Source organism: Amphiura filiformis, chromosome 7, assembly GCF_039555335.1.
Source record: "Amphiura filiformis chromosome 7, Afil_fr2py, whole genome shotgun sequence".
Lineage (NCBI taxonomy): Eukaryota > Metazoa > Echinodermata > Ophiuroidea > Amphilepidida > Amphiuridae > Amphiura > Amphiura filiformis.
In genome coordinates this window covers 33,157,741-33,229,829 of record NC_092634.1, presented here as the reverse complement: position 1 = coordinate 33,229,829, position 72,089 = coordinate 33,157,741, and the positions used below count along the sequence as shown (strand labels likewise).

Sequence of the window (72,089 nt, the reverse complement as noted above, 5' to 3'; positions counted from 1 at the left end):
GGATGAATTTGAAATGTGACCGTACAGCACGAATGAGCCGTACATTCCCTAAATTGTATTCTGAGTTACAGTGTAAAATGTGCATGAAGGTCGTATTCATCGGTAACTTAAGCTGGCGCGATATCTAAATTTTGCATATTTGAACGTGTTCCTAACGTTTTCTACACCTTTGTAAGGTATAATATAGAAATCTGTGCCAAAAATCGCTTGCCCCCCCTTTTGACTTGCCAAAAATCGCTTGACCCCCCCTTTCGACCTGCCAAAAAATGCTTGCCCCCCCCTTTTGGCCTGCCAAAAATCTTTGCCCCCCCTATAATTCACCACCCTGGGGGTACACATAAGTATTGCACCACCCCTAATATACATGCATAACTTGCAAACGCAAAATCGGAATCAACTGAAATCTTGGGAATAAGTTTTTTTTCGCGGATATATAAACATGTCATAAAAAGACGATGCAAGGATCACGAAATACTCCATTAAAGGCAAAAATAGATTAAATTTCACACCCAATAGATTATCCTTATTTACTTCTCTGAGCATTCTATTATTGAAGATATTATAATAATCAATAGGCCAGTGGCAACATCTTGTTTTAAAAGTTCAAAACTTTTCAAATTTTGGTAAATGTCGAAACAATTTGCGTATAGTTATTAAGCAACAGTTGTGTTATTGGATGCAACTATTTTCTTATGCAAACTGATGAGGCAAATGTCGTGAAAAGTTAATTTTTATAAGTTTACACAATGATAATTGGGAGTTTTATTTTGTTTAAGGTTTAAGTTGATGTAAATCAAAATATGGCATCGTATAGCTTGAAACTCTGGTGATTGAAATAATAAAAAGTAATGCTCATAAAAATGGTCATAACTCCACAACAACCTTGCCTTCATTTTTAATAATCCATTATTTTGCCAGATAAATTCCCTGCTTATAAATATAAAATAAACTAGACATTGTGCTCACAGAGCACGGCCCTTAGCCAGAAATCTATTGAAAACTATTTCAAAAGGGCCCATTTATGTCCATTTATCACTGGAACAGAAGAAGAAGAAAGATTCTATAGCAAATCAAGACCTAGTCGCTGACACGGCTAGGTAATCATGTTATACACGGTCGAGTAATGGTATAAGCTGAGACTATAATGAGAGTTGTTTATTGGTGTGATATATATATATACATGGTTCAACCCGCCGTTTGATTTGAGAGTTAAAACAAACGTTGGAGGTCAATTCTTAAAAATCGTCAACGAAAGTTTTCCCAAAGGCCACGCTTTGCAGAAGATCTTTAATAAGAACACAATAAAAGTATCATATAGCTGCATGCCTAATATGAAGACAGCTATAGACACACACAACAATAACACTATGAAGGCTCAATTGCCAAAACAAGAAGCAAAACCATGTAATTGTAGAAAAAAACCTGAGTGTCCGCTGAACGGAGAATGCAGGGCGTCTAACATCATCTACCAAGCAATTGTAAAATCTGATAAAGGAGAAGAATCGTACGTAGGCCTAACCAGCAACGAGTTTAAGCTAAGACTCGCTAACCACAAGCAATCTTTCAAAAACGAAAAGCACAAACACCAGACAGAACTCTCCAAACACATCTGGAAGCTAAAGGACAATAATGTTAATTTCACTATCGAATGGAAAATATTGAAGTATGCCAATGCATACTCAAATGTGAGCAAACGATGCAACTTATGCATCATGGAGAAATACTTCATCATACGCCACCCCAAAATGGCATCTTTAAATAAAAAACTGAACTAATTAGCGCATGCCGACATGCGGCAAACTTCAAACTGAAAAATCTCGCGTAAAAATCTCGCGTAGACACAACCTATACTCGCGCGAGAGTTAAATGCGCGCGCGAGAGTTAAATGCGCACGCTAATTCCGCAATTACGCACAGGAAAGATACACTTCATCTCGTTTTGTTTTGTTTTCATTACATTTGACTATCCCTGATGAGAGGAGACAGCAGTCTTCTTGAAACAAGTTTGTAGGATATGAATAAAATTTAATGAACTGATCCATCTGTATATTTATTTATATATATATATATATATATATACGTCTAGCCCTTTTCTATTCACAGATTATCCATTATATTCCTTTTGTTTGAGGTTCGTTGCCTCGACCATTACCTAGAGTAATGAAGGCAGCTAGCTGCCCAGAGACCGTTATCAACACAATAGCTCAAGATAACGGTCTCGGGCAGCGAACTAAACAAAAGGAATACCATGGACATTCTAGAAACACTATGGAAAGGATCACAACATACATGTAGAATCTGAGTTGGTTACTAGTCTCAGATAGAATTTTGGAAATGCATTTACAGCTCGATTTAAATGCAAATGTTACATGGCAAGAGAAAATTATAGAGGGCTCATGCAGTCCGTATAATAGTAATTCATATAACACCACTGGTGCTCAGTTAGATTTATGCAAATTAAAGTTTAATTAGCATAACGAAGTAAATATTCATAAATAAAAAGTAACCGTTTCGTTGAAGTAAACTCAGTACATGTATATAAACTTGCCATTGGTTTTTAGAAGGGAATCTGCCTTTATCCTTGCCCGACCCAAAAACGCTCAACGGTCCATGCAAATTAGTTGCTAGGCAAGAACCCCCGGGATACTACCCGACCAGGGGAGCTTCGCAAACTAACCTGCGGTACTCATTACAAGTCAAGAGGCTGGGAGTGCAAAGCCTTACTGTGACCTACCCATAATGGGGAGCACCATTGGACACAACGTTACTAGGTCTTTCAAATATCTGCTTATACTCACATTTTTCTAAGATATAAATTTCATGGTGTTGAAACAGATTGTAGTCCACGTTGACAACTCTATATAATTTGCATTATTCATTAATTATTTGAATAACAATGGTCACGGGGTGAATAAACTCCAGCGGATTAAAGCAAGTGAATAACCTACCAAACCACTTCAAATACAATTGTCAATTGAGATCAATTCTGTATTGATTTGATTAAATCACTTGCATTTGTCATTAAATAGACTCTCACGCAGGACACATGGGAAGAATATTACACTATCTCGAGGTGTTTTTTTATTTTGGGGAAAAAAAACAACTTTAACAAAATAATACATCAGTTTTTTCCAGTTTGTTTTTTGGAAAATGAATACACTTTTACAACAAATTCGTTTATTTTTGCTCGCCGTATATGTAAGATAAACGGTTCAAAACAGACCATCACCATAGATAATCGGTGTCTTGTTGAGGTATGGTTCGCATGTTAGTCGCTCGGAAGGCTTGACGACCCCTCACCATACCTCAACAAGACACCGATTATCTATGGTAATGGTCTGTTTCTCACCCTTTATCTACTACATATATATAGGAAGCAAAGAAGCGAAGAATAATAATAATGTCGTAAAAGAATATTGATTTTATTACACGAATATTGATTTTATTACACGAATATTGATTTTATTACACGAATTTTCGGGCCTCGCCCTTCGTCAGGTGACAAAAATAGTGTTATGAGGCCTTGTCGCTCATGTGTCGCTTGCGTGTCGCTCCCACCATTCACCTGCGCTCGCGTCTTAATCATGTTTTAATTGTTTCTCTTGTGTAGGCCTCATAACACTATTTTTGTCACCTGACGAAGGGCGAGGCCCGAGAATTCGTGTAATAAAATCAATATTCTTTTACGACATTATTATTATTCTTCGCTTCTTTGCTTCCTTCATCAAATGTCGACGCAGTTAATTTTCTCTCTATATAGTAAAACTCTATATATATATATATGTCAATAGCTTTACAAAGTAGTAGTAACTATTTGTCCTTGTAAAAGTTAAATATGGATTAGGAAACCAATTATTTACTTACTGAATATAATACAGCAAGCAAACATCATTCCCAAATATAACAACTAGTATTATCCATCTTCTCTGGTATTAAAATTGAAGGATATTAGTCATTCAAATTGTCATTTGGTATTTTTTAAATGAAATATTTGGCAAAAACTAAACAAAACAACATAATAAACAATTATGCATGGCTTTTAAGTTATATGTGTGCACATTAAGTTATATGTGTGCACAAGGGGGTCATAGTCAATTTGAGTGAAAATCACATTTTTGGCCATTGACCGGAAGTAAATGACCTTTGACCTCAATTCATTTTTAGACACTGGCTATATACTGCCCTCCCATGACAAAAGGAAGTATGGGACAATTTTTTCAAAATGCCTTTTTTGGCTTAATTTAACTGTTTATACACCTATCTTTTTGTGTAATAAAAGTTTGGCTAAGTTATATCTTCAAAAAGTAGGTAAATCGAAAAAATAATACTTGCTTCCTCAGATTTGTACACACAATATATAGGGCATTTGGCGAAAAACCACCACAAAAGGAAGTATGGGACATACAATTGGAAAGTTGTGATGAGTTTATGTAACTAATTAATCATTGTTTTAAGGAAATTGATACTAGTTGATAAGGTACACTGATTTAACATACCAGAACACCATATAGTATGAATATTACGTAAAATATTTAATAAATCAAGGAAAATCTGGTTTTTGCGCCATATCTCAATAACATGAATTTGTCCCATACTTCCTTTTGTCATGGGAGGGCAGTATACATGATGCGTGTGTCCAAGTGATGTCACAGTGCTATGTAATATGTGGGAGGAACCCAGCAAACACAAAACGTTTTCGACATCATTCGCAAAGGGTTATAAAAGGTTGTCAGAAAACGTTTAAATGTCGGGTTATATAAAGGGTATATTAAGAGTATAAAACGTTTTCATAACCTTAAAAAACATTTTTGATAATCTACTGCTCAGCAAACAAAAATGTTTTACAGAAAATGTTTAAATGTCGGGTTATACAAAGGGTATAAAAACGTTTTAATAACATTCCAAAAACATGCTTGAACACTTGATACAAAACATTCTAAACAGAATGTTATTTTGGGGTTGAAAAAATATTTTGCGAAAAATGTTTGCCCAAAATATTTGCAATAACGTTTTAAAAACGTTTCAATGACCTTTATATAACCCGACATTTAAATGTTATAAAAAGGTTTTGAAAAAAACATTTTAAAAACATTTCTGTGCTTGCTGAATTAAAATATTTTAACATAATGTTATTTAAGTATTGACAAAATATTTGGCAAAGATGTTTGCAAAAATAGATTACAATAACATTTTTTGAAAACATGAAAAAATATTGTTATAGTGTGTTTTCATACAAAACGTTTTAAAACGTTATCATGACCTTTATATAACCTGACATTTTAATGTTATTAAAACGTTTTTACCTAAACCAAAAGCCAAAATATAACTTATTTAAAACGTTTTTAAAACGTTTTTGTGTTTGCTGGGAATAGCATTTTTTAGTAAAAATCATGTTTTTGGCCATTGAACGCAAGTGGATGACCGTTGACCGAAAATGATCATGTGACATTTGTGGCAACACGTAATGGTCCCAGTGACCAACTATGGTCAACATGGATGAAAGCATATGGCTACGATGGCTGATTTAAGGTATTTACTTACATAAAGGAAATGACCCCTAAATGACCTTTGACCCCAATTCTTTTTACAACTTTTAGACACTGGCTATAGATGATGCATGTGTGCAAGTGATGTCACACTGCTATGTAATATGTGGGAGGAGTAGCATGGTCCTAGTGACCAACTATGGTCAACATGGCAGAGAGCATATGGCTATGATGGCCGATTTAAGGTATTTTGTTACATACCGGAGATGACCCCTAAATGACCTTTGACCCCAATTCTGTTTACAACTTTTAGACACTGGCTATAGACGATGCATGTGTGCAAGTGACGTCACGCTGCTATGTAATATGGGGAAGAAGTAGCATTTTAAGTGGAAAACACCTTTGGGCCATAATGACCTTGACATGGCATTTGCGCCAGACATTTTCACGTGACATTTGTGGCACCCCCCGATGGTCCTAATAACCAAATTTCGTCAAAATTGACATGCCATTTGGCTAAGGAATAAATTTCGGTATTTATATAGCGCCTTACCACAGATCATCATCAAGGAGTGTTCAAAGCGCTGTAATTTCGCTGCCATGGTGAATCATCACAATCAGATCGCATCAACTAGGCATTGTGCAGCCAGAATAGCGCAAACCTATCCGCACTTAGATTGTAACATCCACCATTTATCTGTGCAGCTCCCCAAATTCCATTGGTTGAAGTTTTTGGTAACCAAACAACTAATCACCGATTTTTTGAAACCAGGAGGAAACCAGAGATCCCGGAGAAAACCTGCGAGAGCGAGCATGGAATCGGGATAAACCAAGTGCACATGAGTCCTTGGGCCGCGCCGGGGCTTGAACCCGGGACCTCAGTGGTGCAAAGTGAGGGAGCTACCGATGCGCTAACTCGCCCTCCCTATTTCATTAAGTGCACATTGGCAGGTATGATATGTATGTACCTTTTAATGTCTGCCTTTGGATACTTTTGGTGACAGTAAAACAAAACGGTATTGTGAGAGGAAGTTGATAAATGGTGGTCAATGTGGTCGCGTATCCCCGTCACCCACTTTAGTTGGTACCCCAGCCAGCAGTGGTGTCAATTTATTAACATGCGACGTGACATTAGGGGAGTGGGCGGTACTTTAGGTGAAAAATCATTGAACACACCAAAGTAGCGTCTTTCATTTGTATAATAACTTCCTTGCAACATACGAAAACTTGTCATTAATTCCTTTTTAGTTATTCCATATACCTATTATGCGATGCTGACCGAAGTAAACGGAGCAAATAAAATAGATTTATTATTATCTGTTCACTCATTACATGATACAATACTAATACATAAGAATAGTACATTATAAAGATATAAATAATAATACATATATAATAAACTATGGAAATTCATAATACAACGATGAGTGAAGGAATTACAGTTGAGGCCCAAAGGCCTGAAGCTCTGTAACCCCTTGATACAGGTATATGGCATTTATTTGACATGACAGCAGGTTGGTAGACAACAAAAATGCCGAGTCCAACCAACCAGCTGTCATGTCTATCAATGACATATCCTATGTTAACATTTAAGGAAAAACAAAGAAAAAACAAAAATGCACATATCAAAAACTAATTATTGAAAGTAAATTAATGAAATTAGTGAACAAAATATTGGTGAGGTACACATGAATGAAAGACTGTAAACAATTAGGAATAGTTTTGCATAAGATGTTGTTTATACTTTTTCCGGAATTGCTTCACTGATGACGAGCACTTGATATCAGAATCAATAGCATTCCAAAGCTTTATACCTGCATATTTAATAGATTTCTCACAAAAGACTTTCTTGACTCGAGGTAAGATGAGATTGTTTCTATATCTAGTGTTTATAGCGTGGATTTCAGAGTGCTTTGTAAAAAGGATGTGCACATTTACATTGAAGAGAATATCGTATTAATGTTATTTTGCTTTCATCTCTTACAGGATTTTTGTTAGTTCAAGAGAATGTTTTAATCGGTGTAGTACCTCAATATTTCGACAAATATTATGAAGCTGCTGTTGGTATCTACGCTTGTGGTACTGGACTTGGTATTGTAATCTTGCCGATTATCACTCAACTATTACTAGATATTTACGGCTGGAGAGGAGCTTTACTAATTCTGAGTGGACTATCATTTCATTCTGTGCCGTTTGGTGCTCTGTTAAAGGCAAACATATCGCACGAAACGGACAATGTTTACCAGAAACTTTTCAATGCTGAAAACGATGTAAATGAAGATAGGTACTTGCAAAGAAAATCACTTAAAGATCTTAGCAAAGCCATTGGTTTCCCTCTGCTTACCAAACTTCATTTCATCACAGAGGTTGTTATACCAGGATTTGTTTGGGGATATACCATTGTTGGATGGATGATATACATGGTGTCATTTGCTGTGTCAAACGGTCTATCCATAAAACAAGGATCTATTGTGGCAACAAGTGGAGGAGTTGGTGTGGTTTTTGTACGGATTGTAATTCCGTTGCTTCATAAATACATGACGTACAAAGAACTCTTATACACTGCATCTGTAATAACAGCCATCTCGTTGTCGTTGATAACTTTGTTTGGAAGTTACATCGCTTTGAATATCATATCGCTGTTTTTCGGTATAGGAATTGGCGTGCTTGGTGGCGAACTTTATATTTCTGCTAAAATAAATTCAAACGAATCGGAGCATTTTCACGCCATTGCATGGCTTCACGTAGCTTATGGATTAGCATCGATCATAAGTGGGGCTGTGACAGGTAAGTTTGGATTAAACAGTCTATAATATCGAATTGATTTATTCGAATTAAACAATTCATCGAGTGGCCATGGGCAGCGCCATTAGACATGTTACAAGACTACCGAGTGACCGGTGATAGACCGTACACACACAAAAGAATAGGCACTTTTTTAATAATTTTCATCAAACTTACCTGCTAATTTATTATACAGCAGGGGTCTCTGTTTTTTTAATATGTTATGACAAACTTAATTTAAAAAATATCTACCGAGGGAAATAAAAATCCATCAAAGGATAGTCTTGTTATGCTCTCACAAACTTTTTAAAAATCTGAAAAAATTCAAAATTTTGGTCTAAAAAATTGCCAAGGTTACTGCTGTCCCATTCAAAAGCACAGGAAGACCACTTACAGCGTTGAGGTCAACTTTCTAGACTTCCTGTCTACTGGCAGTAATGGCTACTACCCAGTACTAACATCAATGAATTGTTTAAAACGAATTAATAAATACGGTATTATATAGACTGTCATAAATCCTGTTGGTATTTATTTGAATGCTGATTTAAGGTAAAGAGTCCTGTCAGCAAAAGAACCATGGGTCCCTACAAAAACGGAACTTGGATTTCAAGCAGTACAGATATGGGGAGAGACCCGGTTTCTTCAATTTATAGCAAAAGGAATGTAAATAGTACACTGACTTGAGTATCTGTTTAAACTTTGGATTCTGCATCTTTGGTCATTCAAGGAGTCACCGAGGTTACAAATTTTGAGCTAACCAGACAAATCATCCAGACAATTTCTGCATCAAAATTGCATAACTAATTTTATTTTGCTATTTCAGTTTCTAAATTAGATTTTGAGTTACTTTCTCGTAATAACAAAGGAGGTTAATTCCTTGTTGTGATGTGTTCACTTTCATAACTTGTTTACTTTATTGTCCTTAACTTAATTGCAGCAATAAAAACCTATAGCTGAAGGTTATCATTCTGTTCTCATAACCTTCAATTTTATTTTATATAATAGCCATTTGTCACGTAGTCCATATTGATTATTAGAGAGCTTGCGATCTCCAAACGTAGGTATCATACGCCCGTGTATCTATTCAGTGACATAGCCAGGATTTTGGAACCGAGGGGGCACAACTTGTACCGACGGAAATACTTTTTTTCCGACGGATGTTGTGATTTGTTGACATGGTTTGAAAAAGTGAAAGAGCAAAAAAAAAAAAAAAAAAAAAGATAATAGGCGGTACCAACATAAAAATCACATTTTTCATAATGTTTTTTACCATTTCCACTTTTTTCTGTCACCCTGTGTTAAAAATAGTCTATTGTTAACCCATTTGTTTTCTTCACCAACGTCTTCCGTCTACCGAACGCCTTACATGAACCGATGGCAATGACGAGCGAGGGGCACCGGCCCTCTGGCCGCCACTGGCTACGCCACTGTATCTATTCAAAATCACTTTCAGGTGACAGGATTTTGAATAGATGCACGGGCGTATAATACCTGCGTTTGGAAATCGCAAGCTCTCAAATGTTCTCTGCTGTAATTTAGATCAAGCGATGCTCCCATTATCATATGTGACCGTCCACGGCGAATGAGCCGTAAATTCCTCCCCCGGTCAATTTTGTTTTATTTCGTGTTTAAAAAATAAACATCACAAACTTAAAAATGGTATATCATTTGACTTCAAACGATATCCAGAAGCGGAGTTATGGTTTGTTAAACTTTGCTCCTTCAACAAAATTATAGCTTTTACGTTTTTACATGTGTCTCTTTTTCCACATTGCTGGCAATAAATATCAAACAGCCATAATTGGCGGTCATTTCAAATCATCCCCAAGTCAACGAGGTTTCAGAAAGTTCTCTCATTGTTAATTGTTGGTTATGCATACCTGTACAAAATACAATGCCTGGTTACCCACCACTTGAACAGGATTCAGCAAAAGCAAACAAAGACCAGAGCTATTAAAAGTTCTATAGCCATCTAAGGTAGAAGCTTATTATCCACTTCAACAATAGGATTATTGATTAGTTTTTGACTATCAAAATCAGACGGATGTTGGCCAGCTTAAGTTACCGATGAATACGACCTTCGTACATATTTTACACCGTAACTCAGAATACAACTTAGGGAATTTACGGCTCGTTTGTGCTGCCGGGTCACAATTATATAATTACCATCCAAGCATACTTTCATAATATGTTAGCTATAGAAAGGTGAAAACAAAAGTCAAATAGACTCAAATAAAAATGGATAATAGATAACAATAAATAAAAAACTTACTAAAAAAGTAAAAAACTACGAAGTATAAACTTCAATATAACTTTTCTCTAAATAATCTTAATCCTGATAAGCCCCGGTTGTTACAAGGACTTTTTGGTGTTATCCAGGTGGGCTCATGCAGGAAATTTAGTTCATAAACCTTGCTTCTAAGAAAGAAATAACTTTTCGGCAATAGATATACTTTACATTTCCTAATCTTTCTTTGTTTACTAATTAATATTAATGAGCTGATTTGCGTATTTTACGTACATTTTCATTAATCCACTCTGCAACTTAAACACAATGACCGATGAATTTCAAACTTGGTATGGGGATTGGATGGTAGCCTGATGTGCTGTATGCTGTTTTGTGTCATGTTATTTGCATATTTATGAATATTAATGAGCTGATTTGCATATTGCATATTTTATTTGTAATTACAAATTTTGTTTACACACTTTTGTGTGGGGCCATCTTTATTACGAAACCGCGTAATTTTGGTGTTATCCAGGTGGGCTCATGCAGGAAATTTAGTTCATAAACCTTGCTTCTAAGAAAGAAATAACTTTTCGGCAATAGATATACTTTACATTTCCTAATCTTTCTTTGTTTACTAATGTTACAATAATTATTGTTTTTAAGAAGAAATTTTTATTCAAACGGTTATATTTCAACACATCACATCAAAGCTCCCATTGGGTGCCCCGATTTTTTAAAGGAATTTTTATTCCGTATAACATTACAATATCGCCAAGCAAAGTAATCTTCAATTATCAATATTTACAAGAATATGATAGCACTTTAATTATAAATATGTAGACAGGTATATTTGAACTAAAATATGCAATTTTTTTTAAATTCGTTTTACAGGTTTGCTTTATGATGTAACTGGAAGCTTTACGATTTCTTTCAACATACTAGCCGCAATATCTTTGATGACAGCAGTGTCGCTTGGATGTGGGGATATATTGGGGGTCAAAAAGACAAGATTTGAAAACGGGTATTATTTTTAAATTAAATGGTCTGCTCGTGTTGTATATTTCTTTCTTTTCTAAGATTTATTTTACAGATTTGTTTTATGAAGCAACTGGAAGCGCAATAGTTTTGATGACAGCAGGGTCACATGGATGTGGAGATATTTTTGGAGTCAAAAACAATGATTTGAAATGTGTTGTCAGACAATATTCAAAAACGTGGTCGCGTGTTGCCCCAAAGTAGAAAAATAGAATAAAACGAAGGAACTATCTTAGACGACGAAGAACCCGCACATAATGCGGGGCTTATGTTATCATCCAAATGGTTGCCTATTTGTTTCTTTGTTTGTTTGGCTGGCTGCCTGGCTGTTCGGGCGGAAGCAAATTCATTAACGCAATAACCGATCAACTGAAACTTGGTTTGGTAATAAGATATGGTGGCCTGATGTGCTGTATAGTTTTGTGTCATGTTATTTGCATATTTATTAATATTAATGAGCTGATTTGCGTATTTTACGTACATTTTCATTAATCCACTCTGCAACTTAAACGCAATGACCGATGAATTTCAAACTTGGTATGGGGATTGGATGGTAGCCTGATGTGCTGTATGCTGTTTTGTGTCATGTTATTTGCATATTTATAAATATTAATGAGCTGATTTGCATATTGCATATTTTATTTGTAATAACAAATTTTGCAACTTACACGATCAACTTCAAACTTGGTTTGGTAACTGGATATGCTAGCCTGATGTGCTGTATACTTTTGTGGCATAAAACAAAAGTTCGATAGACTCGAACACAGAACACATGGGAAGAGTATTACACTGTCTCGAGGTGTTTTTATTTTGGGACAAACCCTCAACTTTAACCAAACAATAAATTTGCTTTTCCATTTTGTCTTTTGGAAAATGAATAAACTATTGCAACAAATTCGTTTATTTTGGCTCGCAGTATATGTACGATAAACGGTTCAAAACTTGTCTTGCTCAGGTATGGTATGCATGTTCATCGCTCGGAAAGCGAGACCTTATAGAGTTCGCCTGTATCAACGAAAGAGGTTATATAAATATGGAGAAACAATAGATTACAGAACTCATTGTCCCTTGGTGTCGATTTGATTTGCCGACAGGCTATTCATAAAAATGGTACAATTTTTTCGAACAAAAGAGATCCGCCATTAAATTGGTTACTAACGTGACAGCCACTTAACAGGGCAGGCGATAATTAATGAACGAGTTTATAGTGAGCCAGCTTATCGGTTATTTAGTGTATATTAGCGTATAAATTAATTGTTATTGCAGTATAATCTTTTCGTATACATCCACTATAAACACGCTCAATAAATGATCAAAACATGTCACGTAAGTGCACAAACCGAGAAAGTAGTACCATTTTATTACACGGGCTGTCGATCGCACGAATTCATTTATATTGATTGACATTTTCCAATATGTCAGCACTCAAATCGGATACAATAGTCGAATAAAAGCTTCAGTCCATTGGTAAATCAACCATATCCATTTGACAAACAAACGTTACGACTGATACTTTGTGTTAACGCTGGCTATTCTGATCTAAGGGGCGCACCGTTAGATTGCCTGGGGGTATTGCAGTATTAGTTGGGTTAGGTTTGTTTCGGTGGCGGCATTTTGGTTTTAGATAGGCTCTAGCATTTTTTTTTAATATTCATGCATTATTGTATTCACAATTAGCTGGTCCAGTGGCTTTTTACGTGATAGTGAGCAAATGTGCTGTTTTTGCTCATTTAGTGATGGGTAAATTAGTTTGGTTTTTTGTTAATGTTATTTCTTTTACCCCCTTTTTATTTAAAACACTTCCACCCCCTGGGAATCTAATGATACGCCCCTATAATGTATCCTTGTTGTTGATCACGTGAACTGTAAGAGCTGCTAATTTTGAAGTTTGTCACTGCGCCTGAATATGGGGTATATTATCATGAATTTATTTATGTGAAAGAGTTTATAATATATGTTACTCAGCTCGTCACACGAAAATATAATCTTTAATTTCATTGATTAATAGTTTCAATTTAGTATATGTATATATTATCCCCTATGACTGCTGGTAAATGTGTCATAATAAATGTACGCATGTGCCAATACCAATCTTTAGGCTCGTACCGAATTTTTGGATATTTATCAAGTAATGCCCCTACAAAACTATCTATAACCGGAGTTTTATCTCGAGTACCAATATTAGAATAATATGCCATTGTGGCAACTTTTTTATCAAAATCGTCTCTGCCATAGTCCTGTCTGACCTCCTCTGGCATCGCCTCCCACATCTTATCTCCAATTCGCTGGATATTTTCCTTGGTAAATATTCCCGTAGCAGCGACAAAGTTGCCAGGTTCTATGATGCTGACATGGACACCCCATCTCTTCATCTCGTATCTACAGTCAACAGATTGGTGAAAACAAAAGAAATGGATATTAAGAGATTGAAACATCAATGGTGTTGGAAGATATACGGAGAGTTAACACCCGGAAAGACCTCCTTTTAACAGCTCCGATAGATTACTACATATATCGGATTGTCACTGCCGTGACATCTTGTAGCTATCGTTGGCAAAAGACGAGATAAAATAGTTTTGAAGATAATTTCAACACTTTGCACTTCGTTGCCAGACTAAATTTGCACGGTTATTCGCACATGCACACGTATGTGTGCTGCGGACCATTTTAGGCTATCGGCCGGTTTGATTATGATGGGGGTGTGTTTACTGATTAAACGGAGATCACACACGAATGACTGCAGTTAATTCCGTTGAACACAACTGAAAATACGGTAAATACCTAGACGAACAGACATAATTTGATATTCTTTTTCAGCATTGACAAAATCCTTCAATGGCATACTTTACTGGTACAAGACTTTATTGATCATGGCAGATGTAACATGATGTAATGTAACTAACTCCCACCAGATATTTTGGACCAAGAGCACAACATGTCTGGATTCTCGACTACAAGAATATGGTAAATCGTCTTCCTTTAAGGGATCTAAAATGAGCGTTTATTGCGTTTCGACAGTATTTTTGTGGGACATGAGAGCACCTCAGAACTATCGAATTGCATTCTGAATACGAAGCATGTCTTTCTGATATCAAATAATTTTCATTTTTGAAAATCACAATATAATACAAATTTTATGACAAATTATAAAAATTTGATATTTTTCAAATTTTGATATATAGCAGTCCTCGAAGTAAGTTATATAAATCTACTGACATATTCTTAAAGTGTATGTAGCAGGGAGGAAAAGCCGACAGTAGTACAATAGGTCTGTATAGGTAAAACATTTCCTGTTCAGCCTTAATGATGTCATATTTCCGGGACATCGTTAATTTCGGGACATAGAGTGTGTCGAATCTTTTAAGACGTGTCAATTTTATAGACGCTATCCACTACTGCACTCAGTACACATCACTCATTGAATTAGCAATTCCGCCATGACAGTCAGTCCACCTTCATTAATTGTTCCTTCAAGATACATACCTAGAGAGTTCTCCTCCAAGACAACCAGTCCCCTCCCCCCTAATTTCCCTCTTGATCACAATGGTCAGTGAAATATATCCAATTGGGGTAATACCTGATGCAGTCCTATTTATCCATAGTCGTATCCTTAATTAATTGTTCCTCCAAGATATATACCTAGATTTCTCCCAAAACACCCAGACCACCCCCAATTAATAACTTCCCTCTGGGTCATAGTGGTCAGTGGAAAATGACCAGTTAAACAGGATATACCTGATACAGATAGATTTATCCATAGTTGTGTACAGTATCTTATATCACATAATTGGCACTGTGTCTTCTATCTGTTACGTTATATTTAATTTTGTTTCCCTATTTGATTTGGAAGAATGTAGAGTACATTGTAGTGGTTAAAGGAGGAGGGTGTCCGGTTGTGGGTGGGGTGGGGCGTGTAGTTGGTGATGATGAGCGATTACAAAGGAGGGCATTTAGTTGGGGTGCAGTTGGTGATGATGAGCGGTTAAAGGAGGGCGTCCGGTTGGGGTGTAGTTGGTGAACACCATAGGATGTAAATCATTTGAACCGATATTTAGAGGATATGAATCAAAGAGGGGTCTAACATTAATGATGAAGAGTACTGACTGAACTGGGCCAGGGAAACTGATTAAGGTGAATTAGTTGTATTGGGATAATCGCTCTAATTAATTGGAAGAACTATACATGTATATTACTGCGTTGGACCGACTGTCTCGGTGATCTACTTGGAAGTGTGAGTGGACGAGACTTAGGGTGCGGCACATTCTATTCTCTATAATCGTGATTATAATTGCCTAAATTCTAAATATGTTATGAAATAGACCCAAGCAACAACACATAATAAAGTACGATATAAGAAGATATATATATATATATATATATATATATTTTTTTATTATAGATATTCAAAGGCTCTTTGTAAGCGTTACTCGATGGTTTAATGTTGGTATTAATATTCGTCAAATGTACTTTGTAACAAATATTAGATTTTATTATGCTGTTTGTTAAATATTTTATCGTATTAATGTATAGTATAGAATATAGCGTTTTTATCATCGCTTGAATCATGAGTTTATTTAAGGTAACGTCAGTCCATATTCTCGCCATGTGTACACAAATCTTTGAAAGGTCAACATGAATGTTCCTGCTGCTAAACCTCACCGGTGTTCCCTGTGTGAGAGAGGGTTCACTCGCAAATTCGATCTAAGGCGACATGAGAAAATTGTACATCAAGAAGAAGAGTCTGAACAGGAGGAAGGTGATTCAGAAGTAGATGATATGAACTGGGATGATTCACAAGTAAATGGCAACCCTGAATCCGAAGCTTCTGAAGTATATGAATCTGAATCTGAGGAGGAGTCATCGGGTGAACAGATAAGCGATGAACTGGAAGACAACGCTATGTATCGAGAATGGTACGCACAAGCCATGGAAATCACTGAAGAGTTGAGAGCTAAAAAATATGAAAAGTACATTGCAGAGGGATTGGATACAGAACAGGCTAAGGAGAAAGCATACACAAAGACCCTGTGGGCTGTTAAACGTGCCTTTTTCAACCAATTTACAACATTTTTATGGAGTTTTGCGCATTTGAAAGATGATGACCTGTATCAAGAAATCACGGATGAGCTCGAAGACAAAATGGACTATGGTGCGGATATTCACACAGCAATCAAAAGAGTGGTGGCGAAGTATCAAGCCAAATTCGATGGTCTTTTCCTGTACGATGAAGATGCGGATGAAGAAATGGAAGCTGATGATGAAGACAGCGTGTGAAAAAGGAACCAAAATTGTTTTACCGCCACCATCACTAAACTATATTCTATACTATACATTAATACGATAAAATATTTAACAAACAGCATAATAAAATCTAATATTTGTTACAAAGTACATTTGACGAATATTAATACCAACATTAAACCATCGAGTAACGCTTACAAAGAGCCTTTGAATATCTATAATAAAATGAAAATTAAAAAAATGAAATATATATATATATATATATCTTCTTATATCGTACTTTATTATGTGTTGTTGCTTGGGTCTATTTCATAACATATTTAGAATTTAGGCAATTATAATCATGATAATAGAGAATAGAATGTGCCGCACCCTAAGTCTCGTCCACTCACACTTCCAAGTAGATCACCGAGACAGTCGGTCCAACGCAGTAATATACATGTATAGTTCTTCCAATTAATTAGAGCGATTATCCCAATACAACTAATTCACCTTAATCAGTTTCCCCTGGCCCAGTTCAGTCAGTACTCTTCATCATTAATGTTAGACCCTCTTTTGATTCATATCCTCTAAATATCGGTTCAAATGATTTACATCCTATGGTGTTCACCAACTACACCCCAACCGGACGCCCTCCTTTAACCGCTCATCATCACCAACTGCACCCCAACTAAATGCCCTCCTTTGTAATCGCTCATCATCACCAACTACACGCCCCACCCCACCCACAACCGGACACCCTCCTCCTTTAACCACTACAATGTACTCTACATTCTTCCAAATCAAATAGGGAAACAAAATCAAATATAACGTAACAGATAGAAGACACAGTGCCAATTATGTGATATAAGATACTGTACACAACTATGGATAAATCTATCTGTATCAGGTATATCCTGTTTAACTGGTCATTTTCCACTGACCACTATGACCCAGAGGAAGTTATTAATTGGGGTGGTCTGGGTGTTTTGGGAGAAATCTAGGTATATATCTTGGAGGAACAATTAATTAAGGATACGACTATGGATAAATAGGACTGCATCAGGTATTACCCCAATTGGATATATTTCACTGACCATTGTGATCAAGAGGGAAATTAGGGGGGAGGGGACTGGTTGTCTTGGAGGAGAACTCTCTAGGTATGTATCTTGAAGGAACAATTAATGAAGGTGGACTGACTGTCATGGCGGAATTGCTAATTCAATGAGTGATGTGTACTGAGTGCAGTAGTGGATAGCGTCTATAAAATTGACACGTCTTAAAAGATTCGACACACTCTATGTCCCGAAATTAACGATGTCCCGGAAATATGACATCATTAAGGCTGAACAGGAAATGTTTTACCTATACAGACCTATTGTACTACTGCCGACGGTCAATTGAAAATTTTGACCTTTCATTTTGAAGATATGGATTTTTTCCCAAAAAGACCTTATTTTTGTTTGGTGTTTTGGGAAAAAATCCATATCTTCAATACGAAAGGTCAAAATTTTCAATTGATCGTCGGCTTTTTATCCCACCTACATACACTTTAAGTATAAATCATCAGATTTATAAAGTTTACTTCAAGTACTGTTAAATATCAAAAATATCAATTTTAAATGATTTGCCATAAAATGTGTCTTAAATTGCGAATTTCAAACGATCAAAAATATTTGATATCAGAATGACATTCTTCGTATTCAGAATGCAATTCGATATGTCTGATGTGCTCTAATGTCCCAAATAAATACTGTCCAAACGTTCATACCCCAACCCTTAAGAACATACCTGAGACATTGGCAGAATCCTTCCATGGCATATTTGCTGGTCACATAGACAGAACGAGACGGGATGGCTTGACGTGCAATACCACTTGTAATGGTCACAACTCGACCTGTTAAAATAATTAACCAAAATACCGTTTAGGCTATATAATATTCGTGAAATGTTTTCTTTATGACGTTCTGCTACAAAAGGTTTCTAAAAGTGCAACATTTAATGTAACGAAATAATTTGTTGTCATGTTTTATTAATGTGGTTGAAGCGGGATTCGAACCGGCGACTGGTCAGTTTATTTATAATATATTTTGTTCAACTCATCAACATTACGTTGACTTTAAAGTATCCATTGTGTTATGTTCAAGCAAACATTACCTTTCGCCCTCCTAACTAGTGGAAGAAACGCTTTTGTTACTCGGATAGAACCAAATAGATTGACTTGCGCTGTGCGTTCGTACACGTCAATATTACACCACTCAACCTCACCAAATGTAGATAGCCCAGCATTGTTAACGATGCCCCATAAGCCTGTGAAAGAGGCAAAGGTAAATAAATGTGTCATGCCGGAAGTTGAAGGTCAAAGCAATGTCAAAAATGGATTTCCCAACTATATTATACACTTGTTGGGGTTCACCATTACTCCGGCACGAGTGTTATCTGTTTTACCTTTCCAGTTATCAGTTAGTAAGAACAATAATGGGACAGTACACAGCGTCATCTTGATTTGTTCGGGGTTTTTTTGTTGTTGACAACCCTGGATAACCCAAGAATTTCCATTGGGGTCCATTTGAACACCGGGACGGGTTGGGAACAGTCAGGGGTTAACACCCTACTCTTTTCGAAACTGGCTGCGAGATGCATGTTCAGGTATGGATCTCTGCACACGGGACCGACGGCTTAACATCCCCTCCGAAGGACGGAGTACTTTCATGAAGGGTGCTTCAAAAATCAGAATAATTATGTCTAATTAAAAGAAATCAAGCTTCAGAACTGATAATACCTATCCCAGTCTCTTGGACTTTAATAAGTCTCTTGGACTATTGTGAATACGCATGCGTCCTACATCGGAACTGCTTTATAAGTTCTGTAAATTTAATTTCATAAAGGTCAGGAAACGATTATCACCACAGCGTCAATTACATGTAGGTCTTACCATTGGCCAACACCTTCCAGTGTAGTTAGGTAAGCTTGCATGATTTAAAGACGTTATGATACTCAGATGAGCTATCACATCGATACTCAACCCGACACAATGCAAGGTTTCTTTTAGTGTGCTTTTAAATAGTCAGAAATGCCACGATATACATTCCATGGTGTTATAATTTCCTTTTACAACATAATCCTATTTTATGTTCGAAATTGTATTATCATCACATCCAACGATATTTAGTTAAAAATATTAATTGCTACTTAACCAAAATACTTAACACAGCTGCTACAAACATAACTGGAAAAAAAAAGCATATTTAATTCAGGCGATATCCATGTAAATAATGTACCACAACATGCTAGTTGTGATAGACCTGGGTTGACATGAACTTGAACAGGAAATGTGTCAGAATGCTGTAAGAAAAATTTGCAACTCAAATGTGTATGGAAGACAAAATTGTTCAATGTATATAGGAAACGGTGGTAATATTATTACAACAGGGCTAACATAAAGTCTGCACAAAAAGTAACTCAGCTGTTATAAATACGCCTATAGATTCACAACTAATAATTGTTTTCACAATATATCAACATAAAAAGAAGGATGATTTATTTACGCGCATTTTGATACCCCATTTGTCCAATTTTGTTCAATATTGACAATACAGCAGTGTTTTGAAAGAAAAAAATCCCAATTTAAAACTTGCAGTTATTTGTATTGATTTTAAGTAAGCGCGAAGATAATGGCGGTATCAAAATGCGTGTAAATAAATCATCCTTCTCGCTATGTAGAAATATTGTGAAAACAATTATTAGTTCTGAATCTATAGGCGTATTTATAACAGCTGAGTTACTTTTTGTGCAGACTTTATAAATATGCAGGCATTACATTATGTCTACGCGTATGTAGCTGGTTTTAGAGATTATTGTTTCCATAGCATGTACTTATTAAAGTTTCAAACTACAATGCCTGGCACACATATCCAGTGAAAATAATAACATTTCATTTTATAATAAAATAGAATTTAAAAAAATGTGTATAAAGTAATATTAAAACTTACAAAAAAATTGTTAAAATAATTGATAATTGATATATTCAACAGTCGCTAGTCAGACACAACCCTAACAATAGAACTAACCCAAACTTTATCTCTCATTATTTTTCGGACTAGCGAGCCTTTTATTCGGACTAACGAACCTTATTTTTGGACTAGCGTATCTTTTTTCGGACTAACGAGTCTTTTTCCGACTAACGAACCTTATTTTCGCACTAACGAACCCTTTTTCAGACTAACGAGCCTTTTTTGGACTAACGAAACTTTTTGGACTAACGAACCTTTTTTCGGGTTAGCGAACCTTATTTTCGGACTAACGAACCATTTTTCGGACTAACGAGTCTTTCGGACTAACGAACCTTATTTTCGGACTAACAAACCTTATTTTCGGGCTAGCGAACCTTTTTCGGACTAACAAACCTTTTTTCGGACTAGCAAGCATTAGGAATAGCAACGATACAACGGTCATTCCCCTTTTTCATCCACACAAAATACACATCGTGTCCTTTAGCACATAAGTACCTCTTTTAGGCTCAGGTAGATTCTGTTTCACCGTTGCTAATGCTGCTTGCACGCCTTCATCTTTTGACACATCCATCTGGACAACCAGCAACCTGCTTGACGCCCCTTCTTGCAGCTTTCTTGCTCCATCACCTCGACTGTCTAAACACCCTGCGAAAACATTAAAGCCTATATCATCCAATGTTGCTGCCAGTGCATGGCCAAATCCTGTATCGCATCCAGTGATTAGAACAGCTTTATTTCTTGGTTCCAAACGAATAGGTTCCCCGCGTACATATGCAATAAAGAGTCCACCAGCAGTAACGAGGACTACAAACCAAACGAATAATGCCACAATACCCATAATTGAACACTGCGCAAATTCAGGAAGGATTGAATTGTACGTGCATATTACTTGAAGTTGATCAAATCGGTGTCATTGAATATCACTGTGCAAATAAGTACCTATACTGTCTAGTTGTACATATTACGCCATTTGGGCTATTGATCTAGTTAGATTAAACAGATAAATAAATGAGATAAGGTACTGTGGTACTACTTTAAAATGAATCAAAGGTAAAGCGTTAAGAGTATACACCCATTCTTATTCTCGAATATAAGTAATGGTATAAAGAGCATATCCAAGCGCGTTAAAACCATGACCTTTGCAGCCAATTTGTTTTTACCCCAATAAGACTCTTTGGACATTTCTTTTACACGTTATACCTATTAACTCCTGACAACTCCAGTTGATATGCGAAAACACGCACGTAAAAGCAACGTAGACAGGAACATCAAACAAATCAAAATTGCAGGTATTACAAGAAAGAAATGTGAGTACAGAAGAAGGTAAAGTACGACAGCCAATTTGAAAAACGTCCAATGCCCGGAAAAACCTGCAAACACGGGGACCCCCCCCCCCCCAAAAAAACCCCAGAACCCTCATAGCGCCCTCTTCTATTTCAGAAAAAAAGTTGATCAAATACATTTTTGTATGTAATGAAACCTCAAATCGCTAGTTTTAATAAACCGGAAAAAATCGTCTCACAATTTTTGAAGATATGCTCATTTTACAAAATGTGACAATTTTTCACTCGGTGCGTCTACAAATACTTTCAAAATAAGTGGTTTATAACTTATTCAGGTTTTAGCCTCGTCTGCTGGCTTTGTAATTTTATTTGTGAATACCAAACTTAAACCACTCTTGTGCCCGTATTTTTATTACCTACTTCTTCACATTTGTTCATTATGCTATTCGTCCATTGCACGGTTCCGCCACCTTCTTCTAAAGCTTAACTTAACTATTCTGTGCCGTAGGGGTCTGTGCTTGGACCACAGTGGTCTATATACACCTCTCCGGTACGTCACATTATACACAAATACCATCTCCAGTATCACATTTACGCGAACGACAACCAGATTTATATTTAATTTGAAGCATCACAGAACGCAGCTGAAAAATCCATTCATCTTCTGGAGACATGTATTGAGGAAATCCGTCTCTCTCTCTCTCTCTCTCTCTAGGTGCCATATCCTAAGACGTTGGCGATCATGTCATGCCACAATTCTCTGTTATAAGCCATCTCCAGAAGCTCTGTCGCTTTATGTTCAGCTCCCCTTTCTTTTAGCCAGTCTTTCAGATTTGATAACCACATCACTCTCTTCCTGCCTCTGCTCCTTGTTCCTTCTATTCTTCCTGTCAATACTAGGTTCTCGAAACCATCCTTTCTGAGGATATGACCAAGGAATTTGAGCTGCTTAACTCTGATTTCACGTAACAGCTTCCTGTTCACATTTGCTCTACTTAGGACATCGTCATTAGACACTTTATCAGTCCACGGATCTTCATCATTCTTCTAAGGAACCACATCTCGCAGCTCTCCAATCTTCTTTTAATGTCTGTTGTTATTGACCATGCTTCACTTCCATACATTAATACAGGGACGACATAGCAGTTGAGTACCCGAATTCTGGCCTCTATACTGAGGGCACTGTTTTTTAGTATCTTGTCTAATTTTGAGAATGCAGACTTAGCCAGTGCAATCCTTCTCTTAATCTCCTTAATACATCTGGCATCTTCTGTGATTAGACTGCCAAGGTAGTTGAAGGAGGAAACTTGCTTAGTTCTTTGATCTTTCACCTTCAATATGCATGTTGGGCTTTCAGTCTTTGATACCACCATACATTCTATCTTCTTGCAATTTAACGATAAACCTTTCCTCTCACTTTCCTGAACCACCACATCAAGAAGCCTTTGCAGATCCTCCTCAGACTCAGCTAATAGGACAGTGTCATCTGCATATCTTATGTTCGTGATGTTATGTCCACCTATACTGAGACCATTTTCCTTTTCTAGCTCCCTTAGAATCAACTCACTGTAATAATTAAAGAGATCTGGTGACATCACACATCCCTGTCTGACTCCTCTCTTAATGCTTGTATATTCACTACTATCTCCATCTACCCTTATGCACACTGTTTGATTCCAATAAAGGTTCTGCAACAGTCGTAGATCCTTTCCATGCAGGTATAGCCTGCCAAGATCTTCAAAAAGCTGACCATGTCTCACCTTGTCAAAGGCTTTTGAGTAGTCAATGAAACACATGAAAACATCCTTCTGCATCTCTACCGCTCTCTCTGTTATCATTCTCAAGATATAAATCGCATTCCTGGTACCAGCATCTTCTACAAAGCCGGACTGCTCTTAACCAATCTCAGGTTTTATTCTACTTCTTGCACGGAGTAACAGGATTCTTAGAATTATATTTGTAACATGGCTCATAAGGCTAATTGTACGGTGTTGTTCACAATCCACAGTTCAATGGTAAAATAAAACCGATTGCTGGAGGAGTCTTCAAATGTATGAAACAAAAAAGAGGAAATCCGTCAATGGATGAAAAATAATTATCTCAAGCTTAATGACAACGAGACTGAGTTTATTCTACTTGGCTCAATACAACAACTCAATAAGGTCACAGACTTACAAATTAGAATTGGTGACTCTGCTATTTCTCCTGTGAAACAAGTTCGCAATCTAGGCGTGATCTTGGATGCTCAAATGACTCTTACTTCGCACATATCTTCTGTTACCAAATCTGTTTCATATCATATTAGAAACTTGGGTAAAATTCGCAAATTCCTTACTGAACAGGCTACTGTAGTACTGATCAATTAGTGCATGCATTTATCACCTCTCGTTTAGACATTGGTAATTCGTTACTTCTGGGACTTCCAAAAGAACAAATTCATCGTTAGTTGATTCAAAATACAGCTGCTCGTCTTGTCACACGCACCAAACCATCCAGTCACATAACCACAATTTTATCTGATTTACATTGGCTGCCAGTTCATTTGAGACTCCAGTATAAGCTCCTTCTTCTCACATATCGCGCTGTTCATGGATCTGCACCATCATACATCACTGAACTTATTCATCCATACAATTCACCACGCACAGGCTTACGCTCAGCGAACAAAAATCTTCTTGTTGAACAAAAAACATCCCGGTCATGGGGGGACAGATCATTTGCTGTGGCAGCTCCTCATCTGTGGAACAATCTACCGCATCATATCCGTACTTGCTCTTCACTTGAATCATTTAAATCATCAGTCCAAGAGAACGCCAAATATGGATCAGGAGTATTACATAATAATACCCTGCTATGACAATAGCTGCACTAGGTTAATCGTATAATCTCCTTATGTGGTTAGCATGGCTGGGCCAAGAAATCCACAAGGTCAGCCAATGTATGTACATGTATTCGGTACAATCATGTGCCATATCTTTTACAATGGGTGATAAATTTCTGGTTTGTTTTATTTCAAAACGCAACATTCGATATTCTAAAGCTTGGTCCAAATCCAAGAGAAGAACCAACTCTAGTAATTTATGTGGTTTCAAATTGTATCGGACGTTGCCTTTTTGATAGAAATGGTGTTTGTTGATGTGCACAGTTTCCCATTAGATCATAACATGCTGTTGTACATCCAAGGTCAAATGTCTTTTAATCCATATTTGGCGTTGTTCTGGGACTGATCATGTCTAAAAACTCATCTTATGAATATTGCTTATGATTAAGTTCTTGTTTATCTGTATCTTGTTTTCATAATATTTTGTTGTTGTTTGGTTTCATTGCTATTTTTGCTTGAGCTCTTTGTTGCGCCATGAGTGCTTTTTGCAGATTTGTGCGCGATAGAAATGTTCATTATTATTATCTTGCTACCAAAACCAGGTTCTCCCTGCAAACGCATGTGTAAAAAGTGCATTTTTATTTCGCCAGAAGTCTTTTACAAATCGTGTGCGGTAATTAAAGCACAAATAACACGCACTTTGCTGGTAGAACCTCGTTTTGAGATGACCGTGCAAAGGGTCAATAGACTCCTCCAGCAATCGGTTTTATTTTATCATTGAAAAGATTGAACATAATTCAACCATACTGTCCACAAAAAATGCTTCAGCTTGACACCTGATATTACTCCTCATTAAGCTGTGACAATCAATTACTAGTACATCTGGAGAAGGTCACTTTCTGGAAAGCTGGATAGAACAAGATTATCTGATGTACCCAGCAAACACAAAACGTTTTCGACATTATTCGCAAAAGGTTATCAAAATGTTGTCAGAAAACGTTTAAATGTCGGGTTATATAAAGGATATATTAAGAGTATAAAACGTTTTCATAACCTTAAAAAACATTTTTTGATAATCTACTGCTCAGCAAACAAAAATGTTTTTCAGAAAACGTTTAAATGTCGGGTTATATAAAGGGTATAAAAACGTTTTAATAACATTCCAAAAACATTCTTGAAAACTTGGTACAAAACATTCTAAACAGAATGTTATTTTGGAGTTGAAAAAATATTTTGCGTTTTCATGACCTTTATATAACCCGACATTTAAATGTTATTAAAAGGTTTAAAAAACATTTTAAGAACATTTCTGTGTTTGCTGGGTTCAAATATTTTAACATAATGTTATTTAAGTATTGACACAATATTTGGCAAAATGTTTGCAAAAATAGTTTACAATAACATTTTTTGAAAACATTTAAAAATATTGTTGTAGTGTATTTTTATACAAAACGTTTTAAAACGTTATCATGACCTTTATATAACCCGACATTATAATGTTATTAAAACGTTTTTACCCAAACCAAAAGCAAAAATATAACTTATTTAAAACGTTTTTAAAACGTTTTGTGTTTGCTGGGTAGCTAATTCTCCCACCTGGTTCATATTATAGTCATTGGTTGTTATCAGAGATAGGGAAAGAATTCTTTTCAAAATTCTAAAGCTGACAAGAAGAATCGCTTCAAACTTACAGGAACCTTTAAAGGAAAGGGAAATTCCCCCCAAGCTAAACCTGTATTTGTTGATTCCATGCGTTTCTCATCATCGTTGTATACCTTCCTTTTTTCCTCGTGGATATTATGATGCAATATCTGATTACACGTCTGCGGTGTGGATTATTCTAAGATATGATTGCATAAATAAACAAGAAGATAACGAAAAGTACAGAGGCTATTTATAGGTAAGCCCAAAGTTCATTATTGTGGAAATATTCAGAGGGGTCAATGTCCTTATTCCGATGTCCAATTCTTATTCCGATGTCTAAAACCTTCATAAGGTACTATTATTTTAGCATAGTGTTGATTAATAATAGAGGCACGCACATCCCCAAATATATTCCTATAAGTGAACTTGAGAAATGCATCAAGGAATTTAAGATCTGGCTCAGCAAAACAGGCTGTCCACATATCATCCCTCTACTCACACAACGCTGACATTAATTCGCGGGTGATACTGTTGTTGAGACTGTCAACAGATCTTGGTGTTCTCTTTGATGACAACCTCTCCATGATCTGTCATGTAAATAACACTTGCTGCTTCGCTTCGCTCGCAAAACTCGCAATATTGGCCGTGTGCGCAAATATCTCGATAAAAAATAGTACTGAAAAACTGGTTCATGCATTCATCTCCTCAAGACTTGACTCAAACAATTTTCTATGGGCTTCTAAATGTTCAGATCAGCAAACTGCAACGTATTCAAAATGCTGCCATCAGCTTGTTACATTGACTACGAAGCGCGAACGCATAATTCCAATTCTTAAATCCCTTCACTGGTTACCTGTCGAGAAGCGCATCATGTACAAGCTTATGCTTCTTACTTTCAAATGCCTCAAAACCTGGTACCTGAATACTTGAGTAACCTCAGCACCATCAAGAAACCGACCCGTTTAAGATCAAACACAGAGGATGATTTAAGGAAGCCCCATTATGCACTGCAAAAGTGTTATCACTAGAGTTTCAACTGCCACTTTACTTTTCAAACACCATTGAATTCTGTGCACAAGATGTTGTTTGAGAATTGTGTGTGTGTCATTATTACTTGGTCGATTTCAGAACAAAAGTGATGTATGCGTAAATGATAATTCACACCTTCTGTAGGTAACATAAAATGTGAAATCGACCGACATTTTGAATGTGTTTTTATTGTAAATATATCAGTCCAAATTCAAATTTAACCATGCACGTCTATGCATTGTGCGAGCAGTGGTGTCATGTTCACTCACACAGCTGTGCTAACCGCAAGTCAACACAGTGGCGTGTTGGGAAGTGCTTAAAAATCATCCTCTGGATCAAACATTACCACCAACTTGCAAGGCAAGACTCTTATACTGTTACTTACGGCCCGAGATCATTTTCGTATTCAGCAGCCGAGCTGTGGAATCAACTCCCAATTAATGGACCTGATGACTGGAATTCCAAATTTCTAAATCAGTTCAAGAGTTCACTATTTTCTAGAAATTAGAAAATGCTTTGAGCATGTTTTAAACAGATTAATTGAGTAGGGTAAAGTACACTGATCAATATGCCTTTTGTTTGGAGCAAATCGGACATACGGTTTCCAAAATACATCAATTTATATTTTCTTTGTATCCTATTGTTTTTGTCAATAATCAATATAGTTAATGAGCTAAAAGGACTGGAAAGGCTCATTAATATGTAATTTTGCCAATATTTTGCTAAAATCAATGCATAAATGTTCAGGGTACTTTTATTTTGCATACTTTTGCCCTGAAACTTGGTCAAGTGTTTCTAATATGTTCTAATGTATTATATAGTGAAGCCGCCCTCTAATTTGCATATTTGCATAATTAATGAGCTAATTTGCATAAATGCTAATTAATTATGCAAATATGCAAATTAGGGGGCGGCTTCACTATATAATATATTAGAACATATTAGAAACACTTTGACCAAGTTTCAGGGCAAAATTATGCAAAATAAAAGTACCCTGAACATTTATGCATGGATTTTTAGCAAAATATTGGCAAGAATTATATGTAAATGAGCTTCTCCAGTCATTTTAGCTCATTAACTTGATTGATTATTGATAAAAACAATAAGATACAAAGAAAATATAAATTGATATATTTTGAAAACCGTATGTCCGATTGACTCCAAACAAAAGGTATATTGATCAGTGTACTTTGCTCTACTCAATTAATCTGTTTAAAACATGTTTAGAGCACTTTTATAATGCCTCCATAACCACCTTGTGTATATGTTGGTTTTTCTTAATATATATTATGTGTAGTTTAAGTTGTAAGATTTTGTCCAGCACACTGGGGTCATTTGCTATCCATCCATCCATCCATCCATCCATCCATCCATCCATCCATTCATTCATTCATTCATAAATCTAGTACATTCGTGATTTTCTCCAAAACTCCGCATTGGTGTCCAAATTTGACCTCACCGATGGATTCGGCAAGTCTTATTAGTATACCTTTATATACTTTAGACCAACAATTAAGCAGTTATGGGGCTCAAAATTGTCAATAATTCCAGGGTTAAGACCAGCCAAATAATATTTCTCTGGCAGTAAAAACGTTTAAATAATGAGAGTGGCTACGTCTCACGCATTATTTACGGATTTTCCTTTATTTCTTCATTGAAATGAACACCTGGCAAAATATAGAAACAATAAAAGGTAAACCATGCAAAAGGTAGTATTGGTATATCATGCAATATGCAAATTTTATATATCCACAAACATTTTTACAAGAAATCATGCGATTAGATAAAAAAATTAGTACATTGAGTGATCATTGGTTTAAAATAATAAGTCTAAAGATTAATATCACAACAATATCAAGATAACAATAGTATTTAAATTGCGATGTTCTTTGATTGTCCATAAATATTGCCGCACGAATTTCGATGAAGATAATTGTAAAACAGTCTCAAACAAGATGGTCGACTAGAAATGTCAATCAGCAACGACAGATACCTCTTGTGTGAAGATGAGGATGCTGACAGCTATGTTAAAATGAGAAGAATTCCCTCTATTGTAGACATTAAGGGTAGACGAGGTATTGTTGGTCGAAGCAACCTAAAAATCGATTTTCATTATCTAGATCAATATATTATTGAAAAATAACACCTTGATGTTTTGCAAAAGTTCATTCTACAAATCTTATACTTTGCAAACTTGCTTAATTTATTGTTGTGAATGAGTTATGTACGTTTTACAAAAGTGTTGTTGTTTCAGCCCTCTTTACAACGTAATTCAAGAACCGCAGCACGTATACAAGTATATCTGTGATATTTTAATTCTTCTACACACTCGCTATGAATTGAGCAATACAGTTTTTGCCAAAGCTCACTACCATTCGTAAGATGCTGTGAACTACCAAATCACAACAGTTTAAAATAATTAATAACCATAAATGACAGGTAAAAGAAGTTAGTATATTACACATGCTTTATGAAAGTATATTTCAAGTGCATTGAGTGATCACTGGTTTAAAAATAAGTCTGAAGATAAATAGCACCACACGACCTTAATTTTTTGAAAAAAAAGGCTTTAAATTGCACTGTTCCTTGCCTGTCCATAAATATTACGTCACGAATTTCGATGAAAATAATGGTAAAACAGCCCCAAAGAAGATGGTCCACTAGAAATGCCAATGAGCAATGACAGATATCTCCACCTCTGATGTGAAGACGAGAATGCTGACAGGTATGTTAAAATGAGACGAATTTCCTCCATTGTAGTCATTACACCTATTATCGTTAAAATTAGTCACTAATTCCATCCAATCATTTTCTAGCACCACATCCTTGTGTAAACACGAGGATGCTGAAGGTTATGTTAAAATGAGACGAACTTCCTAAATTGTAGTACGCAGGTTTCATTATCATTGAGGTATAGGACTTTTTATTTTTTTCGGAGAAGAGCAGGTAGGGCAACTACTTGATTATATTTCTACATGTTCATACTACATACTCTGAAAATTTTAGAAAATTAGCACAGGTCAATTTTTTTTAAATCACATTTTTGTTACTAAAATAGGGGTTTATAGCGCCCTCAACGGCCACTCTCTCCATAGGGCTACATGTAAAGACCAGTTATAGAAAAATGGCCCTAAAATAAAAAAAATGCCTCATTCATTTTTCCTCAATTTTCGCATATGATGTAGATTTAACATCTGGAATGTAATGCAAGTGGTGTCGTTGCTGCTCTTCTAAATTCATTTATAAAATGTCCGACCCAACCAAGGGCTACACCTATTTCGTTAACAATATTAAATCACCAATTTCCTTCTTATATTTTCTACAACACTAATGTCTAATTGCTTCGACTAATTATTTTTTCATTTTTGAGAACCATTAATTATAAACCAAAAGTATGAGAACATATTGCATAGCAAATATATGTGTAATATAAAGAAGATTCTACACACCACCTATCATGCCTATAATGAAAGACAGAGATAAAAAAGACTAGTTCGCGTCTGAAATTCTGACAACTATACAGAAAATGCCGTACTGCGCAGGTCGGCAACCAATCACTGCGCACCTTTACCTTGACGTCAGACTCAAACTAGTCTGTTTAATCTCTGTCTTTCATTATATATCTTTCACAAATTATATATAAAGTCTGATAGTTCATGCGGAAAGTGAGTCATTACAAAAGACATAACATGTTCATCAAACGTTTTAGGACAGTATCGTATTCTTGGTTTCTTATCAAACAGCGCCTTCTCGATACAATTTATAACCGGAGTCATTTCTTTGCACCCTCCAGTTACGAAGTTTTCCATCTTTCTAACATAATCGTCAAAGCGTTGTCTCCCGTAATCCTGTTGAGTGGATTCTGGCATATTGTCCCACATTTTGGATGCTAGATTGTGTACCTTCTCCTCGGTGAAGATTCCCGTAGCGCTAACAAAGTTTCCTGGTTCGATGGTACTAACATGCACGTTCCATTGCTTCATTTCAAGCCTGAGGCACTGCGTAAAGCCTTCCATTGCGTGTTTTGATGCTACGTAGCATGATCGTCCTACAGTGGCCTTACGCCCTAGTATGCTGGTTGTGTTGACTATGCGACCTGAAAGGCAGTAAAATGTTTTGGATATAAAGCACGTTATTGTTTGGGATATAAAGAACGTTAACAAAAAAATAATACTGATTTTAAATACTATGAGATATTCTTAAATGTAGGTAACGTTGGCAATATCCCGAAGAATAATTTTTAATAGAGAGGTTGCGATTTCCAAACGTGATCCTTACGTACCCTCGTCTATCTATTCAAAAACACTCTCCTGATACGGAGCGAGGTCGCTTATTTAGCCAGTACTGAAGATTTTGCACGTACAAAATGAACGTGCGGATGACGTAGAAAATGCGCACACACAAAATCCAAAACTTTGTTAATTTTACAATATATTAAAGACATTCAAGGATATTGAACATACGAAGGAAAGTCTAACTATTATTTTGTTTGATTTGTTATAATAAAGCAATACTGAAGTGTGAATATTTGACTTCATTCATACGTTCGATCGGTTCATACGTACAGATTGTCAAAATAAATGCGTGTGAGATTGACCGTATAAAGAGAGATTGTGATTTGCATCTTTCATACAAACGCATGGAGTAACGCACGGTGGTTGACAAGTTTTGTACAGCGTCACGACGGCATGCAGCGCGACTAATTTTCACCACGAAAAAGTATCATTTTGAAAATAAAGTCATGATATACGCATGTTGTGGTCCTTAATCTACCGAAATATTTTTTGCAATCATAATATTCGGGAAGTACTGAAAAACAATTAATTTTAAGCGGCAAGTTAGTCCTGTTTTACAATCAAATTCACGCTGAATTAAAAGTGTTAATATTCGCTGTCGTAAACGTGACGTCACATTAGTGACCCCGCAATCTCATGCAATCCTCATGAGACCTGCAATCTCATGATTTCAGAAAAAACATCTTGCAAAAGCTTACTAGGCAGTGAAACACATAAGAAATGGCTAAAACTTGATTTTCAAACACCAGAATATTGACGTGTACAGCGTAGATAGCGTTGTCATGCAAACCGCTTGATCCATCACTACGGAAGTAGTTGTGACCTCGACAGGAAGTGACGTCGTTCTACGACAGCGAATAGAGACCGCTTAGAAACCTGTAAAGGCGCCCTTCTGTAACCAAGCATTTGTAGTCACAAGAAGGCCGAACGCCGTATGCAAAATCGTTGGTTGAGTATGTAGAGCCTCATGCGATACACACGCGCACGTATTGATGCACGTATAAACCAACATACCGCGTATGGAACATCGCAATCTCTCTAATGTCTCCGACTATGCTGATGGCTGAAGTGAAAGCGGAAATAAGCGCTCATTGGAAGTTATGAGGGTAATGTCACTTTTAACCCAAGTTTATTTATATGTAGCCCGTGTACTCCATTCAGAAGCACGTATATATAGCGCCAGAATTTATTAGTTGATTAATTAGCACTCAATAGTTTCATTTTATACACAGTTTTCACAATCATCATCATCAGCATCGTCTCATCATTATTTATATGATTAATGTGACAACATTTTCTGTTTACAAACGACCACTTACCTTCGGCTTTTCTAATCAATGGTAGAAATGTTTTGATCACACGGATTCCACCAAACAAGTTGACCTCTGTAACATTTTTATAGTCCTCCATACTACACCACTCAATTAAGCCATAGTTAGATAAACCTGCATTGTTAACAACGCCCCATAGACCTTTTAAAAAGAAAAAAAAAAGACAATATTAAACAATGGTATCTAAGAAATGATGCGGAGCCGAATAACAGGTTGTTAAAAATCCGACTGCCACCCCCACCCCACACCCGCGGGAATAAGAAACATAAACATTTAAACACTTACATGTCCGTTCGTTCCAAATAATGCTACCCGTGACGTGTTATTTTAATCAAACATTGAACAAAAAATCAGGTGACGGATATCGCAGATTTTAAAAAACTGTAACCATGGTGACTCGAATGAAAACGTCCGAGATTTGCTATTTTATCCTTCAACCGCTCGGCCTCAGAAAACCGCGATACAGCGAGGCATGAAAGTACAATAAACCCCTCAAATAAAGAAATTCCGTAGTTATGTAACCCGTCCTACACCAAAACATGATCTTGTTATGACAATTTGATTGATAAGTTCGTTTTCAGAATCTTGTTAGCTTCAATTTGATACCAAATTTACTACCAAACACTTTAAATTGACGAAAATTGATACCAGTAAATGACCATTAGTGCATTTTCAAACTTGCAAATCAAAACGATGCACGCGGGCGAAATTACTAAGCGTGGTCAAACTTCCATGTGTTGTTGTTGTCAACAGTTAATTAAGGAATATACACAGATCATTTGGAATAATTCTAAAATCTGTTGTTAAAAGCAGTGTTCCGAAATAAATTTATATAGGTAAAATGGTTTAGCAAGGGGACAGAGACGGCGCGATTTAATAACAAATTGATGAAGTGGCGTCACACTACTTTTCAAGATGTACTACTCCTTAGTTCTCATTTCTACTTAAAATGCTATTTCTAAGGTATTACACTACCATGTTTAATTATTTAGCAGCCGGTCTATTCATATGAATTTGCCCCCCCCCACTCCCCGTTCAAATTAAGCCCTTTTTAACAGTTGGTCTGTTCTTTCCAACACCCCTTTTTATGATCTAATTTTTGTTAGATATTTTAAAAAGTTGTAATGTGCAATTATATGTTTTTCATAATATTTTTAAAAATATTACTTATTTTTTATATTTAAAAATGTTACTTGTGTGCAATTATTCTTGTAATTTGATCTCTCTAATGTTATTTGATGTTTTTCGATATTTAAATCAAATTGTAAAAATCATGTAAATCAGCAGCTTGGCTACAATGTATTTTTGAATAAATATATTATTATACTATGTTTCGTAAAATTAAAAGATCTATATATGTATTGTTCCACAATCTGCATGTGTTGTTTTCGCATGAGCTAAGAATCGATCGCAGCAGCGAAAGTTCAATATTGCATTAACAAAATCGATTGTAAGCTCATGCAACATTATGCTAAACCTGCCGCAACACCTGTTTTGATTTGAGGCAGAGAAATTTGGCGTGAAATTATGATCGATCATACACTTTCTGAGACGGATCGTGGCCAATGAATATATCATAGGCGTAGATCCCGGGGGATGGGGGGATAAATCCCCCCCCCCTAATATTTTGCCGGGGGATGGTCCATACAATCATCCCCCCAATGTCGATGCCTGATAATGGGTTTCTGACCAAATTAACCTCATATTTGCCCATTTTAGACCCAAAAGTGCAAATCGCGCATTTGTTCTACTTTTACGCCATATTTCATCAGTTTAGCTTCAAAATATCAAACTTTTTCGCGCGCTTCGCGCACAATTGTCCCAGAAACATATTTTGTCACCAAAAGGCGCTGGATTGATATACTTCGAGAATTTTTTCCAACTCCACCCCCCCCCCCCAATGTCACGAGGGGGCAAATTTCCCCAGTCTGAACTCTTTCTTCCCAGTTGCCACCTAGTTAAAACCCAAAAATTACCAATTTTTGCAGCTTTGCCTGTTCTACTGCTTTATATGCTCTATAGCCGCTGTGACACGTGTTTGCTTATTATCAAAACCGCTAATCGTACTAGTATTGCTATTTCAATCGAACTATTTTGGTTCAGTCCTCAATGTAAGATACAAAACACAATATGAAATAATCTGACCATTTCGTGATCCTAGCATCCTCTTTTTATGACCTTTTTAAGTAGATATTCACGGACAACTTCAGTTGATTCCGATTTTGCATTTGCGAGTTATGCAAGAATATGTGTATTACACTGCTCCATAGACAATTCAAATTTGACGATATTTTTGTTCAACGAATTAATCTGCAATAAATATTTGGTACATAAACATTATATAGCCAGGTTTCCAATGCTATAAAAATCTCAACTTTTTTTGAAAAAGGTGGGGAGGGGATGAGGCTGGGGATCACGAAATGCCCTTTTAAATGAGTAAATATTAAATTATTATCCGTACTCAACATAACAACACTTCACCTAAAATCGATTTTACGATAAAAATGCTCCCCTGTGCAGAAATATTGCATTAACAACAGTGATCCGGGGCTCACGCAATATCAACTCATGCAATTCTAGTTGACTTAAAAGGACGCGACACGTTGGCATTGTAACATTTTACAGTGTGACAGCTACGACGACGCACTGAACACAATATAGTTCTTCTAGTTTTAGCATTCAGCAAGCTATACATGTTGGCACCTTATCTTCACTATGCCGGAGTTGGTACATGTAAGTTTCACATAAATCCCACATAAATGTGTTCAGTTTTCATTAATAAGACATGATTTTAACATGTTGGAGTCAGTAGTTTTAAATCGGATACCTTTTGAACAATCTCATTTAAATGATTAAATGTTTTTGACGATGTAAACATATTGCTCCAAAATTTGGAATGTACATTCGAAGCCAAATTTACTTCTGCGCATTGTGACTTCATTTCCTGCAATGGTCCTAATATTGGTGTCACAGTGTACGTTTACAGGAGCGTAACCAAAGATTTGGAAGTTGCAGCAAAATCCTATTGCCTTGTATTCATTATCCATTGAAGGAAATCTGTTCTGCTCTCACTAAATTATTCTTTTTGTTTCATACATTTGAAGGGGATCAAAACATGGGACAATAACTAGCAATTATCATTATTCACATCAGTGGTCATTATTCATTTCATGTCAAATTGAAACATGAGGGTTTCAATATTTTTCTGACCAACAAGGTCCTAAATGGCCTGCAAATGCAAGTTGACCTTTCAGTGGCAAAGTTAGACTCAACATTTTCTGATTGACAAGTGTTACCCCAGATGTAACCCTATAGGTCTTCCACTTCGTGTGACCTTGTTGGGTACAGAAAATAATGAACTTGTCATGTTTCAATGTGATTAAGCTTATAAGCAATGGACACTCGTACGTATGAATAATAGGGATGACATATTATTGATTATCATATTGTAACCGTACACGACGAATGAGCCGTAAATGTCCTAAATTGTATTCTGAGTTACAGTGTAAAATGTGCATGAAGGTCGTATTCATAGGTACCACAAGTTGGTGCTACATGTATCTCATTTTAATAGTACCAGTCAAACACCTTTTAAACCAATCAACAATCCTATTGTTGAAGTGGATAATACGCTTCTACCTATTGCTATTGAATTCTTAAATAACTCTGGTCTTTGCTTGCTTTGGCTAAATCCTGTTCAAGTGGTGAGTTATAAAGCATTGTATTTTGTCTAGGTACTGTATGTATAACCAACAATTAACAATGAAAGGATATTCCTGAACCTCGTTGACTTGGGGATGATTTGAAATGACCGCCAATTATGACTGTTTGATATTTATTACCAGTAATGTGGAAAAAGAGACACATGTAGAATTTTAAAGCTTACAATATTTCCTAAACAAATATGCTTATAATTTAATATTATGAACATTATTTTAATTATACCGTAAAAATTGCATGCTTTAAACAACAAACCATAACCCCGCTTCTGGGTATCGTTTAAAGTCAAATGATATGCCATTTTAAAGCTTATATATATTTTCTAAACACGAAATAAAACTAAATTGACCGGGTCGAATTGACGGCTCATTTGTTCTGACCTCCTCCAAATTCATGAAACAAAAGAAATAAACAAGCCGAAAACATTTCCTTCCGTGGACACTGAATCCCGCACTGAATACACTCGGATTTTGCTGCAACTTTCTAATTTGGGTTACTGTTATTTAAATGTACGCTGTGATATCAATATTGGGGTACATGATATGTCATAATGCGCAGAAATAAATACTGCATATTTTTTGCATGTGTAATTTATATGTAAGTGTGTAATTTTGATATTGTGCAATATTTTATATGTATGTGTTTTTTACTGGCAAAATAAAATGATATGATATGATATGATATGATATGATATGATTCAAATGCATATTCCAACTAACCTAGTAACCATCTTTAAGTAATGGTCTTCCATCAAGGGGGGGGGGGGTAATTACTTTTTTTGTAAATGTTTAGTTATATTACAAGCGTAACACCAGGACATTATTAACACCGAGTAATTGTTCGAGCAATTGTGTGGGTGGCCTTCAGGTGTTTCCTTTTTTACTTGAGAGCACAGCCGAGACCGGGGTTGTACATTGTTAAACTCCTCTTACAGATTCTTCCCGTAGCACCGAAACATTCCAATAAGCACCAAATTCAACCATTCCTTAGTGAAAAAAACCCTTAAAATAACCACTACTTTAACCATTATAAGGTGGACGTTATACAATTTCGATTAAATCGTGCAGTGATATAAATATTACATGCGGGAAAGCACCGGAAGTACCACATTTTGCCTTTAACAGCTTGTATGTTATCTAACTCACTGTAATCAGGCATAACTTAAGAGTACAATGTTCGATTTAAGTGCAATTGAATGCATTTAAACGCCATATGTCCGTAGTTGTGCTTGTGTTATCTTAATATTTTTGCAAGTGGCACTTAATTTGTCTCCGGGTGTTGTCTACTTTAGATCCTTCGTGGTAATTCTAAAGGTCAAATCGCTATGTTAATTAATGGGGCTGCAATGTACAGTCTAATTATCATTGCATAAACACGATCGATCCAGAACTCACGCAATATCAACTCATGCAAGTTTTGTATGAATGATAAGAGCACAACCTATTTCAACCTTTTGTACATGTTGGAGGACTATGTGTATTTCGGTGTAAACACCCCACACGGTGCACACCCCACACGGACAACAACCATAACACCCACATAAATATAGTAACATGTTCAAATAACTCTATCTGTATTAAATTAGTCCAAATGGCATGCAGAGTTTCAACAACAAACCAAACTTGGTCCATATGATAAGAAATATTGCGCAATACTCCTAGTATCACATACCAAACTTAAAGTGTAATGCAAGAAGTAAATCATGCGGTTGGGAATTCCCCTTAGATCATGCAATACAGTCATGTACAGTTTTCCCTATATACCGTACATACATACATGTATGTATGCGTGTTGACTCATACCGTGACATGACAGGATGAACCATGATATTGACGACAGGCTATAATCATTTGGACATTTATTTACGACATTTAAAAAATATCTTGGATTCTTCATAATGTAAAGTACCCGGTTACAAAGTGGTTTAATTACACCCAATAGCTCCCAATCATCATCATGGTTTACTGCAAATGAAGTTCCGCACCGCGTCTGTGCATCGTAATCTCACAATAGCTGTATAATATTTGGCTCGACCTTTATCTATTAACAGGTTCATTAACATGGCGGACAACATGAATGATTCTGAAAACGCAGAATGCTCTTCATCGGAAGATGGTAAGTATTATATACCTATCTGGTTTTTGATTATTATTATTATGCTTCATAATGTATTATCATTTCCAGTGGTCAGGGTACAAACATGTACGCGGTTAGGGTTAGGGTTGGAATAACCTTAAAGCCATATTATAACATTTCGGTAAAAATAGATTAGTATTTATTTTCAATAAATGTTAGCTTTTACTGTCAGATATGTCCCCTTTTAATTTTAAGCCGAACAAGTGAGGTAAAGCATAGAAAATTGGAATTTACTACTAGCGCCCATGCGGTTACTCCCGCGGTTGTAATACAGTACGATCCTCGGGGTGTGTGTATGTGTATCCCGCACGCCGTGTACGTACTGTGCATACGTGTTCAAATAATATTTCCATCGTAATAATAAAACGCCGGTTCCATCGTTTTATTCAAAATCTCGGATTTTGACAAAACTACAGCACCTAAAGTCTTGATTTTTGCAGAGTATCTTTATTGACTAAAGTACATTACAATCGTGTAAAACCAGATTATTAAAAAAAATTGAGGGCGTTCTCCTCAGCAAATGTTATAATGTGGCTTGAACTATACACCAAAACCTAAAGTGCTTTTAAATTCTAGACGACTAAGACGATTGTGGATTTTGTTAATTTTGAACAATTATAAAGAAAAAATGAAGATGTTTCACTCACATTAAAGAGAAAAAAATAGGGTTAAAGATTTAAATAAAAAATATTCAAAATTAAAGAAAAGAAGACTAAATACGATTATATACAGATTGTGGATTACGTTACAGGTCGAAAGAACACGGTATATATAAACTTGAAAGTTGCAGCGTTTGATATTAATTTATTGATAGCAATCGTAGTAAACGACTTCCAATAAATTATCATTCACTCCCGGGGGGGGGTACTCAAGTTTGGTTTTGGTAGGGACGTGCCGCTGAGATTTTGGAAGTAGACCCATAAATATACCAATTTTTCAAGAAATTTGGACCCATTGATATACCAAAAGTCAAAATTTCGGACGAATTTACCCAAAATTGTCTTAGTTTTTACAAATTTTCCCAAAATTTTGGGAAAATTTTGAAAATTTTGGCTGTTTTACGAAAAAATTGAGAAAATTTTGAAAAAGGACCCATTCATATACCAAAATAGGCTTTGAAAAAGGGGTCATTGATATACCAGAAGGCTGAAAATGCTACCCATGTTTGCGGCACGTCCCCGTATGGTCATTTGTACTGAGTACCCCCCCCGGGCATTCACTTCTTACTTCCATTATCTGATTATTGCATGAGAGTGTGGGAGCCGGGAAATCCCGGAGTACGAATGAATGTTTCTATAGACTACTATACGACTCGGTATGAGTAATTTCTTGCGAACTGGGGCATTCTTTATGGCAGAATGTCCTGTGATAATGAGCTGTCGACCCTTTTGTGTATTATGCTTAATAACGCTAAAATATTAAAACCCGAGGTTGTAAATAAATGCTGTAATTTCTCAAATATATCTACAGTCAAACTATACATTCTAACTTCTGCGTCAGCGTTGGAATAACACGATCGCATAATCGCATAAGTATTTATTTTATTTGTTTGTTCCGGTTTTGACAACCCTGGATAACCCAGGAAATCCTCTATTGAAGCTTATTTCCATTGGGGTCCATTTGAAAAACATTATAAAATAATGTTCTTTAAGAGTTGATGTTTGGAAAAATATTTGCCAACAATATTTTACAATAGAACATTTTGAGATTGTTGCGTTTTTTCATATAAAAGTTTTCCTGACCTAGCGGGCTCGACACTTAAATCTCAAAACGTTTTGAATAAAACCAAAACATGTGTTTATAACTCGTTTATAATGTTTCCAAATATTTTTGAGTTTAATGGGTATGTAAAAGAAGCGGCAAAGTTGGGATGGAATAAATACGCTTTTGTCCTCTCCCTTCGTATAATTTGGTCCAAAGAAGGCTGTTAGAAGCTTTATCTTTGGGTACCTCGGATACTTACGTGTTACCATAACCAAATTGATATTACCAGTAACTGGGAAATGCATGGTTTATATCAGAAAAAATATACCAAATGATCCAGCGAAAATTTTGTCTGTGTCCTTCATTCTTCTCCTTTCTGTTTTCTACACCCACAGAGAGCTTTGGACAGAGAACGCCACCATTGACCGTTTATCTCCAGCGTATTCTTGACAAGTACCCGGATGGTGGGCAAATTTTAAAGGTAGGCTTCATGCATTTTAGTCAATCAGTGTTCCACTATGTTGAATTTTAAGGATAAACTGACTGTTCATCCCGACCATTTGCTAAGAAATTGTAATAAAAATGAGGTTACTTAATATCTATTTAAATATGACGTTTGTGAAGGAGGTCAATGAGTGAGTATTGTTAAGGGGGCTGTCATTTTCTTCGGAAGGGGGGGGGTCATGAATATACTGGGGGGGTCATAGAATTTTTAGACCAAATATAGGGGGGTTATAATTTTTAACACCCAAAATAGGGGGGTTATAGAATTATTAAGGGCTGGTGACTCAAACATTTCTGCACCCTGCGCGCTTTCTTTTAATTTAAAAATCAAAATGTACCCACAATCTTTCATTATATAATGCAAAATTTTAACGCACTCTGCACACTTTCTTCGCTCTAAAGTTTTGGTGCGCTCCTTGTGTAAGCGGAAGGGGTGGTCATAAAAAATTTCGACCCAAGATAGGGGGGTCGTAAATAAAATTTGCCTGCGATAGGGGAGTCATACAAAAAATTGGGGGGGATTTTTTGGGAACCGCCCATTAGTCCGAAGGATCAACATTGCGAAAAACATTATGTCTTAAGTTATGATTTAGGGCATTTTATGGTATGATTAGGGTTAGTGATAAGGTCAGGGTTAGCATTACGGCTAGTGTTAGGGATAGGGTTCTGGTAAATGTTAGGAAAATAACAGCATTAGGACTAGAGCTATGGTTAGGTTCTGGGCTAGGGTTATGATTAGGGCTTAGGTTATAGGTTATAGGTTATGGTTAGAGTAAAGTTCAGAGTACGGGTTAGTGTTGATAAGGAAGTGAAGGACTAATAACAATTGTTTACTCCCCCGCCCGCCCCTCTAATCTCTTAGAATAAAAAACACACGTACATATATGAAATACAGCAAAATTATCAACTTATTTGTATCATCATTTCTTACAGGAACTTGTACAAAACGCTGATGATGCGGGAGCAAGGAGGGTCATTTTTATGTTCGATCAAACCCAATATGCTACGGACTCATTGTGCTCCCAAGAACTCAGCAAATTCCAAGGTCCTGCACTGTACGCTTACAACGATGGTGTGTTTAACGACAAAGATTGGCATAACATTCAAAATCCTGAGCAGAGTGGGAAGAAGAATGAACCGACAAAAACGGGCCGATTTGGACTGGGATTCAATTCGGTTTACCACGTGACTGGTATGTATAGTAATAAAATGCTGAGGCCATGGGTCACTAAAATCAGTATGTATCTATGGCTCAATTTAACTCAGTTTCGTTATAGTGTGAAATTATCAGTGAACTCATAGCAATCCACATAAGACTGTTGCTCAATCCTCGTTGAGTATGGGTGATTGGTATCACCATTTCAAGTGTGTTTTTAGTCACAATGACCATGTTGAAAATGACATCAACCTAAATGGTGCTGAAAACAATGAGAACTCATACAATGATTTAATGGAGATTCAAGTTGATGATGACCAGGAATGTGATATTGATTTGAATTCACCTTTAAGTATGGAAGAAATAACAAATGCCATTTCTTCTTTGAAGCCAAATAAGGCACCTGGGCTAGATGGCCTACCTAGTGAAATTTTTAAACATGTTTCTAGTGATGTTCTAGAACTTATTCATACATTGTTAAATCATTTGTTTAATAACGGTGTTTTTCCAACTGCGTGGAGTAGAGGAATTATTGTACCCATACATAAAAAGGTTCTATGGAAGAACCTGGTAACTATAGACCAATAACATTGCTTGATGTATTTGGGAAAATTTTCACCTCTATTCTGCATACAAGACTCGCTGATTGGTGTGATCAAAACAATAAAATTCCGGAAAATCAAGCTGGCTTCCGTAAAGGATATTCGACTGTGCATAACATTTTCACATTATACAGTGTCATTCAAAAGAAACTTCTCACAAGCTTTTGACTGCGTCTCAAGAGAAAAACTTATGGCGAAATTAATCTCCGTTGGAATCAGAGGTAAAATGAAGAACATTTTGACAGGCTTAAACAAAACCGTCAAAGCCTGTATTCGCAAAGGAAATACAATCTCTGAATTTTTAACATGTACTACTGGACTCAAGCAAGGCTGTCTACTTAGCCCATTACAATTTGCTCTTTTTATTTCTGAATTGTCAAACTTTCTTGATAATAACGGTGCTCATGGATTTCAATTGTACCCTGATATCACAGAGATCAACTCACTTTATTATGCGGATGACATTGTTATTATGGCTGATACAGTCGGTGGACTCAAGAAACACATAGCCTCTCTCCAAGAATTTTGTTTGAACTGGGAAATGAAGGTTAACATCAATAAAACTCAAATCATGATTTTCCGGAAAGGAGGGCGCATTCGAAGAGACGAAGCTTGGTTTTATCAAAACAATCGCCATGATGTTGTTAAATCGTACCGTTACCTGGGTATTCAATTGTCTACTGGTAATGCATGGGGCAGAGCGACACGAGCATTGGCTGATCAGGCGAGTAAGGCGTTGAACGCACTTAGAAAAACGATGTCTGCCGTTGGAAATATTTCTTATGACTCATACTTCAAGATATTTGATACAACAATTTTGCCTATTCTTACATACGGCTCTGAAATCTGGGGTTACAAAAATATGATTGCATTGAAAAATTCATTTCAAAGCATGTAAACATTTTTACAGATATCTCAAAACACTCCCAATAATGCTGCTGTTGGTGAATGTGGTAGACTTCCAATTTATGTTACTTGTATGATTCGTTGTGTTAAATTTTGGTTCCAACTTCTAAATATGGACAATAACAGGTATCCAAAAAATGCTACCTTATGTTATTGTATCTTGATGACAGAGGTAAATCAACCTGGGTAATGCATGTTAAAAACATTCTTTTAATGCATGGCTTTGGCCACGTTTGGTACAATCAAGGTGTTGAAAATGAATGTCTTTTTATGTACATATTTAAACAAAGACTTGAAGATGTTGCAAAACAAAACTGGTATTCTGATGTAACTTCACTTGATAAGCTACGCACGTATTGCACTTTCAAGTGTCAATTGACTCCTGAAAAATATCTTTTCGATGTAAAACACGCCTCATATAGGCGTTTTTTAGCTAAATTAAGGTGTTCCAGTCATATTCTCAAGATTGAAACAGGTAGAAGACAGAAATTGGATTTGGAGGACCGGGTTTGTGATCTGTGCAGGGATGGGAATATTGAAGATGAATATCATTTTGTCATGGTCTGCAAGTTTTTTGATTAGATTCGTCAAAAATATCTCCCATTCAGGTATGGATCGGAACCGAGTCCCCCAAAATTCATTTCACTCATGAGTTCAGATACACCATCTGGCATCAGTGGTCTCTCATTATTTGTTTTTCACGCTATGAAACTTCGTGAAATGATTGAATTTATGTAATTATTTCTTCATGTTATTTATATGTCTTCCTCATATGTAATTATTATATTTGTAGTGCAAAGGGCCAAGGGCCTATAATGTACAAATACAATCTAAACTGAAACTAAACAGAATACAGCAACACATTCTTCTGACCCTAATATAGTATTGAGATGTTTTTGGAAACAAAATATCATATTAAGATCAACTTTGAAGGTTATTGAACTATAGGTCATAAGAAATGATAGGCCTACCCTTTTATTTACTATACCGTAAGCTGTGTAACAACTTCATAGGTGGTACCCTATACGTTTACCATACCCAACGTCCAACTTCGATGATGTCAACAATGAGGAACGCAACAAGATATTTATACTATCTCCGTGTTACATTTAGATTCCATTGAGAAGAATGTGTTTTAATTTGGACACTCGATCTGTTTTGTCATGTTTGTGTACAGATATACCTAGTATCTTGAGCGGCCCTCAGTTAGGATACCTAGACCCTCAAGAAAAATGCTTCGGAGAGGGAAACAAAGGTAAGAGTTGGAGACTCAATTCCAATAGGCTACTTCAGAGTCCAGACCAGCTGAAACCATTCATGCATCACATCTTTGACATAGACGACGAGACCATGAGGAAAGGCCACTATCCAGGAACAATCTTCAGATTCCCTTTACGTCAAGAAGAGTCTGAGTTAAGTAAGACTATCTATACCAACAAACGTGTTGAGGATCTCTTTGCTTCGTATCAAGAAGATGCTGAAATATCGCTACTATATTTGAAAAGTGTGGAATCAGTGTCCCTTTATATGAAGCAAAGCGATTCAGAAGATCCACAGTTGTTGTATCGAGTATGCATTGCTGAAAATGATATCAACAATGTGAGGGAAAAGAGACGGATGTTTGTAGAGGGGTGCAAGGCAATGACGGAGGATGTTGAGACTTGCATGGATTTTCACATCGAAAAATCCACAAGTTTCGAGTCCAAAAGTTCTAGGTATGTAACTTTGAATCTACTTAAGATACAGAGTGTAAGTAAAGAGCTGCAAGATCACGACCTTAAACTTTTGCCTTGGGTGAGTGTGACTATTCCCGCTAATGATATCATTAGTAGCACAGATCTTTCGGCTGGTAGGGTGTTTTGTTTCTTGCCATTACCCGCCGATGAAAGTCCCGGTTTCCCTGTTCACATACATGGCTACTTTGGGTTAAATGATAACCGCAGAGGTATCAAATGGCCTGACGGCGACAGCGCCAAAGATCCGCAAGCTCAGTGGAACAGGAAGCTTATACAAGAAGTGTTTCCACATGCATATGGAAGGCTGTTGCTACAGGCCATAGCATCAGATATGACACCTGGTGATGTTTATAGATGTTGGCCAGGTGCAGGTGAAAACAGACATCAGATATGGAATGAAGGAGTTGTAGCATTGGTGATAAAACTGCAACAAGAGCGAATTTTGTTTTCTGAAGTTGACGGTGGTAGGTGGTTGACGCCCCAAGAAGTACTGCTGAATGAGGAAGCTGATACAACATTGAGTGATCTGATACAAAAGGTGCTCTTGCAAAAACGGCAACCTGTTGTGAAAATTCCGAGCAATGTTCAATACGCCCTCGATTCTGCTGCAGTGGAAATAACAACGGTATCACCGGCTTTGGTACGAAACGCAATTCGAGATGACACGCTCAACTGGCTCAGCGATGAAGAAAAGCTTATGCTTTTGAAATATATTATTCGGGATGAAGAAGTACGTGACATTTGCAACATTCACCTGCTTACTCTTCGAGATGGCTCCTTCAGACAATTCTCCAAATTGCTTGATGATGTATACATTCCTTCACACGATATGCCATCAGATATTATTCCAAACCTTGATCACAGATTTGCAGCAGAGACTCTGCCTCCATCGCTCCATACAGAAGATGCACTTGGTGTAACACAACTAGTTGAGTTCAACGTGGAACACGTTCTCACGCTTTTAAAAGAAGCTTTACCACGACATTGGGTTCAAACTGCAGATTTAAGCGTACAGTGGCATCACATTGACAATGGTCATCCTCAACTTCAATGGCTATCGAATATCTGGACATGGTTGAGCCACAACCACCGAAAGCTCCCAATGGATCATTTGAAAGATATTCCTCTACTTCCAGTACAATCATCTAGTGAAGAAACAAGCCAGAAACTTGTAAAACTTCAGCCTAATAAGATCATATTCAAGAGCGGACATGCTCCTTCAGATATCGAATCTTCTTCTAGTGATTTGAATATTCCAGACTGCATTTGTTCCTTCCTTGAAAACTTAGGTGTTATTGTCATAAATCACCACTTACCAGACTTCGTTACCGACCACCCTGAAACTGCCGCCCTGATTCAACCAGCAACTCCTGATGGCGTCTGCAATATTCTTATGGCATCAAACAAGCAGCTGGTGATAAAAGCTACGAAGGAAATGACAAAAGATGTCAAGGATACTTTCAGAATTTTTCTTGCTGACCTCCCAATTCGTTGTATTGAAAAACACCATGATTTCTTGACCCAGCTACCAGTATTTCCAGATACTCGCGGTAGTTATGTCTCAGTCGTCCATTGCAAACGAATGATATCAGAGGACTATCACGGGGTACCTGTTACTCATTTGAAAGACGCATTCATATGCATTAAAGACGAAAGCTCAGAAGAGTTTCTGAAGAAACTTGGTTGTCATAAGGTCCTGGAAGAGGAACTCCTCAAGTCGTATATCCTTCCTCATGTTTCTTACCCAGATAGCTACTACAAGGATGCTGAGATGTTAGAGCTGATGGCATGGATTCTGGAAAGATCTCAATACGACTCTGATATTAAATCCGTGAGGTTCATACCTACTGGGGATGGAAGCAAAGAATCGCCATACAAACTATTCGATCCTGACATTGACGACTTAAAACGTCTATTTTGTCAAAGCTCTCTATTTCCCGTTGGTGATTTTGCTGAGGGAGAACTACTAAAGCAAATCCGCCGTGTGGGTTTCAGGGATCCATGCTCCATTACAGCTCCTGAATTACTAACAGCAGCTTCAGAAATCCAAAGGTGTGTGGTGACAATCGAAGTACTATCTCGGGCGAGAATCTTATTTGCCCACATCAACAAAATGACTCATCTTTTGAATGATCAAGTCCGCTACGATAATATCACAAAGCCTCTTGCGAGCTTTCTACAGGAAAAGCCATGGGTGCCGGTTATGCTATCTCCTTCACATATTATAGAGTATCCATCCAGTCTGACATGGTTTGGACATGAACCTGCTCTGTTCAAACCCCGAGATGTTGCTGCTTATTCAACTGTTCTGCTACAAGGAAGTGTAGTTCCGATTGTGGACCAGACTGGGCTTTCAGAATCGATGGCTTCGACATTTGATTGGCATCGTGAATTAGATCCTCACAACTTTGAAGATGTCCGGCGTGTAGTTCAGCATCTGAAGAATCTATGCAACAGTTACCATGATGATTCGGATACTGCGACATATACGAAGATGACATCAACTATATACCACTTTTTAAACCAATCAAGTACAGACCATGTAAATTCAGCCATTGATACAGAACTGGAGGACGTTCCGTGGGTGTGGCATGGACAGGGATTCACCTCAACAGACAAGGTGGCGTTTGATGGTGGAAGCCTGAGAGTAAAACTAGATCCTTACCTATTCATCCTACCAAAATCAGCGAAGGTCTATGATAGACTGCTTTCTGGAGCAGGGGTTAAAGAAAACTTCCCTGACAATGTTCTTTGCAGCGTGTTAGTATCCATTCAGAAAGAAAACCAAGACAACAAAAAATCGGAGAAACAAATTCAAGATGATCTGGGATTGGTTTGCGATATTTTGAACTGCATCTCGAACTCTCAAACAGAAGGGAATCAACTTACTCAGGATATATTGGTACCAATCAGAAACAAAGACACTTCTCTAGAACTAGTAGAAGCTCATAACTGTTTGTATGTTGATGATGAAAGACTACTTGATCAGTACGATAATAGTGAGTGTGAACTACCAGTGGTGCACCCGAAACTGCCGACAGAAACAGCAAAACACTTAGGACTTCTTCGACTCAGTCACTATGTTGCCCCAACAGAGGCTATCGATTTGGGGTATGACATGGAAGGCCCTCATGAAACAACGGTAGATGCCATTCGCCGGAACCTTGATTTGTATAAAGAAGGGGTCGACATCTTCAAAGAACTGATTCAAAACGCGGACGACGCTGGAGCGTCTGAGGTGAAGTTCCTCATTGACTGGCGAACAAACACCATGAACAAAACAACCTTACTGAACAATGATATGCAGTCCTGCCATGGTCCGGCCTTGTGGGCATATAATGATGCACAATTCTCTGAATCAGATGTCAAAAATATATGTAACATAGCAGCTGCGACAAAGAAACTGGAACTTGAAAAAGTTGGTAGATTTGGGATAGGATTTACATCCGTGTATCACTTGACAGATGTTCCAAGCGTAGTAAGCGGACCTTTTATCATGATCTTTGATCCACGCACTACCCATCTTAGAGAGCGTGTTCAAGCCGCTAAACCGGGGATCAAGTTGGATTTGCGAAATGACAGGCACAAAGTTACAGTGCGAAGTTTTCCAGACCAGTTTCAACCATTTCAAGATGTATTTGGATGCAATGTGTTAGAGTGTGACAACTACCAACATACTCTCTTCAGGTTACCTCTTCGTGGAGAGGCTGAAGCCACACAAGAAAGAACAACCATGCTTTCAGACGCTATTTACCAGTCGGAAGAGAAGATGCAGAGTTTGTTGGACGGTCTGAAGGAATCAACGTCTACATTGTTACTATTTACTCAAAACATCGAAAGATTGAGTGTTCATATTCTCAATGAAGGCAAAAGCCCAAATGAAACCGAAGAGGTACTCTCGGTATACGTTAAGAGAAAAATGCAGCTTGACCGCTCCATCGGAGGACCTAATACGGACTTGAAAACACAGCGAAATCTCCTTACCGTGGCAAAAAGGAACATTCTTCCTGTAGATGGAGAATCTTCACCACAATGTCCCCAGACCACAACCAAAGACACAGAGTCTAGTATGATACTTGAAGTTCATAGAAAGGACACCCTAGCCAGGAAAAAGAAACCATCAAAGAGGAAATTTGTCTATTGTGTTAGCTCCTGCATGTCAACTGAAACAGCGCTCCAGAAAGCAAGCACAAAGGAAGGGCGACGTTTTGGGATCCTGCCATGCGGTGGAGTTGCAACTTTACTGCGGACTGGAGCAGAGGGGTTAGTACCAAAGGAAAGTGAGGGACACGCATTCAGTTTCCTACCACTAGAAATATATACAGGTTTGCCAGTTTACATCAATGGCACTTTCTTGCTCCAACCAAACCGTCGACAGTTGTGGAGCACAACAAAAGCATCAACGGATTTGTCGACAGAAGTGTTTGAAGTGCAGTGGAACATTTGCCTTATGACCGATGTAATTTGCAGGGCACTATTCAACCTGTTGAATGACTTAAAAACATCTGAAGATATAGACGCCCGTTCTTTTCAGACATTGTGGCCAACCTTTGATGCAGTACATAGTGACTTTCGACCAATTGTTCAAGGTTTCTACGATCGGTTGCGTGAGTCTTCATCAGACGTCATTTATACTGGACGCAGGTGGATCTCCTTGCAGAGTGTGGTTTTCCTGGATGATGTTTCTGATACACACCCTGTTGTTGAGGCTGTTAAAACTCTCATCAATCAACACTGCCACCCCAGCAAAATTGTTGCTTTCCTACCTCTAGTCCATGAGAGTATTAAGCAATCAGGGGTCTTGAAGGACTTCCAAGATAACATATACACATGGGCACGATTTGTAGAAACGATCTTCTTTCCAGTGCTGCAAGAAGGAGGAGAAGAAGACGATGAAAGTGATGGTGAGAGTGACAACGTCATTGATGCAGACCAACGTGATATGATCATCCAGCACATACTTGATGAACGCATAGGCTCTACAAAGGTTACCCAGTTTGATGCGAAATTATGTGCAACTCCATGCATTCCCGTAACTGGAAATGAAAATCCTGACATTCGTCAAACTCTTGTAAAGCCAGGTAAACTTATCCACCCTGACAGCGTTGTTGGGAAACTATATCACGAAGGGGACATGCGTTTTCCCAGCGGAGCTGGTTACCTGAAATCAGATCGTCTCCATTCCTTAACAGAACTAGGTATGGCTACAGACACATTAGACTGGGAGGATATATGTGAGCGAGCTGAAGTTGTGCATGTCGAAGAAGGCTTTGCAGAATCTCCATTCCAGAAAAGTGTCGTCTTACTAGAGATTATTGATAAGAAGTTGAAAGCGCTTCATGTTGCAAGTAGTGAGGAGGATAACATGGAAGACATGTGTGCTCCCACAGCAGACCAGATTTCAAGATTGCAGCAGGCGCGGTTTCTTCCAGTAATGCTGAAGCCAGAAGACTACCCATTACATTGGTTTGGCACAATAAGGCAATTCGCACCAGCAAATGAGATCTTGGAGGCAAAGTTTATCAACTTGATAGGTACAGTGCGAGAAGTTCTTGATGAAAAGCAACTCGGTTCTGATGTGATGACTGAACGGTTGAAGATATTTCTAGAACTCAACGATACAGAACCAAGCGTTGAAGATGTTGTAAAGCAGTTGCAAGAAATCATCCAAGAAGAATGTAAAGCAGAAATCCATTCAACAGTTGCCAAAATTTGCGGAGATATATACGAATTTCTGCAAAAGAAATTATGCATTCTCGGCGAAGACAATCAAATACTACCAGATGAAAAGTTCCGGGCACAAATCCAGGAGCTGCAATGTGCAAACTTTCTGTTCACAGATGGCAAGTTTGTATCTGTGATTCAACTGGCATTCCAATTCAAGGACCACTGCCCTCCGTTCCTGTATAGTGTGCCCAGCACACTTACGCCATACACAAATCTCCTGAAACTGTGTGGGGTCAGAGACAAATTTCAGCCAGATGACTTTTTTGGAGTGGTGGCGAAACTGCATGAGATAAACAAAGGTACACCTCTGAGTGAAGACTATGTGATCCTAGCTCACAAGATGATACAGAATGGCATCGATACGATAACAGAAACTGTCAAGGAAACTTCCGAAGAAAGGGAAGAAAGTAAAGACGAGATAACAAGGAGTCACGAATGGTTAATCCAAGCTGTCCAACCAAGCAGTGAGAATACTGACAGTCAAATTCTAGCCGTTGACCAAGATGGCGTCATCCAGAAAGCAGATTCTCTCACATTCCATGATATGTGGTGGGTTGAAGATGCTACATGGAATACGACACATCCAAAGCTGACTCTCCATAATGCTAGGGTACTTGGAATACAAACTGCAAGACAAAGAACCCTACAGGACTGTTCTTCATCTGACGGTTTCGAAGATAGCTTTGGTCAAACTGAGTCTCTTATCAACAGGCTTCAGGGCATATTGCGAGACTATCACCACGTATCTGATGTCATGAAAGAACTACTGCAAAATGCTGATGACGCACAAGCAACGGAACTCCATTTTGTATATGATCCACGAACTCATGGAACAAAGAAAGTAGTTGATGAAGATAAGTGGGGGCCTATGCAAAGATTACCAGCTCTATGCGTATATAACAATCGGCCTTTCACGAAAGAAGATATCAAAGGAATACAGAAGGTTGGTGTGGGCGGTAAGGGTGCTGATAAATCAACAACTGGAAGATTTGGTATCGGATTCAATGCAGTGTATCATTTGACCGATTGCCCAACATTCTTGTCAGACGATGAGAAGTTATGCATTTTCGACCCCTACGTGCGACATGTCCCCGGAGCCACAACGAAGCATCCAGGTACAATGTACACCTGTGGAGATTCTTTTAAGGAAAAATTTCCCGATATGCTGACGGGGTATCATGGTGACAAATTTACTTTGAAAGGAGCAACAATGTTTCGCTTTCCACTTCGATCAAGGGAAACAGTGCAAATGAATACCCAACATTCTTCCATATCAGGAGAATGGTACAATGACTCAAAGATCATGGAACTTTTGGAGAAGTTCCAGGAAATTGCTAAGGATTCTATGTTCTTCCTGAAGTACATTGAGCACATCAAAGTATCCATCATTGAAAATGATGGTAAATTAAGGCAAATGTACAGCATTTCAAGCAAAATCACTGATACAGATAGAGAACGACGTCAAGACCTCAGTGATCACGTCAACACGTACAAGGATACAATTGATCAGATCCCGCCAATGACAAAAGTGTATAGCATCACTATCGAAGACACAGAAAACTTACGTGAAACCTGGATGGTAGCTCAAACTGTTGGGTCCGACGAACCATTTAAAAACCAAGATGACAAGCAACAACAAGGCTTGAAACCTCAGTTACCTCGCGGAGGTGTCGCTGCTCTCTTACGATCAAACCAAGCAATTGACGACAAAACCTCAAGATGGAAAATGAAGAGACGAGTATACTCATTTCTTCCGCTACCAATCGAATCTCAGCTTCCGGTACACGTTAACGGGTCGTTTGCATTGGATACTTCACGCAGAAATTTAGCAAAGAGTACAGGGTTTTATGCTCAAGGAGACGGATCGGAAACATGTCTAGATCATCCCTGGAATAGATATCTAATGGAACAGGTGATTGCAACTGCCTATGCTCATTTGATTGAAGAAGCAAAACGGATATTGCCGGAGAACCCTAGCGATATATCGGATAAAAACGTCGACGAGTACTACAGTGTGTTTCCTACTGGTGATTACGGGGATTGGAATAACTTGAAGACGAAAACGTTGCAGAACATTGGTACGCTCGAAATGAAGGTCTTACTTGTTGTATGTGAAACCGAAGGGGAGGAAAGGTCAATTTTGTGGCATGATCCGAATGCACAATCAAGTTTGGCGTTTTTTGATAATTTGCATTTGAGAGATTATGCAGATACAAAAGATAATAAAGGTATTCGATCTTTCCTCCATTCTGTGAATTTCAAATTGGTACGGGCACCAATGAAATTGCACCAGGCTTTCCACGATGCTGGTGTAAAAGTGGAGTGCATTACCGCAGATCAATTACTGACGCACTTGGGGAACAACGCACAAGAGATAGCACCTCAGTTACCAGTATGTCTTAAAAATTCGAAGTACAGAACACAGGATCGATTTCACGCCGTAACACGATATTGCCTACACGGGCGCAAGAATTCTCCGGATCTACACAGAGTTCCTCTGCGACTCACAAATGATAACAAGGTAGATTATTTCTCCAAACAAGATGTTGTATATTTCAGCAAATTTGCTGACCTTCTACCCGAGAAAGCAGAATCATTCATCCACAAGTCAATCGTTGCACTCTTAGAGGGAGAAGAAGATACCCAAAACCTCATGAACAGTGGGGTGGTTAAAACATTCAGTTTGGCGCATCTGAAACACCACCTCGACCAGCATTTTCCAGAAGATTGGAAGGACTCCCCTAAGCACGTGCAATGGACACCTGGTGAAGCTGGGCAACCAACGCAAAATTGGTTGCAACGATTTTGGACATTCGTATTCGATTGTGGCGAAAGCAACCCGGATATCAGGTGGCCAATAATTCCTACAACAGCGTCGACACTTGTGACTCCGACGAAGGCCAAAACTGTTCTATCAGAGGAAAGTTCGCAGTCATATAGGATTAAACAGTTACTTCGAGATCTACTCAAGTGTCCAATGTTGTCGATATCCAGTTTAGGTCAACAATATAGATCAAAGTGCGAGTACAAGCATATTTCAAGGCGACAGAATGTATCAATACCAACGAGTTATGGTACCTTTCTGAATTCCACTTTGGCTTCGATTGAGAACAGAAATGATGTTCTAAGTATGTTTGATTATGTTCTAGAAGAACGAGACCTTGCAGGAATTTTGAACAGGTATGATTCACATGCACTGCTGTGTTACTTTCAGGAAGAGCTGCATCAGCTTACATGGAGCAAAAGTACCCTCATGAAGCTTCCCATATTCCGTCTATCAAATGGCTCCCTGTCCAGTATACATGGATTTCAGAACTTGCATACATGCAACACATCAATGCCTATGGATGAAGGTGTGTGGATGAGACATGAGAATTGTATCTTCCTCGAACCAGACGATCACCTGAAAGAACTTTATCAATTGCTAAATATTTCACCTATCGATGAAGAAGACATATACAGAAGGTACGTTGTACCCAATTTCAATATGCTTACACAGAACGCCAAAGAAAAGCACATGAGCCACATCATGAAATGTACCCTACGAGCATACACTGCTAAGCAAGCTGATGAGAGGAACTCCTTTCTCAGAATTCTAGCATGTCTGCAATGGATTCCAGACGCCACACACGGATTTCTAGAAAGGCCATCCTTCTATTACGAACCGACCATTGCTGTGTTTCAACAAATGGTAGAACCACATCAGATGCTTCCAAACCGATTTGCAACCTGGCGTGAGTTCCTGATAGAGTTAGGATTCAATCACGTAGTTACTGAAGATTTGTTTTGGTCATATGCCAAAGAAATTGAGAAACATGCCAGTGAGGTGACTCTTGTGTCCGAACGAGACAACTTAAAGAGGAAGGCAGGGGTTCTGTTAGCCGAGCTGCAACACAACGAAGCATTAAGAAATAGAGCATTCTTACAAAGGGTATCAAGCATAAACTTCATCCCACCAGTGCAAATCAAGGCAAAGCTCACAAACATCTTTCCAACTTACAAGGGGCGATTAGACAGAACAGGACAACAAGCCTTCACAAGTTTTAAAGAGGGGGTTCCATATGCTGACATGGACCTTGCATGGTCTGTTGCCAAGGTATTGCCAGCTGTAGCCTGGGTGAGAAGTAAGGATGGCAAAACAGAACTGGGTACTGCACAAAGTACATCTCAAACTTACATCATACAGCACATCCAGAATGTGTGTTTCAAAATGATGAAGTGGAACTGCTGCGATGTTGAAGATAGAGTTGATGCTAAAACCAGAGGTACTCTGAACAGTGTGATGAAAGTGATTCTTCAGTATCTTCAGAACCAGCATGACCAGAAGACACTACCTACGACCATCAACTTAGAAGGAATACCAATTTGTTTGGTAGATAACAACTGTGTGCTTGTGCGGGCAGACCAGATCGTTTTTAACATGAGAAAAGAAGACCAGCTTATGTTACGCCCATATCTGTATAACGCTTCTGAACAAATTAAAAATCATCGCTCCTTCCTACAAACTATTGGCGCACAAACAAAGCCAACATTCAAGCAGCTTGTCAGGGTGCTAGCATCGATTAAGCAGGAGTGTGGTGAGAATGAAATGCATCCGAACGAAATGAAAACAGCTTTCACAGCAGTGAAGTTACTTTTCTCATCATCTTCGGACACTTTCAATACAGACGAAATTCTCTACCTTCCCTCCACAACTGGACGTCTGAAGCAATCAACTAGTCTCTGCTGTGCCGACACATCTCTCAAGACGAATCTGCCATCGCCAGAGAAGCTCGGGGTTGACTTTGTTGTTGACCTTAAACAGTGCGGAATTGATGATTCACGTGAGGATACAAGAATACTTGCTCTCCTACCAGAACAACTTCGTCCTCATAACTTAAGCGATTCCATGACAGAACGTCCTTGCAATTCAAACAGGGATTGTATCGCAGGACAAAACTGCCGTTTTCTCCAGACTATCCGCAGATTTTTAGTAGCTGAAGAATTACAGCGTGCACTTACGAGACTTTTGAGGCATGAGAATGAAGGAGCACGACTTACTCGGGACCAATCAGATGGCATAAAAAGGTTGCAAGAAGTCAACAATTTAACCTGTGTAGCGGACCTGAAAGTTGAACTCGTAGATAACAATGGGAAGTGCCTATCTGAGCATCCAAGAGAACGGATGGTTTTCATGGAAACTTTCGAATCAGACGAACACCATTTGTGTCTTCAGCACTCAGAGTTACCAGTGACTGATTGTCTTCTCTACAGAGAACTCGTCCGGGTTATACTGCGAATATGTGGACTCAAAATGGACTCGGAACACTTCTCTCTACTGCGAGAGGTCATTGCATGTACCGAGTTAGAGAAAATGAACGAGTTGCTCACAAAATCAGATATCCCTGAATATGAGGATGACAAAGAGATCAAATCCGACCCATTTGCTCCAGGAAAGCCTGTTCCAGATAGATTCGTCGAACTTCTGGACGTGAATCCATACAATAAATTCCATAAAGACGAGATCGTAGCTTATGTACTACCCATGCAACTTTCTGATATGGCGTATGGGTATGATGACATGGACACGGACGAGATTCCTCAAAAGCAAGAATACCAATTTGCAAAAGTCATCAGAGAAGAAACTGGCTCAGGAAACAACACCAGTGGTATGAAAAGACATTACATAATTGACGTGGGACATGAAAGGCCGCAGAAAGTAAGCGCAACCTCTTTGTATAAATTCCGACGGTTCAAATTGCCGGGTGACCAAACTCCGTATGATGCTGGTAATGAGGAGAATGACGAGATGGAAGCACAAAGACCCCCAAGAAGTGGATTACCTGCCAACAGTGTGGAGGAAGCACATCATTGGATCACTCAAGCGGTTGAAGATGCTTTTACTCTTCCTGATGATGAAAGAAGGGCTGCTCTTCGGCGGTTCAGGTTCATGTGGCATCCGGACAGGAATCATGGTCAAGAGGACTTAGCAAACGCTGGGTTCCAATTTCTTCAACAAGAAGTTGAAAGATTGGAAAATCCATCTATGTAGGCATACTAATGTGTTGTTTCAGTTCTTTCAGAAGAGGATGAACGGCCATCAACCTGATTTACTTGAATCTCATCTACCAGTTGACATAGAAGTACGGGCCACACAATCTGGTCATCTGACGTTGTAAGATATCATAAGCAATATCTAGGGAGATATTTTCGAAGCTAATAGAAATTTCGGATCTCAAAAAAAAATGGAAACTATATAGACTAGCCAAGAAAATATGGCAAATGCGGCATTCGAATTTTCTACTAAGAAACTGAATAGTCACGAAAACCAGTATGTGTAATTGTATTTGGGATATTATACTACTGGCACATTTCTAGTTTCTGCAACCGGGAGGGAGAAAATTACATAAAGCTGTAAGCATCGAAAATAGAAAAGTTGGAACAACTGAAAACCCAAGGCTTTGAACCGCGGTAAAGTGCAAGATCTTAACAATCCTTTCAAATGTTTACCTTCTGGATTTAAGATTTTCTTCTGTCAAGAGTAGAACTTGGAGGTTTATATGGATAAGGGTTGGCATGTAGGTTGTATATAATTACTTTGAAAATAATACACTCTATACACTTTACTTTCAGACTGTAAAGCAGGTATAGGCTAAACGTTTGTCAAGATATTGATTTAACCCATCAGACAGTTTTTCAGACAGTTTTGTTAAAGATATCTTATATCGTAGAAATGTCATATGAGCATTAGAATACATTTGTACAAAAAGATACTACAAATCCTGTAATTATAAACGTCTGTGTTAATGTTACCTGTACATAAATAATCATATATAGTTCAATCATCATGTCTAAAATACCTTATATCGTAGAAATGTCACAGGGACATTAGAATACAAAAAGATTCTAAAAATCCTGTAATTATATAGATCTGAGTGACCTGTACATAAATAATCACAGTGCAATCATGTCTAAAATTCTTAATTTCATCCTTATGTACATGTGTTCCCTTTCATTTACTTTCATTGATGTACATAGTTCATTATTCATACACTCCTATATCAAAGCAGCCAATCAGAAAAGATGTTAGAAAAGTACGAAACATGCATTGATTGTGTATATTGTGCACTCCGCGTACTACGTGCAGTGTTTTGCGCGCGTTCGCGTCACGTAGGATTGATTCATTTTTCGGGCGGGTTGATGCATTTATATTTGGTTCTTTTTCCAACATTTTAGTGCTAATTTGTTATATAAAAAAAAGTAAAAATCACGTGTTTTTTTCTTCTAATAAACTTGTATTACTTATTGCTCAGAAATTAGACAAAATAATGCACTTGCGCTGATGTTGATGCGTCTAATGCACTCCCCTTCGGGCTCGTGCATTAGACGCGTCAACATCAGCGCGCGTGCATTATTTTGTCTAATTTCTCTCCCAATAAGTAATACGCGTTCATTAACCTATAATTATTACTTTGTTGAGAGTAGGAGTAAGCTCACATTAATTATAAAGCAGAGCCCTTGCGACTTTGGTGAGGTGTATAAATCATTAGGGATGTTCACATGTATAAATGATAAAGCAATGCGCATGTATAAACAATAATAATAGAGCATTAGCAATATATTAATTAGACAAGAAACCAATCATTTGGAATTTAACACAAGTAGCTAAGGTAGCATTTTATTTCAGATATATATCTTAGATATGACTTTAAAAATAGAAATGTCAAAAGAATACAAAAACAAAATCTAAAAATCCTCTTTATTTTATTGTGCATGTTAGCCATTGGTAAGATGTTGTTGAAAGTTAGCAGTGCTAATAAATGCACTTGTATATAAATTTAGGACTACATTTATAGTGTAAAGAATGGTGATGCACTATTACATTGAGACTGTGTGGTGTATTTTATAAATCTTTAGGGATGTTCACGTGTATAAATGAAATAGTAACGTGTAAGAATACGAAATGAACCATAGCTTTTGTATTGTGCAGTCATCATTATATTAAGGAGAAGAAAACAATTGTTTGTTTGTCCTCCACCGACCATGAAGTTTTAAAAAATCGGTAAAGTTTATAAATTTGGGAAATTCTGGTGTGTTTTTTTTTACTGTGCAAGTTGATGTTGATAATAACTAGAATAGGCAGTTGAGAATAATTACTAAGGTATCAACTTAGTAATTATTCTCAACTGCCTATTCCTTCCAAGAATATGTAAACAACGTAATAACTAGAAGTGATATGTGACATGATCTGTTCCAAACAGACCAAGGGAGACAAATTTAGTTATTATCAACATCAACTTGCAAAGTAACCGCGTGTGCTATTGCTGAAAACCATACATCACTAGCATATATACTTGGTTGCGAAGTTATGAGCTTATGAGACAATGCAAAGTTGCTTATATATTTGATTGTTTTTTGCTCCACATGTTTTCTTTGGTCCGATTGGATGAGAAAGTGTCATAGTCACATAATGGTGATATTTGAATTTGCATGATTAAACTAGCCTACTTATTGAAAAATCTAATTGATAAAAATGTTTTATGAATCTTTATTATGTGTATTCACCATATATGTTTTGAGAGTAGAATTTGGTGACACTTTTGTGTTGTAAAAATATAATGGAGCTTTAAAGGAGGTTTTGTTATATCAAAATGGCCTTATTAAAATCTTTAATTTTCTTATACATTGTTTGTAAGATAACAGTTTAAAGATGAAATGTGTATAACTTGAACAAACATGGTTTAAAAAAACTAATTCAAATACCGAAAATGTTTTTAGAATCCTCTTCATGTGTATTGACCATGTCTTGAGAGTAGAATTTGGTGATACATTGGTGTTGTAAAAAAATATAATTCTGGAGCTCTAAATGGAAGGCTTTGTTATGTTATATCAAAATGGCCTTATTAAAATCTTTCATTTCTTAAATATATATTGTTTGTAATATAATGAAAATGTTTTCAGAATCTTCTTCATGTGTATCGACCATATGTTTTCAGAGTAGAGTATGGTGATATTTTGGTGTTGTAAAAATATAATATGCTTTGTTATGATATATCAAAATGGCCTTATTCAAATCTTTAATTTCTTTACATACATTGTTTGTAAGATAACAGTTTAAATGGGAGGCTTTGTTATGTTATATCAAAATGGCTGATTAAAATCTTTAGTTGGATATGATCGTGTCACATATAGTGATATTTGAATTTGCATGATTAAAGTAGCCTACTTATTGAAATACTAATTGATGAAAATGTTTTAAGAATCTTCATGTGTATTATATGTTTTAAGAGTAGAATTTGGTGATACATTGGTGTTGTAAAAAATATAATAATGGAATTCTAAATGGGAGGCATTGTTATGTTATATCAAAATGGCCTTATTAAAATCTTTCATTTCTTTAAATATAAATACATTTAAAATTTATGTAATGTGTAAAACTTAAGCAAATCAGAGTTTTGTGAAGAAAGAGGTATTCGGTACTTGTCGAAGATATGAGCTGAAGGTGATGCAAATTTTTGTATTTGATTGCTTTTTTTTGCTCCATACGTTTGCTTGTCAAATGATATGTGTCACGCTTGGTCTGATTGGTTAAGAGTGTCACGTAATAGTGATATTTGAATTTACATCATTAAACTAGCCAACTTACTGAAAAACTAATTGATGGAAATGTTTTAAGAATCTTCTTTATGTGTATCGACCATAGAATTCCGAAGCTATGATTTTTTTTAACTCAAGGGCTGAAATTTGTTAAGACTTTATCTAAGTACTTCTTTCTAGTTTCATCTACAGGAAACACAAAACGTTTTAAACATTATATTTTGAGTTTTGATTTTGGTAAAAACGTTTTTTTGTAAATAATATTAAATGTCAGGTTTTATAAAGGTCATGAAATCATTTTGCATCAAAACATACTGCAACAACATTTTTTAAATGTTGTCAAAATGTTATTGAAACATAATTTTTGCAAACATTTGTTGCCAACTATTTTGTCAACACTTAAATAACATTATGTTAGAATATTTTGCAGTACATTTTCAAAAAATGTTAAATGTTATGAAGACATTGTATACCCTTTATAATCCTACATTTTATATTTTCTTGCAACATTTTCTAATCTTCTGTGAATAGTCTTTTATAAATTTCATTTGGGGGTTAAATTGCAGATTCAAAAAAGTGAACACAATGAAAGACACAGGCCATTTTCCTTGTATAGGGGGCACTGGAGTCGCATTTGAAGGAGGTCAAAGGAATTCTTTCTTATTTGTGAGGGACACACTGGTTTTTAAAGGTAGTTTGGAAATGAGAAATTAAAAATGAATGTTTATATTCTATTTGATGTACAATTATATTACTTTTGATGTTCAAGATGATGCATATAATAATGTACCTATGAATAAAATAATGTTCAATGAAGTGCACTTCTCATAAAACTGTGTTCAAGATTATTCACTGTCATTTACTGTGTGTCACATAGGCCTATATTATACATCACCCACAAACAGTATCTGGGGATCTAGCACTTGCAACAATTACTCTAGACATGGTATAGAAAATATAGTGATATAATACATCATAAAACAATATTACATTATTCATTCCTTTCTAATCAATTATGCAGATGCAGTGCAAATGTATCCCTGCCAGGATGGTGGTTCTTGAGCCACAATGCTATGTGTATCTGTATGAAAACTAAGCTCTATGTCATTCATATTTTTTGCCCTTCAAAAATGAAAGGCTGTATTATCTTGCAAGCCAAAATAAATGGCTATGACGCGAAACCAAAGTAGCTGTTGAGGAGACTGATGATTCGCAATTAATTCCGTCCCCACAATTCCGACGAAGTTTTAATATTTACAAACTGGTAACCTGTAAAAACCGCTGTGATTCATGATTTCTCCGAAATACATCGACTTGGAGCGTCAAATTTCAGGATAGTAATGAGAAAAATAGTATCTATCATGTGATACCAAAACCTCATCAACAATGAAAAATATCGGGGGGGATGATGCTGTCGATCGGGTCACGGACCTTTAAATTGCAGATTCAAAAAAGTGAACACAATGAAAGACACAGGCCATTTTCCTTGTATAGGGGGCACTGGAGTCGCATTTGAAGGAGGTCAAAGGAATTCTTTCTTATTTGTGAGGGACACACTGGTTTTTAAAGGTAGTTTGGAAATGAGAAATTAAAAATGAATGTTTATATTCTATTTGATGTACAATTATATTACTTTTGATGTTCAAGATGATGCATATAATAATGTACCTATGAATAAAATAATGTTCAATAAAGTGCACTTCTCATAAAACTGTGTTCAAGATTATTCACTGTCATTTACTGTGTGTCACATAGGCCTATATTATACATCACCCACAAACAGTATCTGGGGATCTAGCACTTGCAACAATTACTCTAGACATGGTATAGAAAATATAGTGATAATACATCATAAAACAATATTACATTATTCATACCTTTCTAATCAATGCAGATGCAGTGCATAAAATGTATCCCCGCCAGCAAGGTGGTTCTCAAGCCACAATGCTATGTGTATATCCTCTGCATAAAGCTCTACGTCATTCGTATTTTTTGCCCTTCAAAAATTAAAGGCTGTATTATCTTGGAGAAGTACAAGCTCAAATAAATGGCTATAGAAATAAACGAATGGCAAATACAGCTATATGTTGGTGGCAATTGTTGTTACAAATCATCCAAATTTACTTTCTTCCACTTTTCAAGATTTTCTGGGAACATAGTTCAAACCCCTTTCTGTGCCCTAGCAATTATGAAAAGAATGATGCAATTTGCTTAATGGTGTCATTACATTATGTATAGCATCATTGTTTATCACACACCTGCAAGTTCTAGCATCTGGTTGACAATTAATATTGTCGATGTCATATCAATCAATTTGCCGCTTACCAGTAGCATAGCCAAGATTTTAGTGTGAGGGGGCAAAGCCAAATTTTCATCCCTATTAGTAAATATTTTGTCCCATTTTTAGGACACATACTAGTATTGTGCTGAAATATTAGTAAGATCGAAGCATGTTTCACCCCAGCAGTAGATTTTCACAAAATCCCTACTTATTTGCTATTTATTATGAGCCCTGGGAGAGGCAAGACATTTTTGGTGAGCAGAAAGGGGGGGAGCAATTTTTGGCAAGCCGAGAGGGGGGGGGCAAGTGATTTTTGCCACGCATTCATGTGGCACCTTTTAAATGAACGCTCTAAAAAGTTTTAGGAAAACAGTACGGAAATGCTTAAATATGCAAATTTTCCTGTTCGCTGCGCTCACAACATGTATCTAGACCAATGAAGGTTTGTAAATTGGGATCCCAAAAATTTGGCATGAACAAGGGGGGGGGCAAAGAATTTTTGGCAAGCCGCTTTGAAATCCCCCGGACTCATAATTATTGCACATCACAGCCCCTTACTTTATAACTCTATATGGCAAAATCAGTACAGGGAAAAGTAGGCATTCATATAACATCATAGCCAATATTAAACATCATGAGTAGTTTGTTTGGACCCTCTAGAACACCATCAAATAGCAAGCAGTCTCCAATTGGTTAACAATATTTTTGCTAAAGACATGTATTTAGTTATTGGTAATATAATGAGTTGCTAACTTTAAGGGGTAGGGGTAGCATTATGGAGCATTCCCCCAGTTCTGCTCAGTCAAATTTTACAATTTTGGCCTCATTGCATAGATATGAGCTGTAGAATTACCAAAAATAAATGATCTATGATTTTCGGGAGCTATGTTTTGAGGTCAAAAGGTCACATGGCCTTGAAAATTACTGCCAATCAGATGTCACATGACATTTTAACCCTTGGTCAAGTCAAAGCTACGCTAAAATCATATCTCATGTAGTTTTTGTACTTTGAATTATGAAATTTTAATGAGAACTTGGAAAATGCTCCATAATGCTACCCCTACCCCTTAATTTAGCAACTCAAATAATTATCATGAATATTTTAATACATACATGTCTTTAGCAGAAAATAATGGTAACCAATTGGAGCTTGCTTCCTATTTGGTGATGTTCTAAAGGGTCCACACGAACTACCCAAAATGTTTTACAGTGGCTTTGATGTCATCTGAATGGTTTCTTTTCCAGGTTAACCCTACCGATTTCTCCATTTAGAGTTATACAGTAAGAAATAGCAAAAGTACCGGTAGGGATTTTGTGAAAATCTACTAGGCGAAACATACTAGGATCTTACTGATATTTCAGCACAATATTTATGTACCCTAGTAAAATTCTAGGCGAGTTCTAAGTTGATTCGAGAAAAAAAGTGTTTTTCGACCCACCCTAGTGTACACTCATACAATGTGTTGAGTACAAAAACTCCACAGCTCATGTTCAAATTTTGAGGTATACTGATGAATGTAGGTTATTGAACTGTGCAGGCATGAGAATGGTCATCCATGAAAAAACCTAAAAAGTTTGAAAAAGCCTGAAAAAGCGAAAATGAGGCTAAAAACGGGCTGAAGTTAAAAGAAAGTGTGGAAATTTGGACCACAAAAAAGCAGGAAATCCTGCAAAAGCAGGATAATTCTAATGCCTGACTGTGCCACTAGGAATGACAATAAATGACAGGGATAAAATGGGGACAGCAAAGAATAAAGTGTCATTAAAGTGATTAAAAATGAGACAAACAAATTATAAATGGGGATGAACATTTGGCTTAATTGCCCCCCCCATGCATACACACTAAAATCATGGATATACCACAGGAACAAACAGTGGTAGCATCACATTAAAACTTTCAAAATATTTACCTTTCTCTGGGTACCGAAGGTTCTTTTGTACAGTTTCCAAAGCAGCAGATACCTCTTCATCTTTCGTGACATCCATCTGCAACACCATGAGTCTATCGGAGGCACCCTTGGTGAGTTTCCAAGCGCCCTCACCATGCGCATCCAGACATCCAGCGTAAACATAACAGCCAAGTGAATCAAGGTGTTGGGCAAGAGCAAATCCAAACCCTGTGTCACAGCCAGTTATCAACACGGCTTTGTGCTTTGGATCAAGTCTACCTCTTGGTATAAGCCGTAACCAAAATGCTATTGTCAAGAGTACAATGAGTGCTGTGACAGCTAGACTTAGTGCAAGTGCAGTGAATAGCATTGTTCATATATTTTGCTAATCAACAGGGAATGAAACAATGAGGCTTGTGGAGGTTGACCAGTTTATTCAGTCTCCAGCCCTACAAATAAATAATAAATTACATTTATAAATAAACATAACAGAACACACAGTTCATACATTTCTGTTATCTAACGGCACGCGTGATTGGTCAAGAGCCAGGCATAAACAACAAGACTTGTAAAAATCTGATTTTTGTAGCTGCTTAGTGAGCTGTTATGGTTATTTGAAAGAATTCCATATTTACATAAGTGTTGATATTTTGTGAAATTGTCAATGTGCCAAAAACCTTTCCTGTAAGTCAATGGATTTTTGAGGTGACAAAAAATCGCATAAAGTCGAATATTATGCTTCTTTGAAAAAAAATAAGTATCATTTTTAAGCATTTCTGTGCAGGACACAATAGCCGTGTTAGCCACCATAAAACTTTACAAAAGGTGTTTCATGTTTTTCTCCCTACTGTTGTATAAAGCAACATTTACTGTACATCCAATTAGGCTTTTCAAAATACATAGGCCTATTTTCTTGGAAAATCATGCCAAAAATATTTGCAAGTAAATAACTCTGCTCTTCTATTAACCCCCACCCCCTCCCTGAAAAAAAATGTGTCACCACTGACAGTGAGGCACCAACAGTTGAAGAGATCATTTAAAGGGTTCAGCCCTGGAAAATTTTATGGAAACTTTCAGGCCTCATAACTGCAAAATTGTTGGTCTAAAGTATATAAAAGTATACATGGCAAAGACTTGATAAGTTCATCTGTGAAGTGACTGAAGTCAAATTTGGGCCAAAATGCTCATTTTTGGCCCAAAATTTAAAAAAAATGGTTTTTGGCCCACTTCTATTTCGTTAATCGTAACAAAAAAATTCTTGGGCCAAAATTTTTTTTTTATTAACAAAACTAGATAAAAATATCTAGGAGCCGGTTTTTCATTTTTTTAAATTTCTGGCCCACTTCTATTTCGTTAATCGTAACAAAAAAATTCTTGGGCAAAAATTTTTTTTTTATTAACAAAACTAGATAAAAATATCTAGGAGCCGGTTTTTCATTTTTTTTAATTTCGACCAACTTTGAGAAATTTGCACCAAAAATGGTCAAAAAATGCTGAATTAAAAAAAAAATTAAAAAAGCCTGATTTTCGCCCAAATTTCAAATATTTTTGGTGAAGTTGGTCAAAATTTAAAAAAATTAAAAAAACTACTCCTACATATTTTTATCTGGTTTAAAAAAAATTTTGGCCCAAGAATTTTTTATTATGTTTAATCGAAAAAGAAGTGGGCCAAAAACGTTATTTTTAGATTTGGGGCCAAAAATGGCATTTTGGCCCAAATTTGACCTCACAGATGAATTGATCAAGTCTTTGCCATTCTAAATATGTATACTTTTATATACATTACACCAACAATTTAGCATTTATGAGGCCCCGAAAGTTCTTAATTCCAGGGTTCAGACCAACCTTAAGGGATGGGGTATGAGCGTTTGGACAGTATTTATTGTGGGACATTAGCGCACATCAGACATATCGAATTGCATTATGAATAGGAAGAATATCCTTCTGATATCAATTTTGATAAAATTTGTATTATATCGTGAATTTCAAAAAGTGATAGTTATTTGATATCAGAAAGACATTCTTCGTATTCAGAATGCAATTCGATATGTCTGATGTGCTCTCATGTCCCACAAAAATTACTGTCGAAACGCTCAAAATGCTCATTCCAGATCCCTTAATTAAATTTGAATTTAATGTAAAACACCTGACACCTGATGTTCACAACCTACGCACTATTAATGTTTACATATTATCGAACAGAAAAAGGATCACATTCATTCACTGTATTTGGCCTTGATGTGCATAGACCCTATCAAATTAACTCAACCAGAACGGTTTAACAATAAAAAATGGCAGACATGCTGGTTCTAAGTTCTAACTTCTAAGTCTCATGCTAATTGGCCTGTGGTTTCTTATGGTGGATAGAATGCGGACGAGTGCCGTAGTATTCGATAGGGTCTATATAAACAGCTGAAGCATATATCATATTTCATGGGTTTTTTGTAGTTTGTAGTTCTCCTCATACCTGATGGTGGTTGAACTACTGAAAGAGTTGATATAAACTGTATTTTAAAGAAAACTGTAAGACAAATTCTTGAGTTTGTACATGTATGACACATGGGGGGTGTTTAATGAAGAGGGGATGAGTCAAGGACATTTTGCCAAAATGTGCAGCAAAATTGCTCATTTTTCACAGTATCTGATTAAGTTTTCCTGTACTTTGCCTGAAACAATTGTAAGCAATAAAATGCAAGAAATTGTTGCACTGAGTTTTCTTAAAATAATCTATTCTTTCTTTTGGAGACCAAATCTTTTATCTTGGTTTTCCTTCCTTCTTTCTTCCCTTTGCAAGTTGCTCATGACAGCCCCCCATATAGCACTTATAACCATTTATACAAGTCAAAAAGATCTAAATTCCAAACTCTGCCATCTTACTGTGTCGATCATGGAAAATAGAACAGTGGTCCATACTTTGGTCTCCAAGCGTAACAAACCAATATACAGTGATTACACTAGACATTTGGAATTTGAACTCTTTCTTTGATGTATTTATACATTAATATGATGTTCACTTTTTAAAAAGACTAGACTGTATCATATGAACATCCTTGAATTTCTACTTTTTACATGATTGTAATACCGGTGCCATGAATACCCAATGTTCTGTGTATGTGTTGCCACAGTGCATACTTACATTGGAACGAAGAAATCTTTGCTTTACAAATAATGATTGCAAATTACATTTATATACATTTTTCACCACAAAAGAGCCAGGCATAAACAACAAGACTTGTAAAAATTTGATTTTTGTAGCTGCTTAGTGAGCTGTTATGGCTATTTGAAAGAATTCCATATTTACATAAGTGTTTATATTTTGTGAAATTGTCAATGTGCCAAAAACCTTTCCTGTAAGTCAATGGATTTTTGAGGTGACAAAAAGTCGCATAAAGTCGAATATTATGCTTAGTTAACACATTTGCTAGTCAGCGAAATTCGCCGACAATGTCAATGCATATTTACATAGAAATTTAAAACAACTGGCAAGAAGGAAACCTACATAAATATGTTTTCTATGTACTTCACTTGACCCAAATATATGATTTTTTATGGTGATCAGACAATCGCACATGGAATTTTAGAGGGATTTTGATAGCAGTTCCATTAAAAAAATTGCTATCATAATGAGACTAAGATCTAGAAACACCCCCGAAATGCCGTTTTGGGGAATTTTGCTAGCTGAATCTTTTTGATGAAAGTCAATCTTTGGCAAGATGTAACTTTGCTACGGAAAAAGTGCTATGAAAAAAAAGGTTTTCAGTTTTGGCTTTGTTTACTCAAGGGCTTTAATTTGATATATAAAATGATGCAGTTTGATGGCAAATTTGAATTCATCTAGCATAACTATAGGAGTGGTACGTATTGGCGACATATGCGCTGGTAGTAAATTCCAATTTTCTTTGCTTTGCCATAGTTGTTCGGCTCAAAAATAAAAGGGATGTATCTGAAAGTAAACACTAACATTTTATGGCAAATAAATGCTAATCTATTTTGTATGAAAATGTTATAACATGGCTTTTTGTTTAAATTATAGTTATCATGTAGACTGCGGAACTCAGTCCTCAATGATAGTCAGTCATTTATCTTTTGGTCGTTATATGACTATCATTTGAGGGACTGAGTTGTTATAATATATCTTCCGAGGTGCAATTTCAGACAATAGCTGGGGATTAGTGGGGCAGAGGTTATCTATTGAATCCTTTCATGACCACTGAAGCATAGTCAAGTCTGCCAAGGACACTCGGTACAAATTGAAAGACCATCACAAAAGAATGCATGCATGTCAGGTCATCGACACCAATTTGGTGTTTGTTATGACACAAATTTGGTGTCTGTTATGCACCTCGAAATATGTACCTTAAAGTCTGTATCTAGTTATCATGTAAGTTATGCATAAAATGGCTTCATTATCTGCTTTAAGCTGTTTGCAGTTAGTAAAATACACGCATACGTTTAACATGTTTACAAATACTCACGTAAATATCTGAATATTATACAGATCAGTTCATGCCAACTGCCAAGTAGGTCAGTGCATGTTATTTTGATTGGAATTAATGGGACACCACATTACTGCACGTACTTCCTACATGCAATACGGTGTTACGGGCGCACACCACTAAATAATCGTCCCATTGAAATACGTGTAAAAACACCAGTTTTATTTATTCGTTTTGAGGCCTTTTCGGCGCTTTCTGAGAATTTTAATGATAACCAGTCGATTGCAAATCGATGAAAGTTTAACATATGTTTCAATGTATGGGTAGTCTTCCACCTCGTTTTCCCGGTAGGAGCCGCCAAACAGCGCCCTCACTGTTTTTGACATGCTCTCATGACTGTAAACCCGTTTCTGCCCATTTTTTAATACGCGGACCTATTTTAGTCCAAACAGCAGTCCATAATACCTCAAAAACTTTCTGTATTTTACCGGAACTTAGTAGGGTTGCACAAATGGCGCATTGATTTAGTGGTGTGCTCCCTTCAAGGGGTTTCTGATGTTCATAAAATTGAGTTCTTTTATCTTTTTCTTGAAATATAAAATGTTTTGAGTAAAACACTCTAAATTTAAGTGCTCTGTGACATTCACATCAAGAGAAATGTCCTTTCAAAGTTATATGGTGGATTCCGAAAATGGGCAAATTTTCAACATTTTGACCATTCATGCTTACTCTTCTATATTTGCATTAAATTCCAATTCTCTCGGTAGTTTTTGACCTTCTACCAGATGAAATTCGGTTTTAAATGAGAGTAAATCACGTTTCACAATTGCAAGGGTCTACTCTTAATGATTTATAACAATCACCCCCCCGCCATATAAAACCAATATTTGGAAGCTTTAAAAGGCACGCACCGATTTGTCACCTTAAGCCCAAATTGTTTAAAATCCAAGAAATCTCGTTTTCACACAATTTGAGTAATTTGTGGCAATTTCTTGAACTTTGAAGGCCTCTGAGGGAATAATCTTAAAGCGACTTGCATCTAAAACGCATTAAATATATTCACTAACATGTAAACCATCTATTTAAATCGAAAAAACTGCAATTTAATCAACAGCCATTTCAATTTGGGCTGAATCTCTGAAAAGCACTGTTTTACTCCTAGGCCCTTCGAAGGGCGCACACCACTAAATAATCGTCCCATTGAAATACGTGTAAAAACACCAGTTTTATTTATTCGTTTTGAGGCCTTTTCGGCGCTTTCTGAGAATTTTAATGATAACCAGTCGATTGCAAATCGATGAAAGTTTAACATATGTTTCAATGTATGGGTAGTCTTCCACCTCGTTTTCCCGGTAGGAGCCGCCAAACAGCGCCCTCACTGTTTTTGACATGCTCTCATGACTGTAAACCCGTTTCTGCCCATTTTTTAATACGCGGACCTATTTTCTCGATAATTATAAAAATGCAACTTTTTTAGTGATTCAAATTCATGCACAGGCTTTACACTTTTATTTAAGCTATAATTCGCTACTCTTTCTGATTATTAGTCCAAACAGCAGTCCATAATACCTCAAAAACTTTCTGTATTTTACCGGAACTTAGTAGGGTTGCACAAATGGCGCATTGATTTAGTGGTGTGCTCCCTTACCGTGTAACGGTGTTAAGCACAGCCCGTAGTCAATTAAAAAGCCTGTAGCAAAACAAACAAAACGCGCGCGAAACAAAGTTTTGCAAGAATATCATCACCAAACTAGGCTAGGCCTAGGCCCCTATATGATACCAAAAAAAATATAAAAATACCGGTAGCCTAAACATGTGTAATATAGTTATTGGTGTAAAGTTTATCTATTAATCTTTTTTTTTTCAATTCGTATTTTTTTATTATTTGCTTGCTTGCTTGCTTGCTTACTTACTTACGTAGGGTAGGCCTACCTGCAGGGAATATATGGGACCATTAAGGACGTTTAGCTTATTTGCATAAAAACTAAAGAAGATATGCCCACAAGAGATTGTTATGATGAACAACCTATCCTTTAAGATTAATAAAACAGGCAATGTTACCGTATTAAAAATGGGGTAACTTCGGTCAGCGGGGTAACTTTGGTCGGTCAAATTTTTTTTTTTTAATGGTCATATTTTCGTACAGCAATATTGTTTTTAGTCATATTTGGTGTCAATTTGTTAAGAAATATGTTTGGAAGAAATAATAGTCGCTCATGTGTAATTTCCTTGAAATTTACGGAAAAAGAGGGATTTTTGACCAAAATCAGCATTTTTTACATTTTTTCAGAAAAATAAAAATCGATATTTGTGAGCAAGGATGTGTGTTTGATTAATTTTGCAAGGTTTTATGTAATACTGTGACCAAAGTTGCCCCAAAGGCGGGGTAACTTTGGTCAGGTCATTTTTAACCCCTAGGGCACCCTTACAAAATTATTTAAAAATCTTTTTCAACTTCAAGGTGTAGAAGGGAACCCTAATGTCACAAAAAAGAGTTAATTAGAAATATACTTGGTTTTGTTTGGAAGCAGTGGTTTAAAAACTCT

The 72,089-nt window shown here is 36.9% G+C and overlaps 3 protein-coding genes across 3 annotated transcripts; 1 reads left to right on the top strand and 2 right to left on the bottom strand.

Moving 5' to 3' along the window:
* Nucleotides 1-13,056: 13,056 nt before the first annotated feature.
* LOC140157044 (D-beta-hydroxybutyrate dehydrogenase, mitochondrial-like) lies at nucleotides 13,057-21,622 on the bottom strand. The gene is made up of 4 exons (XM_072180110.1): nucleotides 21,263-21,622; nucleotides 18,912-19,064; nucleotides 18,546-18,651; nucleotides 13,057-13,913 (listed from the first exon to the last, which is right to left on the bottom strand). The coding sequence occupies exons 1-4, from the start codon at nucleotides 21,603-21,605 to the stop codon at nucleotides 13,550-13,552; spliced, it is 966 nt and encodes a 321-aa protein (XP_072036211.1). The 5' UTR covers nucleotides 21,606-21,622; the 3' UTR covers nucleotides 13,057-13,549.
* Nucleotides 21,623-30,481: 8,859 nt separating this feature from the next.
* Nucleotides 30,482-69,706, bottom strand: LOC140157043 (D-beta-hydroxybutyrate dehydrogenase, mitochondrial-like). Its single transcript, XM_072180109.1, has 4 exons — nucleotides 69,583-69,706; nucleotides 65,129-65,556; nucleotides 33,159-33,311; nucleotides 30,482-31,640 (listed from the first exon to the last, which is right to left on the bottom strand). The coding sequence occupies exons 2-4, from the start codon at nucleotides 65,475-65,477 to the stop codon at nucleotides 31,171-31,173; spliced, it is 972 nt and encodes a 323-aa protein (XP_072036210.1). The 5' UTR covers nucleotides 65,478-65,556; nucleotides 69,583-69,706; the 3' UTR covers nucleotides 30,482-31,170.
* Nucleotides 38,813-58,615, top strand: LOC140156488 (sacsin-like). The gene is made up of 5 exons (XM_072179431.1): nucleotides 38,813-39,005; nucleotides 41,126-41,211; nucleotides 42,168-42,426; nucleotides 43,127-43,720; nucleotides 45,076-58,615. The coding sequence occupies exons 1-5, from the start codon at nucleotides 38,951-38,953 to the stop codon at nucleotides 57,390-57,392; spliced, it is 13,311 nt and encodes a 4,436-aa protein (XP_072035532.1). The 5' UTR covers nucleotides 38,813-38,950; the 3' UTR covers nucleotides 57,393-58,615.
* Nucleotides 69,707-72,089: the final 2,383 nt, after the last annotated feature.

What these genes read in the sequence shown, in the direction of transcription:
- LOC140157043 (XM_072180109.1), bottom strand. Translation starts at nt 65,477, where the DNA reads ATGCTATTCACTGCACTTGCACTAAGTCTAGCTGTCACAGCACTCATT. An exon ending in CCTTCGGTACCCAGAGAAAG is followed by an intron (nt 33,312 to 65,128) that starts GTAAATATTTTG and finishes TCTTTTTAAAAG; the next exon opens with GTCTATGGGGCGTTGTTAAC. An exon ending in ATTGATTAGAAAAGCCGAAG is followed by an intron (nt 31,641 to 33,158) that starts GTAAGTGGTCGT and finishes ACTGCCTTTCAG; the next exon opens with GTCGCATAGTCAACACAACC.
- LOC140156488 (XM_072179431.1), top strand. Translation starts at nt 38,951, where the DNA reads ATGGCGGACAACATGAATGATTCTGAAAACGCAGAATGCTCTTCATCG. An exon ending in ATGCTCTTCATCGGAAGATG is followed by an intron (nt 39,006 to 41,125) that starts GTAAGTATTATA and finishes CTACACCCACAG; the next exon opens with AGAGCTTTGGACAGAGAACG. An exon ending in TTCGGTTTACCACGTGACTG is followed by an intron (nt 42,427 to 43,126) that starts GTATGTATAGTA and finishes CACATTATACAG; the next exon opens with TGTCATTCAAAAGAAACTTC.
- LOC140157044 (XM_072180110.1), bottom strand. Translation starts at nt 21,605, where the DNA reads ATGGGTATTGTGGCATTATTCGTTTGGTTTGTAGTCCTCGTTACTGCT. An exon ending in ACTAGTTAGGAGGGCGAAAG is followed by an intron (nt 18,652 to 18,911) that starts GTAATGTTTGCT and finishes TTATTTTAACAG; the next exon opens with GTCGAGTTGTGACCATTACA. An exon ending in GGATTCTGCCAATGTCTCAG is followed by an intron (nt 13,914 to 18,545) that starts GTATGTTCTTAA and finishes TGTTGACTGTAG; the next exon opens with ATACGAGATGAAGAGATGGG.